The sequence below is a fragment of the Schistocerca americana genome, chromosome 8, assembly GCF_021461395.2.
Source record: "Schistocerca americana isolate TAMUIC-IGC-003095 chromosome 8, iqSchAmer2.1, whole genome shotgun sequence".
Classification (NCBI taxonomy): Eukaryota; Metazoa; Arthropoda; class Insecta; order Orthoptera; family Acrididae; genus Schistocerca; species Schistocerca americana.
Genome location: NC_060126.1, coordinates 279,460,194 through 279,532,282, shown reverse-complemented (window position 1 = coordinate 279,532,282; position 72,089 = coordinate 279,460,194). Strand labels below are relative to the sequence as shown.

The following is a 72,089-nucleotide window of genomic DNA, read 5'->3' as shown; positions in this document are numbered from 1 at the left end:
GAATAATAGGAAACAATGGAGCACGATGGGAGATGGTAGGCCGGCCGGTGTGACTGAGCGGTTCTAGGCGCTTAAGTTTGGAACCGCGTGACCGCTATGGCCGCAGGCTCGAATCCTGCCTCGGGCATGGATGTGTGTGATGTCCTTAGGTTAGTTAGGTTTAAGTAGTTCTAAGTTCTAGGGGACTAATGACCTCAGATGTTACGTCCCATAGTGCTCAGAGCCATTTGAACCATTTGAGATGGTAGACGGTTTAGCTTTTTGAGAAATTTTGCAAACAGACAAAACTCTTCTAATTCCCTTTTCCATGTTGTTAAAATAACAAGTCGTCCGGAGAATATGATAACATTTTCGTGTAGCAAAATGAGCTTAGCTGAAATCAGTATACCAGATAAGCTTCTTAACAAAAGGTTCAAATGGCTCTGAGCACTATGCGACTCGACAGCTATGGTCATCAGTCCCCTAGAACTTGGAACTACTTAAACCTAACTAACCTAAGGACATCACACAACACCCAATCATCGCTTCTTAACAAAATCGTCAGGAATACAAAGTACCCACAGCTTGTCATCAACCAAGCCAAGATTGAAGAGTATGTTATTTCTAACGAGATAATAGTGACGAATCTGCGTGTGTGTCTTTTCATGCCATTTACTTTTAATATCTTTCAAAATTGGGTCCTTGTTTTGCTTATGAGTAATGTCCTTTAAAGATGCAGTGACGAAGTTTCCAAAAGCTACTTATTGAATGTAAATAATACTGAAATTTTCTCTAGATTAGCTTCTGTGCTGTTTTTCTTCAAGCCAGCCGGTGCACGTGAAAGTGCGTCCGCAACAATGTTTTCCGTGCCAAGAATGTGGACTATTGTCAAACGGAATCCTTGTGAAACAATGCCCATCGTTTCAACCTGATATGATTTAGTTTTTAAGACATAAGAAATTGCAATGCTCGATTATCACTACAAAATTTTATATGTTTGCCACAAATAAAGAAATCAAATTTGTCGAAAGCCCAAACGATAGCCAAAGCTTCCAATTCAGTGACGGAATAGTTTTTCTCGGATTTTGTTAGCAGGATACTAACAAAAACGATGGTTTTCTGAACAGTAACGACATTTTCTAGAACTTTTTGAAAGAAATGGGCATCAAGACCAACCTTAGAAGATCCGTAGTAAGACAGAAATCATGTGCAGATCTGGGTAAGCTAAGACTGGGCGTTAATTAGCGCTTCTTTCAAAGAAAACAAATTCCAACTGTGCCTGTTCGTCCCAGTTGCAAATGGTGTTTTTGCCAGTGAGACAACAAAGTTTTGGAACTACTAGAATTTGCATATTTAGGAACCGACGGTAGAAATTCACGAGACCTAGAAAACGGCGGACTTGTCTTTTTGTGGATGGAACAGGAACAGCTCTGATCACTTCCAACTTTTCAGAATCCGGCTGAGTGCCCTCAGAAGAAATAATGTGACCCAAAAAACTTTGCCTTTGTTCCTACTTAATTCAGATTTTTCCAAGATAACTGTAATTCCAGATTCAGCAAAAATATATAACAAACTGTTTAACATACGATTATGTTGTTCTCAAGAGGCTTCTGCTATTAAAATAACGTCCACGTACGAGGTGACGTGTCGTTTTAAAATCTCAGGTGATATGGAATGTAGCCCACGAATGAATGCTGCCGAAGAAATTTTCAAACCAAAAGTTTCCGAAATTGACAACAAACGCCGAAACAAAGAAAATCCATATATTTTCTGTGTTCTGGATGAAGTTCAGTTTGATAAAAGCTGGATCTGAAATCAATACAACACAACACCTTTACGCCATTGAAATTTTGAAGAAATTCTTCCAACGTTTCCAGCCTGTCTGTTTCAGGAATGATTATGGTATTTATTTGGAATCTAAGACAAGCCTGATCGATCCGGTTTTCTTCTCAACAACATGTAATGGATTACCGCATTAGCTTACCGCTGGTTCAACAATGCCTTCGTCAAGCATAGATTCTAATTCCGTTCTAACACGGTCTCTATAACGTGTCGGAATTACGTATGGTCTGACGCAAAATTTTGTGTGTTTACGAACACGAAATGTGTGCTGAAATCCTTTAATTGTTCCTGTTTTGTGAGTGAAAACTGTGGAATGTGATTGTAAGATGTCAAGTAGGTCCTGCCTATCAGTGTCATTACAGTTCTCAATTGTTTCAATTTTTTCTGAATTAAAACGTTAGTGTTTAATAAGTCATCAATATCATATCTGTCAGTACTTGCAAAGTGATTATTAGTGTCAAATTCCGTCGAAAGTTCCAAACTGTTATCTGACAAAAGGTAAAGCTGATTGATGTTCTCGCCATGGTTTGAAAGCCAATCTTCAAATTTCAAAGCTATTTACTTACTTTCTTTCTCTAAACTCATTTCAGCGTCGTGAAAGATTAAAATTGCATTATACTCATTCAGAAAATTTAAACCTAATATAATCTCCGTCGATAACAATGAAACAATAAGAAAATTCATAATAAATTGTGGCTTTGACAAAAGAATACTAAGTTCGTATGTTTGTGCACATCTACACTTTTTCCAAAAATTGCACCTTGTAATTTAATCTTATGTGTGGGGCAATTGCTCGATTTGTTGCATTTACTGAAAGCTGTTTCACTAATTAACAAAACAGGACTGTCGGAGCCAAGTAATGCCGTAAATTTAATGTCATTTGTTGTGATGTGAATTACAGGATATGCAATATTATTCTGTTTTATGTCATGTCCCAGGAGAAAAAAGTCCCAAATGTCTCCCATTTTCACCTAACTGATGGCCATGGTAATTATGTCGTCAGCTTCATAGGTACGTTTCGTGGCTGTCTGCGATGTCAGTCATTGCCTATTATCTCCGTTGTCGCGCGTCGTTACTGGGATTTGGACGTCTAATTTCTACAATTTCAACTTGTCGAGAGGGCCGTGCCCTACTTGAATCACGCCAGTTACGATTAAATTCAGGTCTGTTGTCATGACTATAGCGCCTGTCGTCTTGTTGGTGATTTCTGTAATTTCTTTCTTGTCGATTAAGTGGTGGAGAATTTCTCCCAGAATCGTAATTACGAGGTTGACTGTTGCGCCTGAAATCATTTTGTCTCCCTTGCTAATAATTATTCTGGTTCCCATATTGTCTATTTCTACACTTGTTTCTGTCATAGTCATTACGACGGAAATGTGATCTTTCTCTGTAATTATTGTTATTCTGCCAATGGTTGTCTTACGGGTGGTATCTGTTGTGGTAACGATTTGCGTTATAACGGTAGCCTTATCGTGTACAGTTATTGTTTCTGTTTTCACGAAATTGTGATGGGTGTGACCTTTAATTGTTGTTTTTTCCTGTTTTCGCATCATGCGATTGTTCGTGTCGATTTCCAATACTTGCAGAACTCCTTGAAAAGCTTCGATATCATCTTTACACCATCTAGCCAAAATAACGTCTTAAGTGTTCAGAAAATTTAATCAAGCAAATGTGAATAAATTCCGAGGGGTGTATGGGTTTAACAAATAATGACTCTTGTGTGACATATATTCAAAATATTTTACAGGGCTGGAAAATTCAGCCTGTTCGAAATGTTTCATCATTGTAATATTGTGTTTTACTCGATCTTGGATAGCCTGAGACCGATATGCAGAAAGTAAGGCATGATAAAAATCTCCTTCGCTGTGACAGTCGCGAATAACTGATCGAATTTTTACAGCTAAATAGCCACACATAAATTCTAATCTATGCTCTAATGACCAGTTAGGAGGAAGAAATGAAAAAATTTATGAAGCTCAGCTTGTGGATGTATGTCATTATTAGACATTCTTGAATGTTTTAAATTTATGCATTGTGATGAAGGGCTTATAGTCAAAGTCATCGTATCATTGTTACGTCTCGTCTACGGTTCCATCTCAAGGCTCGGTGCACCCTGCCGACTACTTTCAAGATCTCGGAAATACCATGTATTATTACTGTGTGACTTTTCTGTATTCCTAAATCCCTCTTCCCGTATCCTCTTAAATATGTAATTCTTGTGTCACCTGTGCCAACTGATCTTGTACTTCCCGTATTTCTCTTTTGTGTTGTGTGTTAATTTGTTTCTGACTCCATTTAAATTTCCTAATTTCTTCGTACTCCTCTGTGTCAGTAAAGGCTACCTGTATTGTATCATTCTACGTTCGTAAATAAATTTGTTAACTAGCCGAAAGTTCGGCTACTTTTTCCGATCATGTGCTGATTTCCTCCGTGTGTTTTTCTGACCCAACTTTCAGAGTGTCTGTTTGTGTCATAACCATATCTACTGTGTCCTTTAAGTTTTCCTGATTTTTTATAAGTTGCGCGACCGTATCGATAGATGCAACAGATTCAATTTTAGACTGCAAAGTCTCGTAATTTTCGTGCATAATAGTCTGCAGTTCTTATATTGCTGCTTCATGGTTCTGTAATGTGTATTCATGCAACGAAAAAATAGGCTGAAAATGCTCTCAAATTTGTGTTTTTACGTCTTCAGAAATGTTCTGATATTTCGATTCGATTTCGTGTATCTCAGTGGTTAAATCTTCCTGTGTTTGTCAAGTGTTTGTTTAATTTCGTCAATTACGTGTAACTTTGAAGTTTTTGCTATGTTTGATTCTGATTTTGTTCCAGGCCGTCTAAGTTTTGAAGTCGTTGCTGTGTTTGTTTCTCTGTTTTATCAAATTTTGGAATTAATTGCAATAAGAGTTATTAGTGACTCAGACAAGTTCCTTTGTGATTTTCGTCAGTGCGTTTCCACCGGCAGTATTCGTATTTGGAAAAGCAGAGAGTGTATCTTGACTTAATTGAGAAAAGTGTATTGATACAAAACCTAAATCTATGGTATTTGCAAGATTTTGTTCTGTTATTTCGCATTCCTAAGGCGAACTGTTACCGACCGATCGATCGACAATAGTTCCCTGTTCACTTACTGTTTCAATTTCTACCCCATTATTTACTGTCTGTTCCATGTCACTACGCACTATTGCCAAATTATTGTCTTTAACATTTGTCAGTACGTTACAAGGTGGTGCTAACAAGCTATGTTCGTCACTGGCATTTCTCAATTTGCTTTGCAGTCTAGTGTTAGGCTTTTCACTCACCATGACTATCACACTATTTTGCACAATAATACACAAAAAACAATTTGAAAAACGAAAATAAGAAGAGGCACTAAAATAGCTCGGAAAATAATAAATCTATAATTAGTTGCAAAAGCTACTGCGAGATACTTAGTGCTAATCCACATACATACCAGAACTACTTTGCTCATGACAATACAGTACAACAATAAGAAACTACTACCACAAAGGTAATATCATGCATACAGTTACGCACTAGCAGTAAACAATAACTAATTTCTACCATGTGCTAACTATTCAAACTACTAGGAAATCAGAAGATTCCAGTGAAGTATCCTCGGCTAAGGGTCGACAAGTAAAACTACTTATTTTTATCGTTCAAACACTGACTTTCAGAATTTTCCCTGACAAAGACAACTCAAGCTTAACCTATTCATTTATTACCCACAATATACAAGCCCAATGCAATCTGACTGTTATACTGTGACAAAATGACTTCCAATAATTAACACAAATGAATGGTCCTGAATTACAAGAACTCCAAACACTAATAAAAATCCCAAAAATATGAAATTAAACAAATCCGAATCTACCTCTAGCTCTGTCAATTGCCTAAACTCAATTCAAACACGAACCTCCTTTTTTTATAAGTCACTTACCTCACATAAAATCTTCATACCACGAGCTACAGCAATTACAGCAAGCAGCGACTACAGCCAGCTAAATAAAAAGATTCTAACTACTATAGACTCTAATTAGTAGGAGGCATATGGTTATCAAAAGAAAGATTTTGTTGAAGAGAAAACAATGTATTTAGAAAATTTTACCTTATTCATATGACAGCCAGTTCCGAAAGTTATATAGTTGTCAATAATCCCACTGCCCAAACGTTACCAACAACCATCCTCATAAATTTCCTTTCGGTCTCGCTTAACAATGCATCTCCTACCAACACAGAGTCTCCAGTAAGAAAGAAAGGCATGTAAATACACTTCTCTATCCACTCGCTAACTGCCAGTCCGTCCAACCACAGACTCTCTTGCCAAGGGCGCAGAGTGCTGTCAGCGATATTAACACAGTCTACAGCGCTGCCAACATACAAACAGGCAACTTACACCTGTAAGAAGGCGGATATAATGAAACTTCATGCAAATTTGCATAAGCTGAACATTAACTAACGAGCTACGTAGATGTTATGTGTAAAAGTCTGTGAATAACGATAGTAGCATGAAATGTTAGTGAATGTGAACCCAAACCGTGAGATGCTATTTATGTGATTCGTGTGTTATAAGAAGCAGGAACGCTAGTGCAATACCCATTACAGACAATATTCAAATGTACACATGGCCATTCAAGGGGCCAATATTGCGTCCCCATACTTATTTGTCATGAAAATTTTTATATTTGTTGCGAATTAATGAACTGAGTGACTTTAAAAGAAACTAGCTGTAAAGTAATAACTGGTGAAAAAGAAAACCAAAGGACGTGTAATATGAGATGTTAAATCTACGACATGTTACTTTCGAGAAAATGAGTGACAACTGAGATTTGAGATAATGTACTACGAAACCGTATGTTTGTAGCTGTGACCCCTAATATTTAGTATAAACATATATAAGCGTCATTGTGATAAGTCTCTCTCCTTGATATTCTTTCTCTGGCGCTCTTTCTCTGACTCCATCGTCGTCATAAGATCGCTCTGAGCCTTCCAGGTCGATACAACTGTAGAATGTATTAACAGTGAAACAGATGTTTGCTTAAAATGTTATGTAATGCTTTCATTTCGTGGTTGTATAGCCTTGTGTCAAATAACGGACCTTTTACAGCAATTCTAACACGCTGGGTAGTCGAGACAACGTAGCATCGCAGGAGCTACAAGATTGGCGGCATTACGCTTAAAGTTTGAATTTTGATACTTTTCCTTACAGTAGAGCAACGGCTTGTGCAACTAGTGTAACATTTGTATTTCACAGGAGTCTGTGGACCTGGAGGAGATTTTATTTATATCAAAACAGGTATGTGTACAATAAATGAGTGATTTTTCAGCTGGCCTAGCTGCGCACCAACAAAGACATAATTTCAGATAACGTTATAAAGGAAAGTTGTGTGGGACTATGTACTGTTAAACCACTATCTACATCGACATCTACATGGTTAGTCTGCAATTTACACTTAAGTGTCTGGCAGAGGGTTCATCGAACCATTTTCATATTACATCTGTACCATTCCACTCTTGAATGGCGCGTGGAAAAAAGGAACACCTAAATCTTTCCGTGCGAGCTCTGATTTGTATTTTCTGATATTGAGAAATATCTACAATAATAGTCATTTACTGTGGCATAGTTGAATTTGTTGTGCGAAAACAGGTACTTTACGTAACGTAGTTACGGACGCTTATCGTCATGAGATAATTTTTTTCTTGGTCATTGTTTATAATAGCATTTACGTCACGCAATCGCAGTAATTAAGATGCAAGGCTCAATTCATTATTATTACATATCTGTAGCTAAGAACTGTACTGTAATTTTCGTGGTGAACAAAAGCGCTCTACTCAGAACCCCTGCAATGTTTTCTGAACAGTTTCCAAACAATACTTAGATTTATTCAAAGAAAACAATAAAAGCATTTAATTAGAAGAAACTAAAATAATTTTCAAACTCGAGACACCACAAGGATTGGCCTCACTTGTATAAAGGGAGAACATTAGTAAAAACCGACAAACTGCAGGGACGGATTCCTGACTGGAAATGAAGAAAAAAAAAGATCCTATGAATGTATGTCCGGAAACGGATCGTTGCCACCGTAGGCGTCATGTTAGGAGCAGAATGGTGCGGTATTCATATCGGAAACCAACCGGCGTGGTGCCACTGTGTAGACTTCCCTGGCTTATCAGCAGGTCAAATTCCTGTCGGGTTTTCAGCCGAATCAAACTGCCGTCTGCGCACAATATTGCCGCGGTCCACCTGACAGCTATCATCAGATGAGAAAAGTTAAGCCGCTCTCGCCAATAACTGATTCAAATCTCAACTTTTACAAGCAGCGAAAATACGAAACCGCATTCGATAAAGTAAAGCGCAAGCGCTGAATTGTTGCTGCTGCCCCCTGGTGACAGAAGATTTGCAGCACCTGCAGTGGTGAATACTGCCACCGCAGATTTTTCAAGTTGTAATAATCGCATAAGGCGATTCTTTTTCAACACAGCTGTCATTGACGGTACGAACAGTTTGGCCAAAGTATATTTCACCGCACTCACATGGTATTTTGTGAACGCCAGGCTTCGTGAAACCTAAATCATCCATAAGGGAGTCAAAAAGTGCTCTAGTCTTAGCTGGGGGACGGAATATACATCCGATTTCATGATTCTTCAAAACCCTGTCTATCTCTGCAGCCACGCTCCAAGCATATGGAGGAAAAACCACAAAACTAAAAGTGTCTTTAGCTGATTTAGTTAAAGGTCAAAACTCAAATTCACGTCGAATCAGTCTGTCTTTATACTCATTATAATTAAACACATCCTTAAGATGTTGCAGCTCTTGGTGTAAATTCTCAAAATCCGCGATAACCTATGCTCGTTTGACCAAGGTCCTTAGGACACCTCTATGTTGAAACCGTGCATGACAGCCGGTAGTATGTAACTATTATCAGTATGTGTCGGTTTCCTATAAACTCTGTGACCAAGAATTCCGTTATCCTTTTTAGAAACGAGTACATGCAAAAAGGGTAACTTGCCTCCTTTTCAGTCTCCATCGTGAATTTAATGTTAGGTTGAAGACAATTAAAATGGTACAATAACTGGCGCATAGAATCCATGTGGTCAAACTGGAAACATATCCAGAATTAGATTTTCACTGTGCACCGGAGTGTGCGCTGTTATGAAACTTCCGGGCAGATTAAAACTGTGTAATGGACCGAGACTCGAACTCTGACTTTCGCGGGCAGGTGCTCTACAATCTGAGCTACCCAAACACAACTCATAGCTTCAGTTCTGTCAGTACCTCGTCATCTTCCTTCCAAACTCCACAGAAGCTCTCCTGAGAGCCTTGCAGAACCAGTACTCCTGGAAGAAAGGATATTGCGGAGACATGGCTTTGCCACAGCCTGGGGGATGTTTCCGGAATGAGATTTTCACTCTTCAGCAGAGTGTGTGCTGATATGAAACTTTCTGAGAGGAAGTTTTTGTAAACATATTGTCAGCACACCTCAAAAACCAAGTAGGCTTGAAAAAGATGTTTTCAGGGCCATATCCTCAAAGCACCCCACAAAAATATTAGCGACTATGGGGGACAAAGGACCCCCCAAAACCACACCGTCAATCTGTTCAAAATATTTGCCACTGGTTATAAAATATGTGGATGTCAAAACATGACGGTAGAGCTCCGTCCTTTTCATATCAAGTTTTTCATTACTTAAAATAAATTACATTTCAATAGGGACCCTAGTAAAAAGATAAACTACATCGAAACTGGAAAGTAAATGGGGTAAATCAGAGGGACCTAGACAAAGTAACTTTAAATGCTGAATAATACCCATGGAATTTGAAGTATGCCTTTTTCTGCTGATAAAACTAATAATTTCGGGTACTCTCTAATAGACCAAATAGCTGCCCGTTCAGCCGAGCAAATGCTACTCTGTGGTGGGTGACCCCGATGCAAAAGGTCAGAAACATCCTGTCTGATCTCTTCCGACCTTTCTTCCGGAAGACGTGGCACTCCTTACTCAACGAAAGAAATGAATTCCACGGCGGAAACAATTCGAGAGCGTGGGGCAAAATTTAAACCTTTTTCCGATACCGAAACCGTGACTTCATCCACATTCTTGACTTGCCAGATTTGTCACAGTCCGTCGACAAGTATCATTTCCCGATATCTGCGACAAAGACGTTGAAATTTACAGAACTGCCTACTAATAGCAATCCTATTCACGTAATCTGTATTGTACGGATGACAGTTTGATCCGGCTGAAGACCCGACAAGAATGCGAAACCGAGATGGTGTTTGTGTACGGCCAAACAGATGGAATCGGTCGAGAGGTAGCACGGCTACACCAAAATATGTCCCCTCCCAGACACCAACCACAACACTCAGACCCTTATTGGACGTTTTTGAGATAATGGGTCCTTTCAGACAGACGAACGTGCAAAGAGGCGGCGGACTGTGCATATACCAGATTTGGAAGGCCCGGTTCTACAGGATGTTGAGACGAACCCTAGTACAAGCTTCCGGCAAATGGCCTGCCAAATTACGATTACGTGTGTCCAACAAGACAACCGCTGATATCCCTATCACCTATATCCCATGTGGATCCTACACGACAACCGCTGATATCCCTATCACCTACAATCCCATGTACATCCTACATGACAACCGCTACTATCCTTATCACCTACAATCCCCTGGAGGCCATTGTGAACGTGTGTTGTGCGATGAAACTCTGTATTGTGGTCTGGGACGGCTTCACTTTTGAAGAGGACCTCATTGCCTGAGGTCATCGTCGTGGTGCGCCGTTCCATTTAGGTTATACGGACTGCCGAAGGTCCATAAAGATGGGATCCCGTTACGGGCGATTGTTAGTAATTTGGTTGCGCCGACTTATGATTTGGAAAATTACAGGGTGTATCAAAAAGAATCATCCCATAAGTGTTATGTTATTTGAGATACGTATGTGCGGGTCAGTAATAACTGTTCAGCGTGACTTTCGTACTAGGTATGGTGTGGGTCCTCCTATAGCACAGAGCATTTGATAATGGCATGAACAATTCCGAGAAACAGGTTGTTTGTTTAAAGGCAAATTGCCGGGCCGTCCTCGAGTACTGACACAGACGTCGAACACAAACACCATAGTTTCACAAGGAGTCCGCAGAAATCCGTTTCTCGTGCTGCTCGACAGCTCAACATGGCCCCAATGTCCGTCAGGCATGTGCTCCGTCGACGTCTACATATGCAACCATACACAATTCAGCTACTGCAAGCTCTTCATGAACGACGTCCGGAGTCCTGTAATGTCGTTCTTGGCAAGATGGAGGATGACAGCTTTCTTCCACGCTTAGTATTTAGTCACGAGGCAACATTTCATTTAAATGGAAAAGTGAACCGTCATAATGTGAGAATATGAGGTAAAAGATCAACCACATGAAGTTGGAAACATTGTAAGGACCACACTGGTATGCGAGAATTTTTAAATCAAAGGATTACTGAACGATGGATCGGTCGCACTGGACCAAATGATTCAGCCTTACATTACTGGCCTCCAAGGTCATCGGACCTGATTGTATGTGATTATTTCTTGTGGGAGTTTGTAAAAGAATCTGTTTATGTGCCTCCATTACCAGCAACAATGAGTGAACTGAGAAATCGTGTAACAGGAGCTGTGGAAGCTGTAACTCAAGACACGCTCGCTGCAGTCTGGGAACAATTTGAATACCGCATTGACATATGCCTTGCATCTCAATGGAGGCATACTGAACACCTGTGAAAAGGTGTGAAAAGAAACTTGTTGAGTTTCTCGGTCATCAAAATACAAATTTCATTTTGTATATTTGTTAGTTTCAGAAATATAGACGAGCCAAATCGGATGATTCGTTTTGATACAGCGTCTGGCCTCCGATCTCATGTGGAGTCGTAGCACGCACATCGTGCAAGTCTGGACACTTACTCATAGGACCCTTCTGCATTCACTTTCAGTTAGGAAAGCGACCTTTGGCGTGATCTAAGATTCAGGACCAGTAATGATAGTGCGACAGAATATGAATACGACTAAGATGCAAAATACCTGCGCGAGAGATAAATACTCTGTGGAATTTAAGCATCTCCGTACGAACTCGATTAAAAAAACATACAGACCGTATTAAGCTATGGCAATGAGATAATGATTCCATGTTGGACATTGGAAGAGAGATGTTCTATTTAGAATTGAGAGGAGATTTTTGGAAGCCGCCAGTAAGGCAGTAATCTACGTTTTATGGTATTGAAGAAAATAAATATTTATGAAAGCACAAAAGGAGTATCAGGTGTGTTGAATTCACGGCCCTTAATCATTTCAAAAGAAATATTCAGTGATTATAAAGACGAAAGTCGTACGGAAGTGTTGTGTGGTTTGATGGTGCGAACCTGCAGTTTTACGCGGTTTTGGGATTCGTCGAGAATATTTCTCCGAAAACCTAAATAATTTAATGAAATAAAGTTGGACGCTACATTCTATACACAGGACACAGCATAGCACTTGGCTATACCGATCGATTTCCGTAGAACGATAAACTATCTTTAACGATTTCAGGTGGAGAAGTTCCAGCAAGGAGACTCAAAAAGATCTGCTGCTGCGAAACGCATATGATGAACCATAAACTATCTTTAGCGGTTTCAGGTGGAGAAGTTCCAGCAAAGAGACTCAAAAAGTTTTGCTGCTGCGAAACGCATATGGTATTACCGTATTCTTTAACTTACGTAGAAAAGTAAGCAATATAGACTTCATAACTACCTCAAACATAATTAAAAGGACTCAAATAAAAAGAGCAAACAGTAATAAGGTATCGCTAAACCAAACCATAAATAAAACTCAATTAATAACAATACGCAATCACAGTAATGAACCGCTCATTAAATAACAGAGAAAATAAAAATAAGAACTTTGAAACCTCTAGTTTGTCATTTTTATTAATGTTCACCCTGTATTTTAGTGATATTTAAATTGAAAACTTACTTTATTGCTGAATTTATGATGTGATTATCGTTTTACTCTAACCTCTTAACAAAAAAATGGTTCAAATGGCTCTGAGCACTATGGGACTTAACATCTATGGTCATCAGTCCCCTAGAACTTAGAACTACTTAAACCTAACTAACCTAAGGACACCACACACATCCATGCCCGAGGCAGGATTCGAACCTGCGACCGTAACAGTCGCGCAGTTCCGGACTGAGCGCCTAGAACCGCGAGACCACCGCGGCCGGCCTAACCTCTTAACACTTTTAAGAACAAATTGCCATTCTTGTGGTCATGATTATGATTTTTTTATGAAACTTAATGAAGTAATGCCTATTTTGTTACTTTTTGTACTTTCATTCAAAATACTTTTATTTAAAACTGTGATGAGGAACTCAATATTTACAGTTTTATAGCTCATTGTTGAGCTATTACCTTCCCTTAAGGTTTAATTTTGTGTAACGTAAGGCATATGGGCTCAACATTGGAGGTAACCTTAAATCATCACCATAACTTTTTTACTTATTAGGTAATCTTAATTTCTGTTGGATGTTTTCAAATCAATTTTTAACATCGTCTGCCTGCTCCCTGCAAAGCACATTTTCAATCTGCTACCCTAAGGACAGGTTGATGTATGTTGTCTGTTAAACAGCCACTTTTAATTTCTTAATACTTTTCTTTCAATAACACGAAAACTTGGCTTCACTGATATTTCACAAATATGAGTTTCTGTTGTCAGTATCGATATCAACAGTGCAGATCTTCAAGTGTCTCTCTGATAAGTGTGCTGGAAGCTGTCGGTCAGGATTTTGCAGGCGGTTGGCTGATCAGTGAGCAGAAAAGCGTTCGCAGACGTACTTGCAGTCCAATACAGCCAAATCGTTTTGAAATCTAAGAGTAAACATTCCAAAGAACTGAATTATCGTTACATTTTTTTTAATTGAAGTTGTAGGGTGGAGTCTTCCCGTAACGACGTTGACGGTGATTGTATAAAGTGTATTTGTTCATGTTACATGTCCTAAATTACGCAGAGTGTTAGCTCGATGTGGCTAGATTTATCTGCCAGTTTATACACTGTGATATACTCCGAACTGCAACATCATTCAACAGACTTTAAGTAGAATTAGGCTACTACCTCTTATTCTCTTTTCATATTTGAGTATTGCAATTACATTAAAGGGCATCAGTCCCCATTGCACAGTGACCCCATTGCACAGTGATAGACCATAAGCTGTCCTCTATTACACTTTGGTAGTTTAGATATCAGCTTAAAAGCGTTTTTCACGTTCACTGACTTTCTGTTATTGATGCTGTGCCTGCTATTTATTAAATTGCGCGACTTGGGTTAGCTGCTTATTTAGCTTGGTTTTCATTGTCGTAGTCGGATAGCGATCGGCAATTGATTTTTGGGGTCATGAATTTGTTTGTATCAAAGCATAATTTGACCATAGTTTCACCATTTCAGTTCTTCACGGTTTTGCTTACACTAGCACTTCAAGTGACCGCCTTGGTAGCTTACATACATTTAGTCAGTTCTGATTCTACAATAAATACATTTTGGTTCAGACAATTGTCATAGATATTATGATATAAATAATACACAAAGTTTTCGCTTCACACAGATTAGTTATTATACACATTAAAAAACAGACAATATTTTGAATCTCAGACAGAGACTGTTTGCCGCGCGGGATTAGCCAAGCGGTCTGAGCCTCTGCAGTCATGGACTGTGCGGCTGGTCCCGGAGGATTTTCGAGTCCTCCCTCTGGCGTGGGTGTTTGTGTTTGTCCTTAGGATAATTTAGGTTAAGTAGTGTGTAAGCTTAGGGACTGATGACCTTAGCAGTTAAGTCCCATATGATTTCACACACATTTGAACATTTGGAACAGAAACTGCTTATTATGTTCATAATTGGGGTGAGATACACTTGCTGATAAGAGCAAACATTTCTAGTATTTGGTTTGTTACAGTAAACCGGTTATTTTACGGTACTGAGTGGACTGCTGTTTTGAGATTAAGTCCAAGATTATCTGTGTGGTGCAATACTTGGTTACAGTGGAAACGAGGGTACCGTAACGGAAGCATAAACGGTTTTAGAACCTAAATGACAAATTAGGTTCGCTTTGTACAACCGCCGTATAGCTGTACTAAAACCAAATAGGACAACTGACATGGGAAATAAAAGCATTGTGTCATTAAGACGAATTCGACTGCCGGTGGTGGATCTTACACGTGAGAGCTTAATTGCTCACGAAGAATTCCTATTACGTGTTCTTTGCTTCGCAAGTACTGCAAAATATTGCGGAATCTTCTTACTGACGATTCACATCCCTTTGTATTTGAGAATAAAGATATTCCTCTTTGTACGAATAATATTTTCCCCTTCGACATCACCTATACGAGAGTTACTCAGTTCCCGGACACACAGTTCAGGCGTTAATAACAACTTTAACACGTGGAAGAATGATCGAAATATTATGACGAAGAACACGGATTTTGTGCGAATGTCGCTAAGAGGACCAATAAATGGGAAGGATAATACGAAGAAATGTTTTCTGTGGTTGCATTTTGTCTTCACATGACTGAAGTCCTTGATAGGTCTTTGTGTTGATTATTGTTCCTGCTTGTATCGAGAACATCTGAAATAAGTTTGCAGGTAAACGCGTCTACCCAGCGCTGAACAGACCTAGACGTGACAACACTCATCGACTTTTCGAACAGGAACAGGTGTGTTTCAGCAGGTGCTCCAATTCCAGATGACTCGATGTGCAGGAAGAGCAGCTACCCAGAGACCAGACGTCTAGGTCGCCGTTGGGTATAGCTCTCACGAACCGCTTGTCCTATAGCCGTACTCATCCGCGACGTAGGACACGGTGTGCCGTTCTCCAGTACCGTCCGTGTACGTGTAATAGCCTTGCTTCACGAACACTGGTGCACCTCCACCTGCAGGGACCCTATAAAAGCCCTCCTCGTGATGCCCGGGCATGCTGAAACAAAACGGAAACGTCGATTAGTGTGGCAGGCTAACAGCGCGTAGTTCACAGTTCTATGTTTGACATCTAAAGGCAAGGTGTGGAAACACCATGTATCCAGAGAAGCGACGAAAGTCATCGGATAGCCATATGCACACATAGAGATGGCGGTAATATGGCGTACACAAGGTATAAAATGGCAGAGCATTGGCGAAGCTGTCTTTTGTACTCAAGTGATTCACGTGAAAAGGTTTCCGACGTGATTATGGCCGCAAGACGGGAGTTAGTTCACTCTGGATTGGTAGCTGGACCTAGACACTAGGGACAGTCCATTTGGGAAATACCAACTTTCAGGCATTACCTCTCCTCACGGACATCGCAGCCGCCGGTGGGCTTCACATAATGGCCGAAAGCAGCAGCGTTTGTGTGGAGTACTCAGTGCTAACAGACAACGCTGCGTGAAAAGACCGCGTAAATCAGTGAGGAACGTGCGACGAACGTATCCGTTAGCACAGTGTAGCGAAATTTGGCGTTGATGCGCTATGGCAACAGACGACCGACGCATGTGTCTTTGCTTACAGCATATCGCCTGCAGCGCCTCTCCTAGGCTCGTGACCATATCCTTTGCACCTTAGAGGACTGGCAAGCCGTAGCGTAGTCAAATAAACAGTTTTTTATGTTGCTGAGCAACAGCTATACTGTACCTTTTTTTTAAGGAACACACTTCCATTTGACTGTTTTATTGTTTGTTTGTTTAAACACATTCCATGAGTCGGCTTTTCATGCCATTTTCACGTATTTTATTTTATGCCTCCAATATATGTTAAAGACATAAAACGAAATAGTGGAAAATCGCATAAGAGGCCGAAACCTGGGTTGTACTTAAATAAACAATAAAACAGTCAAATAGCGGTGTGTTCCATTAACAAATATTAGTCAAATGAGTCCCGGTTTCAGTTGTTAAGAGCTGATGGTAGGGTTCGTGTGTGACGCAGATCCCGCCAAGCCCAAAGGTTCCCAAGTTGTCAACAAGGTACTCTGCATGCTGGTAGTGATACATAATAGTACGGGCTGTGTTTAGATGGAATGGACTGGCTCATCTGGTCCAACTGAACCGATCGTTGACCAGAAATGGTTATATATATATATATATATATATATATATATATATATATATATACAAATGAAGATAGTAATTGTTCCCGAAAGAAGAGATACCAATTATGACTGTGTAGCTTCTCTAGAATAAATGATAATTAATTGAAACCCTCATCTGCCGACTGGTGTTGTTGATGTACCTCGATGGGGATAGCTGAAAATATGTACCCCGACCGGGACTCGAACCTGGGGTCCCCTGCTGACACGGCAGACACTCTATCCATCTGAGCCACCGAGGACACAGATGAATAGCGCGACCTCAGGGATTTATCCTTTGCACGCCTTCCATGACACCCTCATTTCCAACTGCCCACAATCTACATATGTAATGTTCCTAATAGATATTTGCCCATCCACTCATTAGTCGCGCCAACTAAGGTGACGATTCCCGTAAAAGTTCGGCCAACCTGTGCGCATTCGCACAGACGAAGGTCAATGGCCGAGTAGCCTTTAACTATGTGTATATGAAGATAGTAACTGTTCCCGAAAGAACAGACACCAATGATGACCGTGCAGGTTCTCTAGAATAAATGATCATTAATTGAAGCCCTCAGCTGCCGACTGGTGTTGTTGATGTACCTCGATGGTGACAACTGAAAATGTATGGTTATGTTCGACTTTCTGGAGACCATTTGTAGCCATTCATGGACTTCATGTTCCCAAACAACGATGACATTTTTATAGATGGCAATACACCGTATCACCGAGCCACAATTGTTCGCGATTGGTTTGAACAACATTCTGGACAATTCAAGCGAATGACGTGGCCACCCAGATAGCTCGACATGAATCCCGTCGAATACTTATGGCACATAATCGAGAGGTCAGTACGTGCGCAAAATCCTGCACTGGCAACACTTTCGCAGTTATGAACTGCGATACAGGCAGCATGGCTCAATATTCCTGCAGAGGAGTTCAACCGATCAGTTGAGTCCATGCCGCGTCGAGTTGCTGCACTACGCCTGGAGGAAGGTAGCTGACGACTTTTGTGCTTCAGTGTATATCTTCTTTGCAGTCTGCAGGACAAATTCAATGGATGTTATTTCCTCATGGGTGAGTTCCTATGGGACCACTTATGGGAGAATCCTCTGTTCTACTTAATCTAACTGAAACTAACTTACGCTAAGGACAACACACACACCCATGCCCGAGGGAGGACTCGAACCTAGGACGCGGGGAGTCACGCGAATCGTGGCAAGGCCCCCAAGACAGCGCGGCTACCCTGCGCGGCTCCTCATGTCGGCCTGTAACCGTGTCCCTAGTTCTAGTCAGTGCTTTCCGACCTCCTCAGTTTTTGTCTTACGCGTTTATTTAATTTTCAGCACATTTCAAAAGCTTCGACTCTCATCCGGTTTTCTACAGTCCGCAATTAACTTCATACTGGGAAGGTTTGAGGAGCGTAAACATAATTTACAACATACTTGCAAGTTATTAAAATTACGGTGGTAGAAAGAATGTGTGCGGCGTCTGAAGTAGGAACAAAGTATAGCATAATTCCTTTTCGTAGAGCAGAGGGGTCATTCTGACCGGTTTTTTCGTCAGATGCTTATAGTACACACTGCTGTGGAATCATGTGACCAACTGTCATCCGTAGAGACACGTCTGTCTCATCGCCGTGTTTGTCCTCCTTGATGCTACGTCACGTAATCAGCAGCTTTGTAGTTAAAGAAATTACAGAAACATGCAAATATTCTGTTTGGGCAACCAGAAGCAGATACGGTCGATCTGTAAAGGAAGCGTTGGGCCTCCTGCCTCGTTACCTTGACCGAAGAAAGCATAAAAGTCAGGTTTCTTTCTGTCTATGTTGTGGGAATACTGGTGTGCCTTGGCCAACATAAATTGGTTCCACATGTTTCTGCAGTTAACAACCATTAGTGTCCCAAACTACTGAAACCATTACGTGGTTCAACATCTTCAGTTTTCTGCTGCGTGTGTAGTCTCCACTTTTGGTACTTCCTCCATTAGACTGTTGTATGCATATCCATTAAGCAGATCGTCCAGGATCTGAATCGCATTCCGTCCGTGTCATTTCTTCCACAGAACACGTGCTTCCTAAACGGTTTCTAAGACTCTGTCATCCTTTTCCTCCTCTCCAGTTTGTTTTCCTATGTTCTATGGCATCCACTTAATTTATTCTCTCATAAGCCTCACCACCATTTCGTTTTTCACTCTCTATCAATTTTATTTTCTCCGTTCTCCGCCATATCCAAATCTGAGTTTCAATCCACTGCCTGCCCTCCTTCACTATCGTCCATGCCTAGGAGAAAGTTAGTAGGATATTCCTGACAAACCATATTATTAACCTTTCCTTTAACTCTAGACTCATAGGGTTACAGAAAATCGTCCTCTTAATAGATAAAGGCAGTTTTGCCATAGCTATTTTCGATTTAATGCTTGTTCTGTCTCTTCGTTTACTTTCTGCTGTACTTCCTACATAATTAAAATCTTGTACATATTTCAGTTTGTCCCCTGTCATGTTTATACCCTTTCTTCTCTTCCAGCTGTATTTGCTTTCGTTTCCTTTACATTATTTCCATTCTACGATCTTCTCCGGAAACATTGATTTCTTCTACCCTTTCTTGGAGCAATTTTCTATCCCTGGCTACAGTAACCGTATTACAGGCAAATTTCAAACCCTAAATTCTTCAGCCGCCGTTTTAGTCCCCTGTTCCTTAATAAACAACGCTCAGTCGTATCTTCTACATACATGTGAATCGAGTAGGCTTTAGAAAATATAGTCATATATTTCCTCTTAATTCTGTCCTACTGATGCTCTTACCCTTCATTTTAACTGTGGGCTGTAGGATCAGGTTGAAGGAATGCATAAAGCCGTATGAGTTTCGAAACATCTTATTTTTCCTTCAGTACAGTTACAAGCTTTTCCCAGTTCACGTCGTCAAAAACATTATCTAGATCTAGTGTGTAGCCTCTTTCCCTTCACTGAAACATCTCTCCTATAATGATTTCTTATTTCATCCCCTATGCCTGAATCACCACTGAATCCTAATCGACATTCAGTCAGATATTCCTAAATTTTTCATTCGTCTTCCAGAATACGGAAACTTTGAAACGAGAACAGCTCAGACAGCACGTAGCATGACTTCAGACGGAATGACAACGTGTTTCAGCCAACGGTTGAGTGACACAAGGGCATAAAATGAGACGGACAATATTCTGAAAGTGTTGTAACCTTGTAAATGTTCCATGAAACGCAAGAGGTTGAATTAAACAATTAAGTACGCCATTCGACTTCCGCTTCCACACTCCCCTCTTACTATGTGACAAATGGACTGAGAATACTCGTTAATGTTGGATACAATGACGCCATATAATGAAGAGGAAAAGACATTTTATTTGATCTTTATTTCAGTGTTAATTCAGGAGATGCTACGAAGGTGGAGTCTATTTCAGTTATACGTCATTCACGGCTGTCAACATTTTTGCGCGAATGGTTCTACCGCAGAACCAGCCTCTTTATTCCGCTCTAATGATGGGTGAAGATTAGGTTGGACTGTGGCAGTTGCAGATCAGAAAATCCGCAGAACGTTGTTCCCCATACGACGCCGCATGAACACTAGAATATCGTGATTGCGCAGGTATGTTCCGTTTTCTAACTGATGTTACAGTGACGGCAGTATGTTTCCGAGCGCAAAGTGGCACTGACAATTTGTTCGCGATTATCTGGGTTCATTATCATATACAGAAAATTGATTGAGAGCCCCGGCCGCTGTGACCGGGCGGTTCTAGGCGCTTCAGTCCCGAACCCCGCGACTGTTACTGTCGGAGGTTCGAATCCTGCCTCGGGCATGGATGTGTATGATGTCCTTAGCTTAGTCAGGTTTAAGTAGTTCTAAGTTCTAGGGGACTGATGACCTCAGATGTTAAGTCCCATAGTGCTCAGACCCATTTGAACCATTTTTGATTGAGAGAGAGGAAAAACGAAATTATTTAAGAGCAGCAGAAATGAGATTAGTGGCTTAAGTACTATGTTGGCTGCCTCGGAACAGATGAAGAAACTCTGCTATCGAGGAAATAAAATAATGCATGAATTATAAAACAAGGAGGACTGACAAAACAGACTAGAATAAGCTAGGAATAAATTCATTGCGAGGTCATATTTGCTAAGAATGAGATTTTCATTGTGCAGCGGAGTGTGCGCTGATATGAAACTTCCTGGCAGATTAAGACAGTGTGCCGGACAGAGACTCGAACTCAGGACTTCGAGTCTCGGGAGTTCGAGTCTCGGGAGTTCGCGTCTCGGTCCGGCACACAGTTTTAATCTGCCAGGAAGTTTCATATTTGGTAATATCAAATTTGTTGTTGCTGTGGTCTTCAGTCCTGAGACTGGTTTGATGCAGCTCTCCATGCTACCCTATCCTGTGCAAGTTTCTTCATCTCCTAGTACCTACTGCAACCTACATCCTTCTGAATCTGCTTAGTGTATTTATCTCCTGGTCTCCCTCTACGATTTTTACCCTCCACGCTGCCCTCCAATGCTAAATTTGTGATCCCTTGATGCCTCAGAACATGTCGTACCAACCGGTCCCTTCTTCTTGTCAAGTTGTGCCACAAACTCCTCTTCTCCCAATTCTATTCAATACCACCTCATTACTTATGTGATCTACCCATCTAATATTTAGCATTCTTCTGTAGCACCACATTTCGAAAGCTTCTATTCTCTTCCTGTCCAAACTATTTATCGTCCATGTTTCACTTCCATACATGGCTACACTCCATACGAATTCTTTCAGAATCGACTTCCTGACACTTAAATCAATACTCGAAGTTAACAAATTTCTCTTCTTCAGAAACGCTTTCCTTCCCATTGCCAGTCTGCATTTTATATCTTCTCTACTTCGACCATCATCAGTTATTTTGCTCCCCAAATAGCAAAATTCCTTTACTACTTTAAGGGTACTCATTTCCTAATGTGATTCCCTCAGCATCACCCGACTTAATTCGACTACATTCCATTATCCTCGTTTTGCTTTTCTTGATGTTCATCTTATATCCTCCTTTCAAGACTCTGCCCATTCTGTTCAACTGCTCTTCCAAGTCCTTTGCTGTCACTGACAGAATTATCGGCGAACCTCAAAGTTTTTATTTCTTCTCCATGGATTTTAATACCTTCTTCGAATTTTTCTTTTGTTTCCTTTACTGCTTGCTCAATATACAGATTGAATAACATTGGGGAGAGGCTACAACCCTGTCTCACTCCCTTCCCAACCACTGCTTCCCTTTCATGTCACTCGACTCTTATAACTGCCATCTGGTTTCTGTACAAACTGTAAATAGCCTTTCGCTCCCTGTATTTTACACCTGCCACCTTTAGAATTTGAAAGCGAGTATTCCAGTCAACATTGTCAAAAGCTTTCTCTAAGTCTACAAATGCTAGAAACGTAGGTTTGCCTTTCCTTAATCTTTCTTCTAAGATAAGTCGTAAGGTCAGTATTTCCTCACGTGTTCCAATATTTCTACGGAATCCAAAATTAGACCTTAGTTTCAGGCGGAATTTTCTGAGAACTTGCCCTAGGAGCACGGAAATGCACGTGAGATTCGTGGATTGTGGAAAATGCGAAAAATGGAGAACGGAAGAGTCTCAAATGTGATTTTAGAATGTAGAACCATAACAAAGCGGAAAAGATAAATGTGTCAAGAGGTTCTGCTCAGAAATGTGAATGAAGATTTGGAGACCAATCACTAGAAATAGGCTGACGGCCCGGCGATAAGGCACTAGGATATTGCCTACACAGTACTAAGTAATTGTAGGGGATGACGGGGCTTGGTGCACATGAAATAAAGATCTGTGGACGTTGGGAGTAACTGCTATTCTGAGATGAAGTAATTGCCACAGAATAGGAAATAGTGGACGCATAATACCAGTCGGAAGACCGATGACAAAGAAAAGGAATTTTTATCTTTCGGCGGTATGATATCGTTTAAAACTACATGGAGTATGTTCTTATCAATGCCTTAGTTTCTACGTGAAACATGCAGGGCCCTCAACAGCTGGCGAAATTTCGTTTATTTGAACATCGTTAATTAGAAACGATCAAGTGCAATGCACACGAGTGCATCTACAGACATTCGAGTCCCTTGAAACATATTTCACAATCGTACACTCAGTTTCAGAATTGGTACTGAGCGCCAGGTGCACCGAGTGACGTAAAGTGTAGTGAAACAGGCGTTACTTAATTTTAACTGTCCTTCACTAACCTTTAAAGCTCGCGGGTGAAAGGATGCCGTTCACGCCCTTAACTTGTCCCTCTGTACCTGCAGTTATTTTTCTTTTATTGTCTGTTGGTTCAAAGCTTTCTTTTACCAGAAATTTAATTAGTTACGCCGTTCACAGTTTCCAACAGGCATATCTCAGCAGCTGCACGCGTAGAAAACTAATCATGCCAAGTGCAGGACGTTATATGTCTTTCCCAAGTTATACTGCTATTCAAGTATTAACGATTTTTACGCAGAAGTGTCGCAGCTGACCTGGAACGACCTAGAATATTACTTCGCACCAGCCTTACGTTTCTCAATTACCTAAGCTTAGCTACAACGAAATGGTCGTTTGTCGTCCTGGCTATATCCATAACTGACTGCGGTCTGTGATACTGTGCCGAGCGTTCAGAACCAGAAATAATTTTCCAGCTCCCGATTTGCAGGGACATGATCAGCGAAGCAACTTAATAATCTCGATTTCACCCTCTGCTTTTAGTTTGTGTTCTGTGCCTTCTGGGTATTTAAAAAAACACTGAATATCTTGCACGTTGTGGACAGTTGTTGCCAATATCGTTGCTAAATTGTCTTTCACTCATCTACAGCCAAATGCTAACACATCCGTGACGCAGGATCCCCTTATGGAACCTAATTAAATTGAAAGTAATTCCATTACTTACGTTTCTTCAAGCGCCCCTACAACGAAATCTTCGACCATTCGCAATTTGGCTTAGAAAATTATTTCCGCGTCCTACATTTATTGATCCGTTACAGAAATTGAGATAAAGAATGATCAACAGAATCTTTCTTCATGCAAGCTCATAGTCTTTGCTTGTTTTGACGGAAATATGTTTAATAACAGTTGTAATAGTTGTGGCAATGGTCAGTGGAGATTTATTTATCTCTTCTCTAGATAGAGATAGAGAAAATAAACTGACGGGAAGTGTTTCAGCATAAACGCCTTGACAGAAAGCTAGGGAAATCATATTCTATATTGATAATCCACAGAAGTGCTAGAAATTCCCATGTGCAGCAACAATTATAACGCTGACGGAGGTAATAATCTGAATGATGTCTAGACACCAGCATTTTAGACGTAGCGCTTTCAAAGAAGTAAGAAATACTACCAAAATTTGTAACTCATGGAGTGAACTGATGGTGGGGTTGGGGGATCTGTCTAAGTTCTCCTTCCGGCACTCATTCGCAGCCTGTTGGAGGAGAGGGGGAGGGACATAATACAGTGATACCGATTTCCTGCATTTGTCCATGTGGATCCTATCCTCCCACTGACGTCACTACCAACAGATGTTATAATTCCAAGCAATGTCACCCAATCAACCTCAAACTTGAACGCCACTACAAAGGAAGCAGACTTCGCTCCCAGCAAACTGACATCTCCTGAGGAAGTGCATGGTGTTAATCTTCGAAAGCTTGAGTTTTAAGCTCGATCTGGCGCTATCTGAATACAGAGATAATCTTATACACATCATGTATATAACTCTAGCCAAAGCAGTTATGGAATAATGGAAATCACAAGTATTGAGCAGTCACCATATGAAACTCTTCCTTCTGGCAACCCAAGAGGAGTGAATTATATAATGAACCCACAAACTGCGTTCTAGTTCCGCATCTGCTGTAAAATATTGCAGAAGAAATGAAATTTTGTGCTCTACCGGGACTCAAACCAAAATTTACTACTTTCCCTATCCGAGCACTTTTCCAGAAGCGGCTCAGATCTACATTTGTCCTGGTGTCTACTCTCCCGTTTTCCCCTACTTTTTTGCTGTGATTCCCACACAAAGTGAGACACTCTTTGCTCTGGTCATTGCCTTGAAGTTGCATGAAATACTGTCATGCAGTGTCTGAGACAACTGCCACATTCAATTTAGAAAGAACTCGCAAATTGCGATTATGGTTCCACATCGCCGCGCGGGATTAGCCGAGCGGTCTGGGGCGCTGCAGTCATGGACTGTGCGGCTGGTCCCGGCGAAGGTTCGAGTCCTCCCTCGGGCATGGGTGTGTGTGTTTATCCTTAGGATAATTTAGGTTAAGTAGTGTGTAAGCTTAGGGACTGATGACCTTAGGAGTTAAGTCCCATAAGATTTCACACACATTTGAACATTTTTGGTTCCACATCAGTTGTTGAATATTTCAGAACAAATGAAATGTTATAATGGATCTAGAGCCGAACCGAGATTTCTCACCTGTTTTAAGCAGTCATCTCATCCACTTTGGTTCTCCGAGTACGCTTCCAGGAGCGGCCCAAATGTCCATTTGTGCTGTTGTCTACTCTCACTTGTGCTCGTACTGTTTTACCGTGACTCCCGCACAGAGTGGGTCAGCGGCAAGCGGAAAATCAGTTATTGAGTCCCGATCCAGCACAAACTTTAATTTTTTCTGAAATATTCTACAGCTGATGCACAGCCGTAATCGCGATTCAGTCTAAACTCAATGCGGCTGTTGGTCGTCAACGCACTGTCTTAGACACTGCACTGTAGAAATGAAGTACATATCGTTCTCTCAGTCACTTTTCTCTGGAACTGAAACAATCAGATTTAACCTCCAAATATGGGGATTCACAGTCGTGGTTACCAACTGCGATCAGCGAAGAAGTCCAAACAGTAGACCTATTTGTTCTTCAGCCGGCTATGTTTAGCATTCTGCACCGAGGAAGATCTGAAGCATTTCCAAATGCTTTTAAGGTTGTTTGATTTTGCTCATCCATGACATTATCTTCCATACACTTATATCCAGACATGTGTGGTTGAAGATACTGGTTTTATGTATTGCGTATTTGGTTTCTTGTTTCTTTATATTGTGATTCTGCCACCAACATACAATCACAGGAACCGACAGTTCTCGACATATAAACCTATCTAAGCCGTGTAATGATGGTGTGTGGAGAAACTAGATATGGCAGCTGCACTGACTTGATAACTGTTGACAGTACGTTGCAAGAATGGTAAATTCTGTTCAAAGCTCCGCGGGGTAGCCGCGCGGTCTCAGGCGCCTTGCCAAGATTCGCGCGGTCCCCCGTCAGGGACTCGAGTCCTCCCTCAGGCATGTGTGTGTGTGTGTTGTCCTTAGCCTAAGTTAGTTTAAGTTAGATTAAGTAGTGTGTAAGGCCAGGGACGATGACCTCAGCAGTTTGGGCCCATAGGAACTCACCCCCCACAGAGAATGTCTGGGATACGATGAGAAGATGAATACTTTCACACCTGTCTTCAGGCAGCAATCTTCGTGGACTAACTCAGTATGTGTTTAAGGCGTGGATAGAACTTCCTCAAGATTTCATTAGGAGGCTATATGCTTCCATTCACAATGGTTCAAATGGCTCTGAGCACTATGGGACTTAACTACTGACGTCATCAGTCCCCTAGAACTTAGAACTGCTTAAACCTAACTAACATAAGGACATCACACACATCCATGCCCGAGGCAGGATTCGAACTTGCGACCGTAGCGGTCGCGCAGTTCCACACGGTAGCGCCTAGAACCGCTCGGTCACCCTCATATTGAAGATGATGATGAACATCAGTACAAATGGAATGGAAGTTTAATCATTTAATACCCGTTGTGTGATAAATATCTCTACAAAATGTGATAAATGTCGCACTAGGGTTTTTTGATGTAGCCTTGTCTGTAGCTGAATGCGATGAGTTATCTGTTCTCAGTCATGGGTTGTTAGAATCTGACGAAATTTTCAAAAACAAACGACACGATAAGCTCCAACATTATTTATTATTTTACTGAGACGCTTACACCAACACTTTTTTTTATCCCCAAGAAATACAGTTAATCTGACGACGTAATATCTATGTGTAAACAGCTAGCTTGGAATACTACAACAGTATTTTACTGCAAAGTGACACGTCTCCTACCTGCATAACGTTTTTCACTAAAATGTTGCGTGTAAGCGAATTTGTTAAGTCCTTTTAGAATCACCGTGTATTAGCGTAATCAATAATATATGGAGTAATCAATAATACAGTACAAGAATAAGCTCAATTTTTTCCCAGAAACTCCCCGACAAAATGGAAGGGGTGAGCCATGCGGAAAACCTTCAGTTTGGACTTGAAGGTTATTACTAAGATTTCTGTTTAATTGTTGTAGTAGCTTAGTGAAAATTGATGCAGCAAAATACTGCATACCTTTCTGCACAACAGCCTAGGAGGCGAGACCCAAACACAGGTTCGATTTCTGCCTAGTATTATAAATGACTGAAGCTGATAATTCGTGGGAATAAGCTCATACTGTTAACAACAAACAACATCAAAGGAAATAAGGATTAAGATGCCAAAGTTAGAATTTCCAGACTCCTGAGCAGGGGTAGAGGAGATCTTCGCTTACAGTACATATTGTTCGAAATACCCATTTCTGAGCCAAAATCTACCTTCGTGAAAGGGAAGAACTACCCCAGGACACAGTGCCGTATGACACAAACGAATAGAAACAAGAAAGTTAGACTAACTGTTGTGTTGAGCTTTCATTTATTGCTGGTCCTCTTTAATGGTGAATATAGTAGCATTCAGTTTTTGAACAATATCCTGAACATGGGCTTCCATGACGGCCTATTGTTTAATCGAACACCTAGTAATATTAACTGTTTAGCTTCACTAAACAAATGCCCATTGTGTGTAATCGAAACGTCAGTTTCAGTTGACTATATGTTAGCAACTGGAAAAACTCGGTCCTGCTGTGATTTAGCACAAATTTATTTTTTACGAGCTATACACTTATACCTCGATCTGCACTATTTGCTACATTCCTTATTTTGGCACTCGGCACCCTTCTCTATCAAGCTAGTGCCATCACCTAACAGAAATGTTTTCCAATCATCCGTCATGGTAAAATACAATTTAGTACCTTCTGTAGCTTCTGTTTAAAGATTATATCAGCGCGGTGATTAAAAATTTATTTTCCCAGTTGATGTAGGAATTAAAAAAATTTAATTACAGTGCAGTTGTCTGACTACCGGTACACTTTCAGCGGTTGGTTCAGTGTCTGCCGAAAGCGTTAAAAATATAAATTACTTTCTCCCGCAATAATAAACAACTTCTGTTTCTAAAAGTTGCCTTCGACACTTTCTTTCAAAATATAGTTCTGATATTGATGCACTTCGTCTGTGTATTACTTAGAGTGTTCTGATACATGCACAGATTTTCTGTATCCATGAAACGACGGCAGCTTCTCCAATCGTTAGACTATGTATTGAGTTCAAGGATTACACGCTACGTAAAGAAAGGTTACAGTACGTTGCCAAGAAAGAAATGGATTGAATACCGCTAACTACTTAAACGCATCTCGCACCTGCTCCATTACAGCACTGACGCAAAGCGATGTTTCACTTGCATCTACTAGACACATAAGGGCTGGAGGATAGCCTAGGAATAAAAGCGAGCTTGATCAGAAGGCAGCAGAGGTCTGTATGCCAAGGTCATTTTAAGAGTTGAGTATCAGCACAAACGGACTACGAAAGAACAAGACTCCTCTGTCGTTTCGGCATGTTCGCTTTCTTCTTTCTTCTTTGCCCCCTTCTTGATTACTATTTTCCTTTTGTGTGGCGTTTGCGCCATTTTATTCCATGGCTCACTAAGTGAACCTCCATTTCTCAGGTTCTTGTGATATTTTGGCCAGAATGTACAATGCCTGACAACTGGTAAGGAACAGAGACTTTTCTGGACGGGAATAATCACAGGAAATGATGGACGAGGCGAAACACAGCATATAAGCCATAAAGATGGAGTGGTACATTTACAATGAAAAATGGTACAGACTTCACCACAGGAGGAAGCAGGATAACAGACATAAATAACGTTCATGTATGACAAGGTCAGACTCCCAACATGAAAGTCGACACCAGTGAGGAAGAGGCACTCCAAAGTCTCTAATGCACATTTTGCACGTGATATTCATGTTAACGACCAAACTGATGAGCACTGCTTGTCGGACATTGTCCCACTTCTCTCTCAAAGTGGTTCTCATTTCTTGCACGGTTTAGGCAGAGGGTGTTCGCTGAGAAACATGTCTGCCAACAGCACCTCAGGCATGCTCTATAGCTATTCCAAAAGATCAGTATCTTCACTTTCCAGTGTGTCCGATACCTCAACGATCATGTCCATAAACAGAAATTCGGGACCTATCGCACCATTAACAGACGAGCGAGATCCAGAATAATCTGCAGTACCTAGTGGTATTCGGTCATTGTGCGTAAGGCCTGCCCACACCATAACATCTAGGTCACGCGATTATGTTCATGAACGTTCTGTGGTGCGTAACATGTTCCCCCCTTTCTCCACAGTAACTGGTGGTCAAAATCACTTGCCACAGTGAAGCGGAATTCGTCGGAGAACATCACTCTGGACCACTGCTGGTGACCAATTAGTATGGTCCCTAGACCAACGAACTGTTTCTCGACAGTGGCATGGTTAAAGTTGGATGTGTTAAATAGGCTTCCGCCGGCCGGGGTGGCCGAGCGGTTCTAGGCGCTACCGTGTGGAACCGCGCGACCGCTACGGTCGCAAGTTCGAATCCTGCCTCGGGCATGGATGTGTGTGATGTCCTTATGTTAGTTAGGTTTAAGTAGTTCTAAGTTCTAGGGGACTGATGACCTCAGTAGTTAAGTCCCATAGTGCTCAGAGCCATTTGAACCATTTTTTAAATAGGCTTCCGGTAATTTCGAAGAATGATTACCTATCGAAGTCGCTGGGTACAAACGATACATATTGAACATGCGATCGGAAATCGATCATGCGACCCCGGTGGCGGGCCTTGTAATCAATTATTTGTGATCGCCATTTTTATCTGTTTTCCGTCGTTCCCTTACTTGCTCTAAATTGCATACCTCCGTGAATTATTTGTGAGTTGCTAGGGAAACCGAGACGATTTATGTCGTTAGTGAATGGGATATCTGGTGCTCTTGACGTTTCTTCTGCGAATTCTCTGACGTGGAAGAATCTAATTCCATGTTTATGCAGCGTAGAAAATTGTTCACCTTTTTGTACCAAATATGGAGTACTACCGGACGAGGAAAGAAGGAACTGTGTAGACTGTGGTGGTGCGAAGTGTGTAAAACTTCGTAAGAACAGTTTCGATGCTGAATACCGTTACAATTTCATTGCGGACAGTGCGAAAAACGAACGAGTATCAGAAAGAATACATGGTTCGACTCTTCCAAATTATCCATCCGGACCACCGTAATGGAGTTTCAGATGACGACAACACCAACGACGAGTAAGGTAAGTCGTCTCCTTTGCAATTACAAATATTTTTGTAACGCTCTTCTTTTGTCGTTGCTGTAGTGACCAACGTAAACATACTCATAACGCCCGCCAGAATCACATTTTCGATTTACGATCGCACGTTCGATATGTACCGTTTGGACCCAGTGACTTCGATAGGCAATCATTCTTGGAAATTACCAGGCTTCCGACCATACAAACCAGCCCGATTTAATCGCAGCAAAGTGGTTCTCATACATAGCAGCTGCGAAGTGTGCAGTGATCTGCCTAGGAGTGAGAAGCCCGCTCCTTTCCGCCACTATGGCTACGTATCGATCCTCTTGCGCTGTGGTGGGCTGTCTATGACCACCGGCATGCTTTCGATAGCATTTCCACCTTCAGCGACTTTTTTGAACCACGAGATTCTCCTTTTGCACGCACCCATTGCTGTCGGCAAAGTGGTGGCACTTGACCGCCTTTGAGCCGTCCAACTGCTTGTCCGTGATAGTAAACATTCAAATGATTTCTTGAAAACCTATTGCCGTACCACACGGAAGGTCGAACTAATCGGTTCCATATCCACTTTCGTTAAACCCCCTACTGCATGAACTGTCGAATGCATACAGAGCGATTGAGCACAGGCACCGCTGCAGTTAACGTGCCCTGCCCTCTATATTCCCTGTTACTATCATTGTTCGGGTGTTACGTAGCAACTGTCGGCTGTCCGGGTTTAGTGAAGCAGGGGATACAACCCGTCGACTTTGACCAATGACGTCATACATTATTCATACATAACAATTTCTTCACTTTCGGCCATAGATGATAAAACAGTTCTGTGTTCCGGATAAGCGCTATCATTGTACATTAGGATAATTGAATGTGATTATAAAAGAGATCGCTACGTATTACTCGAAATATTCTTCGTGTGCATTTATTTAAATAATTGGTTGTTTGCAATTCATTCCGTAATTAATTTCATTCTTACTGATATTGAGCTAATTTGGAATATTAGTTTTTTTTTTATTTTAGGACAATTTTTAGTATCTCATTTTCGTTTGTAGGTATTGATTTATCTGTTCCGATGAACATAGATGATATGAGAGAGGCTACGAGCGTAGACATGTTGGCCACGATTTGTTTCTTACAAATGTGTAGTCTCGTTGCCGAGTATGTTCGATGTCGTGAGTGCGGCGAACATATGCGCCTCACAAGTTTATCTCGTCGCCGTACTCATGACTTATTCGTATGGCGCTACAGGAAAGACCGGTTGTGGCGGTCCATTAGACGAGGGACGTAGTTAGAAAAATCTAAGCTCGCCTTGAGAGACATTATGAAAATCACGTACTGATGGTGTCTGAGATATCCTGTGTGGCTGTGTGTCCATGAATGTCGTATGAGTAAGCGTACAGTTGTGGATTGGTACTCTTTTTGCAGGGAATACGCGAAATATAGGGGACCGTTGGGGGGGGGGGGGGGGTGTCGTGTGTTATGGTCCGAAATGACGAGTCGCATTTTTGCAAAAGGAAGTACAACAGCGGGGAAACCTCTGGTGGGATTATGGGTTTGGGGGCCTGTAGTTTCAGGTCAAGAATGTGACGATGTTGTGTTTAAAGTAGTACCCAATCGAAGGAAGGAAGTTTTGGTCAGCTTAAATTAAGATCATTTTGCAGAGGGTTCCACCGTGATTACAGATGGTTTTTCTTCGTATAGCGATATAGGGGAAAGGGGTTATCAGAATCTCGTAGTCAATTACAGTATTGAGTTCAGATCATTATCCACAGGGGCTTGCACAAATAGCACAGAGGGTTTTTAGTCAGCGTCAGATCACTTGTAGGGAAGGGAAACGCCGGATTTTCACACTTGAGAGTCGCTTAGACGAATATTCACGGAGGTGCAGTATTCATCAAACATATTACCCGTTTAAATGTTTCATTAAACGTGACGGGCAAATGTACGGTCCGAAATATGTTAGCTAATTTCACAAAAAGGTGGGAATTTAAGGAGATGGGACCTGGATAAACTGAAAGAACCAGAGGTCGTACAGATTTTCAGGGAGAGCATAAGGGAACAACTGACAAGAATGGGGGGGAAGAAACACAATAGAAGAAGAATGGGTAGCTTTGAGGGATGAAGTAGTGAAGGCAGCAGAGGATCAAGTAGGTTGAGAGACGAGGGCTAGTAGAAATCCATGGGTAACAGAAGAAATATTGAATTTAATTGATAAAAGGAGAAAATATAAAATTGCAGTAAATGAAGGAGGCAAAAAGGAATAAAAACGTCTCAAGAATGAGATCGACAGGAAGTGCAAAATGGCTAAGCAGGCATGGCTAGAGGACAAATTTAAGGATGTAGAGGATTATCTCACTAGGGGTAAGACAGATACTGCCTACAGGAAAATTAAAGAGACCTTTGGAGAAAAGAGAAACACTTGTATGAATATCAAGAGCTCAGATGGAAACCCAGTTCTAAGCAAAGAAGGGAAAGCAGGAATGTGGAAGGAGTATATAGAGAGTCTATACAAGGGCGATGTACTTGAGGGAAATGTTATAGAAATGGAAGAGGATGCAGATGAAGATGAAATGGGAGATATGATACTGCGTGAAGAGTTTGACAGAGCACTGAAAGACCTAAGTCGAAACAAGGCCCCGGGAGTAGACAACATTCTATTAGAACTACTGACAGCCTTGGGAGAGCCAATCCTGACAAAACTCCACCATCTGGTGAGCAAGATGTATGAGACAGGCGAAATACCCTCAGACTTCAAGAAGAATATAATAATTCCAATCCCAAAGAAAGCAGGCGTTGACATATGTGAAAATTACCGAACTCTCATTTTAATAAGTCACGGCTGCAAAATACTAACCCGAATTCTTTACAGACAAATGGAAAATCTGGTAGAAGCCGACCTCGGGGTAGATCAGTTTGGATTCCGTAGAAATATGGTAACGCGTGAGGCAATACTGACTCTGCGACTTATTTTAGAAGCTAGATTAAGAAAAGGCAAACCTACGTTTCTAGCATTTGTAGACTTAGAGAAAGCTTTTGGTAATGTTGACTGGAATACTCTCTTTCAAATTCTGAAGGTGGCAGGGGTAAAATACAGGGAGCGAAAGGCTACTTACAATTTGTACAGAAACCAGATGGCAGTTATAAGGGTCGAGGGACATGAAAGGGAAGCAGTGGTTGGGAAGGGAGTGAGACAGGGTTGTAGCCATTCCCCGTTGTTGTCCAATCTGTATATTGAGCAAGCAGTAAAGGAAACAAAAGAAAAATTCGGAATAGATATTAAAATCCATGGAGAAGAAATAAAAACTTTAAGGTTCGCCGATGAATTGTAATTCTGTCAGAGACAGCAAAGGACTTGGTAGAGCAGTTGAAAGGAATGGACAGTGTCTTGAAAGGAGGATATAAGATGGCCATCAACAAAAGCAAAACGAGGATAATGGAATGTAGTCGAATTAAATCAGATGATACTGAGAGAATTAGATTAGGAAATGAGACACATAAAGTAGTAGAGGAGTTTTACTATTTGGGGAGCATAATAACTGATGATGGTCGAAGTAGAGAGGATATAAAATGTAGACTGGCAATGGAAAGGAAAGCGTTTCTGAGGAAGAGAAATTTGTTAACATCAAGTATAGATTTAAGTGTCAGGAAATCGTTTCTGAAAGTATTTGTACGGAGTGTGGCCATATATGGAAGTGAAACATGGACGATAATTAGTTTGGACAAGAAGAGAATAGAAGCTTTCGAAATGTGGTGCTGCAGAAGAACGCTGAAGATTAGATGGGTAGTTCACATAACTAATCAGGAGGTACTGAAGATAATTGGGGAGAAGAGGAGTTTGTGGCACAACTCGACTAGAAGAAGGGTTCGGTTTATTAGGACATGTTCTGTGGCATCAAGGGATCAGCAATTTAGTATTGGAGGGCAGCGTGGAGGGTAAAAATCGTAGAGGGAGACCAAGAGATGAATACACTAAGCAGATTCAGAAGGATGTAGGTTGCAGTACGTACTGGGAGATGAAGAAGCTTGCACAGGACTGAGTGGCATGGAGAGCTGCATCAAACCAGTCTCAGGACTGAACACCACAACAACAACAAATTCACATTAGGATGGGAAGGGGGTGGGGGTGAATGTGTGTGTATGCGTGTGTGCGTGCGTGTGTGTGTGTGTGTGTGTGTGTGTGTGTGTGTGTGTGTGTGTGTGTGTGTGAGTGTGAGTTTTTTCGTAATTTTTTGCTTGTTGTGTATGTGGATATGTGATTTTTGTTGACGTCTTTCTAGGCGAGCCGAGCTTCGGTTTTTTTAAGTTGTTCCCGCGTGGTAAGTTTAGTGTTCCATTTTTATTTTCTTTTACTGCATTTGACTATTTTGACGTACTTCATTTTTGTACTACGTCATTTCGTATGTTTTCGTGTACTCCAGTACGTAATAGAAATTTCGCAGCTGTCGTTATTCTTTCGTTTCCGAATCTGTACTAACAATATTAAAGGCGAAACGCCCGATACAACTAAAATTTGTATACCGTCCTTCAGTTGACCTTTACACTGACACTACCTATTCGAAAAGAACGACATATGTAACATTGATGAGGTTTACCTATATATGTCAACTGGAAGAGCAGGATACAAATGTTGTGTATAGCCATACAGGCCCACTAAAAATGGGATACTATTGTCACTGCTGTAATCAAAACTATAACTTTCAGTCGGTACTATTAGCATCAAAGGCGAACAGATACTGTACCCCATAGCGAATCACGGGATACAGATTGTGCATGTGTCGTCTTATTGCCTCTTCGTGTAGTTCAACTGAGGTACAGGTTGCAAAAGTAACGTATGTCCATTTCCACGTTTTCGTTAGGAGTGTACATATATATAGGTCAGCGGAGGTATGGGGTACAAATATAATGTACGTAGCTCCTTCTTCTGCCATCGGTAATACTACTATCTGCGTAAGAACAGACTATTAGTGGTAGCAGAGGCGAAAGAAACAACACATGTAAAATTTGTATCCCGTGCTTCAGTTGACCTATATAGTTCAGCAGAGCAACAGGATATTAATGCTAACGGAAACGAAGAAATCGACGTACGCTAAACTTGTATCCCGTACTGCAGTTAACAATACAGTTCGAATGAGGTTCGAGATACGACCCATATATATGTGACGTGAGGTACGTATTATATGCGACAAATATTTCTATCCATTTTTCCCCTTTCATTTTCCACAGAAATAATACGATACAAGCACGCGATATCCTTAACGTGAAAATAATACTTGATATATGTTAAATGTATTTTTCGTCTGTCGTATTCTTTTGTTTCTGAACAATCTTGTCAGCTCTTTCATCTATAGAGTAAATATCTCTGTAGTGAGCATTGCGTTCTGCGCATGTTGTCAACATTAAACCAGGATTGTCACGTGTTTTCGGGACTTCGCTGTGCGTGTGTGCTTTCCTCAGAGTTGAAGTTTATAATATCAAGAGTTTTTGTTGTGTTTTCACCTTTTGTTGATAGCGTAATAGCGATGGAGAATTACTGTTGTTGCTACGGATGCAAAGAAAAATATGTGAAAGGAGGGATAGTAACTTTTCATGGGTACTATGTTTAAAAATTTCGAGACGCATTATAATTAAGGCTTTTTTCTGTAGACCTATTGTTCTATGATTTTATGACTATACAATAAATATTACGGCTCGTACAAAAGCTTACAAACAATCGCTTCCTCTCGTAAATTTGTTAGTGGAACAGGAAAGGGAATTGTTAGTTGTTTCAGCAAATACTATCCTCCATGCATTTATCAGTGACTTGTCGATTATGTGTATAGATTTGAAAGACAGATAAATTCAATAAAGGCGGAGTCTCTAATTGTCTTTGTATAATATGTGTGTCCAAACCTTTTTGTTTACTATAAGGTTACAGTGGGAGACCATGTTAAGTGTGTCTAGGACATGGAGAATGATTGTGTGTGATTTATATTTTAGTTTCCCGAAGGATGAACAACGAGTAAAGATGTGGCTCCAGAAAATGAAAAGTAATTTTGTGCCCACAAAATATTCCAAAGTATGTTCAAAACGCTTTGAAGAGGAATGTATAGAAAGAGAAAAATCTGGACGTGTGTGGCTGAAGGTAGATGCTATACCAACTATTTTCAGTTTTCCACAGCACCTACTACCAATTTCTGCATTCAGCTTAAATACATTTTCTGCACAAATCAAATAAAAAACACAATAGTGTAGCTAATCAAAGAACACATTCATCTTCTTTGGTGTATTTTGCCTTCAATTTATTTTCTTCACCATTTGATTAAGAAGAGTGAAATATTAGTAAACGTGTCCCCAAACGCTTTCATTTGTGTCACTTTCCGCTTCCCTTAATGGTGCCTTGACTGTTACATGACCAACTGTATTTGCTTTACAGTACATTTATTCTCCGATCGCCTTTTCCCCCCTTCTTACTCAGTCTACTATTTATTTAATAAACTGGGAGCAAGTACGTAAAATGCTTTAAATAAACACTTCAAAGTGTCACCAGTAAGAAAAATTGTGCTTTAGGTCGCAAAAACTAGAAAATAAATACGCAGAAACAGCAGAAAAAAAGGACGCATTAGCAGGAACATAATCGCTAATGTGAGGCAAATTCGGTGTTTTTTGGAGACTTGCAAAAGTACTAGCGTACTGTCAAGTCGTTTTGCAAGACTATCACTGCAAAAATGTACGTCAGGCTCTGTAATACTATAAAGTGCCGTATCATACCGAAAACTACCAAAAATCGAGTGCATCTGAACTGTGACACCTATCGCAAAGTAGCAGAATGCAATAACACTAGCCAGCCGGTGTGGCCGTGCGGTTCTAGGCGCTTCAGTCTGGAATCGCGTGACCGCTACGGTCTCAGGTTCGAATCCTGCCTCGGGCATGGATGTGTGTGATGTCCTTAGGTTAGTTAGGTTTAAGTAGTTCTAAGTTCTAGGGGACTGATGACCACAGATGTTAAGTCCCATAGTGCTCAGAGCCGTTTGAACCATTTGCAGTAACACTTGCCCTTAAAAGTTACGTAGCTGGTTTATTCCCGGTATCAAATGGATAGTGTTAAAATGTCTGCGCAACATATATAAATAATCCACGACACGTACGAAAAAAATCCGTCTGTGCTAGGGATGCATTGACATTCGAAATATACAGGACGCGTCCCGAGAACACGTGACCAGGCCGGCAATGTATGTTGACAACACAAAATCTGTTCTGCGCATGTGAATGCTCACTCGAGAGATATTTACTCTATGCTTTCATCTGCGTAATAAATGCTCTCTTGCCAATTCTGACGTCATTGGTGAAATCCGACGGGTTGTATCCCCTGCTTCACTAGACCCGGCTGTTCTATAGCAATTGCCAGTTGTTCCAATTGTTCCTTAGCAAGTATCAGTTGTCCCTTAGCAACTGTCAAACAGTGTATTATGTAAATGTGAAAGTGAAACGGATACTGACTCTCACTTCCGCAGGCAACACAGCGCTACTAACCAGGTGTAAGGAAGACTACAAGATACGCTGAAAGGAATGAACATTTCGCTTAGAACAGGACATGGTTCAAGTGTAAACAAACCGAAGTGAACGTGATGAAGAGTAGTAGATGGAAAATAACGAGTTGCTTAACATCAAGAATGGGAACGGCACGGTAGCGGGCGAAGTGCAAGAATTCTGCTATCGATGAAGTAGAATTACACAATATGGCCGAAGCGAGGAATATGCTGGCGCGTGGGAATCAAGCTTTTTTTCAGCAAAACTCTACACTATCAACTATTGAATGGAAATGAAGAAAGACTTCCTAAAAATGTACGTATTGTGTGAAAATATGGAGAAGAAGAAAATCGAAGCATTCGGACTGCTATGAAGTCGAAGTTAAACGTTAATTTGAATGTAGAGACACAGTATAAAATTAAGTGGAACTACACTGAATAGGTGTGGAGACCGATCTGTGGAAGATGCTTACTGGAAGGAGGGTGGGTTCTCTTTATTTAGGTTTATTTACCAGGTTCCGTGGGACCATGAAAGTCAGCGGTACTTATTCATGGAGTGGGTCAGTATATAGTTGGGAAGACAGGGACAATTTGGCGCGGCGGGTAAAATGGCGCACATCAGTATGTGTTTAAATGTTTTATTATTCCAGTCTCTGATCACAAATGAGTTGTCAATAATCACTATGTGGACGATGTGGCCTATTCTACACCATATTTTAAATCTATGTGACGATGCTATGCTGATTACATTTATATGTCTTGACGATGACATTATGGCCGTATCATTTTAGGACACGGTGTAAAAAAGATCTGAAGATGGTCATTACAGACTGAAACCGGTCATCGTCTGAAGAATTCATTTGTGATCAGAGACTGGAACAATAAAACATTTTACAGTATTGGATCACTGTTTGTACACGCGATTATGTCGCAGTTGGTGAAAATATGTGTTTAACTGTGAGAGCTTATGTAGCTCTTCTGTGCTGTCATCTGATGCTCAGTTGTACAAATAACCATGCATGGGCTTCAGCCATAACTTGCTAATGCTCGGCACAAGAAGTAAGAGTGTGCTTTTATTTCTTCTAATATCTGATCTCCAGTTTCTATCAGATAAGCCATTTTATTGCTATACTAAAATACAAGTTTTTGTTCTTATGTGTATCTCTGGACATTAACACTCACGATTATATAAGCATCATTTCTCTTAAGCAAGCCACGAGTGTGGAACTATAGTTTGCCGTGCTCGTTGGGGTAATTTGACGCACAAATGCCCAGTGCGTCATTTTATCCCATTTCATTTTCTGACCAATGACAGTAGGCAGCTAAATCGCATATTTAATGAAATCAAAATAACATAGTGCATCAGTTTTATAAGAATGGGTTCATCTGTTCAAATGCCGAGGACATACACCCTTTAAACAGAGAGAGCGTCTTGGATGGCGGATGAATTAAGAAATGCCGTCAGTGCTGTTCGTAATGGGACTTCTAACAGGCAGAGCGCCATCCATCATAACACACCAGCAACCTGTGCGTAGTCTGTTGTCAATTCGTCTAAAATGGCGAGAAATGGTACTGTTGTATTTCTTGTGCTTTTTCGCGGCTTTCCTAATGCAGTGGGTGGAACGCTCCTGAATTATAACTGTGGCTCCTCTCTGAAGAAGCATTAATTGTTTTACGCATTTGCAAGAGACAAATTACTGAATAGGCTTATACTCAAGTATCCTTCTTTATTTTTGTCTCCAGATTTAAGAAAACTATTATCATTGTTTTGTATCTATTCCATAGTTAATTAAACTGATATTTTCCATTGTAAACTGTGCTGTTAAGTATTAGGTTTAATAATCATGATATTGAATACGCGCATTTTTTACTAAAAGATGTATAGAATTAAATACCTTATACCATTCCTTCTGCCAATTTACCCCACATAGTGTGTCATTTTACCCAGCACTTAGAGTAAAATGACACAGCCCAATGATGTCATAATTATCAGTTTTTTTTCTAAAGTGTGTAGCTGTATGGTGTTAAGTTATCTTACAATAAACACATGCTGCTAATTCTAGACGAAAATTTGAGCCTCTAGGTATTACACTATGAAGGTTATAGTCAAATTGCCTTAGATGCGCCAGATTCCCCCACTTTCTCCTTTATAGCTTACTGATTAGAAAATTTCGAAACAAAAGAAACTAAAGAACCAATAAGAGACGAAAAAAGTTGTGAGAAGTATACGCATAAATGACACATTACAGAGGAAAGGAATGAATTACTGCTGGAACTCCTGTATCTTATAGATTATGTGTGGCGCAAGGAAACATGGGGTGAAGTAGTGTTTTCCAGAACATGAGCCATTAGTGTGTCTGTACCTAAACGAATAATAGCTACAGTATTAACATGTTGTCTAAGTCCATTGTCATTCCTCTTGTATTTGAACCTGTCCACCCGTAGCGCCAAGTATGGAAATACTGTATTACATACGCTAACGCTTTATATTTTCTCTACATATAACGCCGAGCACTTCAGGTGTTGAGAACAGGAGAGAATGATAAATCACCTAGACCAGGCAATATCAATCTGGAGTGTCTGAAATATGGTGGTGACAAAATTGTGAAACTGATAACACAGCTCTTCAACAAAATGATACATGAAGATTCAGTACCCAACGATATGAAGCTGGGTAACATTAATACCATATTTAAGAACAGGATTTCAAAATTTCTTGAAACTATCGAGGAATTTGTGTTACAAACACATCAATGAGAATTTTTGCGAAAGTAATCAAAAACAAACCGGAAAAAAGTTTAGAACCCAAGAAGAACAATGTGGTTTTACGGCTAGGAGATCATGTGTACACCATAATTTCACATTACAACAGATTTTGGAGAAACATAGGGGAAAACCAAAAGTATAGTATTAATTTTCGTAGCTCTAGAAAAAGCGTATGATACTGTTCCGAGAAAATTACTTTGGAGAGCACTACATATGAGAAGCATAAACCCCCCCTTGATTAAAATAATACAACAGATGTATAAAGATAACAGATGCCAAGTGAAAGTTGGTAATAAACTTTCACAGAAATTTAGAACAAGCAAGGCCTTTTACAGGGCTGTCCCATGTCACCATCATTATTTAAAAGCTATGTAGATATTAGCCTTAGAATATGGTCTCGTAACTGTAATAGTATGGGATTAGAAATAAGAGATGGAGTTTACCTACATCATTTATTGTTTGCTGATGATCAAGTAGTCATAGCACAAGATGGGGAGGATGCTAACTATATGTTCAATCAATTAGCAGTAGCATACAAAACTTGGGGTTTGAAGATCAATAACCAAAAAACAAAATACTTGACTAATGATTCATATGAGCTATACATTGAAGGAAAGAATATCAAAAAGATAAACACTTTCTGTTATTTGGGATCCGTTTTAGAAATCGAGGGAAAAGGAGAGTCAGAAACCAATAAAAGAGTTAGTAGCGGACGGAAGGTCATTGGAATGCTTAACTCAGTCTTATGAACTAAAAAATTAATATACAACTCTATATTAGAGAGTGTGGTTCTGTATGGAACGGAGACCTGGACAATTAACCTGAAGCACGTTAAAAATTACAAGCTCTAGAGATGGACTTCTGGAAGAGATCGGCAAGACTCTCCAGGAAAGAGAAGATTAGGAACACCGAAATAATAAGGAGAATGGAAATAAAAGAAAGAATATATGCCGTATAAATAGGAAGAAATTACAGTGGTACAGGCATGTGCGACGAATGGACGAAGCCAGAATACCAAAATTGATACTGGAGTGGGAGCCGGAGGGGAGAAGAAGAAGAGGCCGACCTATGACCACCTGGCTCCAAAATGTACAGCACACAATGAGGAGAATGGGCGCAGAGGAAGAAGACACACAAGATCGAAACACCTGGAGGAATATTTTGAAAATATAGTTTAAGAGCGTTTATTCTTTGTATAGTAATTTACGAGTAAATTATTAGGTTGGAGATAAGCCTCTGTAATGAGGGAAAGCTCAACATAATAAATAAATAATATAACCCCGAGTGAACAGAACAACTTATTGATAGTTCTATAGCTTGTTTACCTCCAGAATATTGACTCAAGCGGATTATTAAATACCTTGTTTTCAGGCTTTCACAGTACGAACATAGCAAAGCCATCATCCAGAGTGTTGCCCCTGGAAGGACTGGAGAGGCTGCTGCCTCTCTTTAGGGACTACAGACGTACAAATAGTTTGAATTCCTAGGTAACGTCCTCTCCTTTTAATATGGTTTATCAGATTACTGTGACATTGTGTCATGACTACTGTGAGATCTACCTCTGGTAAAACAGTTTGGCTCTAGTAAAAAAAGCGCATTAGTAGTTCTTTCTAAGCAAATATAACGAAGTAATAACATACACTCAGGCTCATAAATTAAGGATAATACTGATACATAGTGAAACAACGCTCTGGTCGGCGGTCTGAGGGTTTAAATCACCTCGGGGTATGACCATGCGATGCATTTGACCTGCGGTCATCGCATGGTGGCGCTGGCAGCTATCCACATACGCAGAGGTGTGTTGGTGCATGTCAGAGTACGGTGCAGCGAGAAAGTGTGCAGACGTTTTCAGACCTGCTAATGGTGAGTGTGTTTTGAAAATGGCTCAATGAACACATATTTATGACGTTATGAGGGGTAGAATATTCGGGCTTCTGAAGGCCGGTCAAACACAGCAGGTCGTAACACGGGCCTTCCGTGTGCCACAAAGTGTGATCTCACGATTATGGCAACGATTCCAGCAGACGGGAAACTTGTCCAGGCGCTACAGTACTGGACGTCCACATTGTACAACACCACAAGAAGACCGATATCTCACCATCAGTGCTCGCAGACGGCCACGGAGTACTGCAGGTAGAATTGCTCGGGACCTTACCGCAGCCACTGGAACAGTTGTCTCCAGACACACAGTCTACAGACGACTGAACATACATGGTTTATTCACCCGGAGACCTGCAAGGTACATTCCACTGACCCCTGGTAAAGGAGAGCCCGTAAAGCTAGGTGTCAACAACACAGTACATGGTCATTGGAGCAGTGGTCCCAGGTTATGTTCACGGACGCGTCCAGGTATAGTGTGAACAGTGATTCTCGCCGGGTTTTCATCTGGCGTGAACCAGGAACCAGATACCAGTCCCTTAATGTTCTTGAAAGGGACCTGTATGGAGGTTGTGGTTTGATGGTGTAGGGTGGGATTATGATTGGTGCATGTACACCCATGCGTGTCTTTGACAGAGGAACTGTAACAGTTCAGATGTATCGGGACATCATTTTGCACCAGTATGTCCACCTTTTCAGGGGTGCAGTGGGTCCCACCTTCGTCCTGATGGATGATAACGCACGGCCCCACCGAGCTGCCACCATGGAGGAGTACCCCTTGAAACAGAAGATATCAGGCGAATGGAGAGGCCTCCCTGTTCTCCAGACCTAAACCCCATCGAGCACGTCTGGGATGCTCTCGGTCGACGTATCGCTGCACGTCTTCAAACACCTACGACACTTCAGGATCTCCGACTGTCACTGGTGCAAGAATAGGAGGCTATACCCCAGATGTTGCTCGACCACCTGATCCAGAGTATGCCAACCCGTTGTGCGGTCTGTGTACTTGTGCATGGTGATCATGTCCCATATTGATGTTGGCGTACATGCGCAGTAAACAGTGATGTTTTGCAGCACATGTGTTTCGGGACGGTTTTCGCAACTTATCACCAATACCGTGGACTTACAAATCTGTGCTGTGTGTGTTCCCTATGTGCCTACGCTATTAGCGCCAGTTGGGTGTAGTGCCACATTGTGTGGCACCACATTCTGCAATTATCCTTAATTTATGACCATGAGTGTAGATTATAAGAACAAGAAAACAAAGCACCAAGGCGAATACTCACTCCAAGACGTAACTGCCGTCAGGTTTATAGTGAGTGCCCTGCAGCTGCTGCAGTGCAGGTTTGTCACCAGACGAGACGGTGTTGTCGGAAGACTGCATCGGATCAGCTGGCTGTTGACCAGGAGACCAGTAACTGTACGGCGGGGACCCAGTGGCCTGTGCTTGTAAAGTAGGAGACTCGGTGGTGGTGGTGGTGGCAGCTGGGCCATTTCCCCAGCTGTTGTACCACGCGTAAGGTCGCTTTGTGGTTCCCCAGTAGTCATACCACGGACTACGAGTGGTTGTCGGAAGTTCCGTTGGGGGCTGCGAGGTCGCTGTTGCAGTTGTGGTACCAAGCCAGTTGTGGTACCAGTCGTACTGCGACTGACTGCTCTGAGGACGACTGGTTGTCGACCAGTAATCGTACCACGGACGCTGTGTCGTTGTGGGTAACTTCCAGCTGTCGAACCAGTTGTTTTGGGATTGTGTACTTGGTGGACGAGACGTCGTTGACCAGTAGTCGTTCCATGGTCGCTGTGTAGTAGGTGGCTCTGTACTCTTTGATGTGGTCTGTGTTGGCCAGCCGTAATACCAGTTGTACTGTGATTGTCCATTTGTCGGTGGTTTGCTCGTAGTGGTAGATGGTGCCGACCAGTAGTCGTACCATGGCCGCTGTGTAGTTGGTGGCTCAGTAGTACTAGACTTGGTTGTGGTGGGCCAGCCAGAGTACCAGTTGTATTGGGACTGTATTGGGTTCGTCGGCGGCGGCTTGCTCGTTGTAGTCGTTGGCCAGCCGTAGTACCAATTATATTGTGACTGTGGCTCACTCGTCTTTGGTGTTGTCGTCGTCGTCCTTTTCTTTGACCAGTAGTCGTACCAACTGTCATAAGGTGACTTTGTCGTTGTACTGGAGCTACTATACCAGTAATTGTACCAGTTATCATACGGTGACTTGGTAGTTGTTGTGGCGTTACCATACCAATTAGCGTACCAGTCTTCGTAGGGTGACTTGGTTGTTGTTGTTGTGTTACCATACCAATTATCATACCAGTTTTCATATGGTGACTTGGTTGTTGTTGTTGTTGTTGTACTACCATACCAGTTATCATACCAGTTTTCGTACGGTGACTTAGTAGTTGTTGTGACGTTACCGTACCAATTATCGTTCCAGTTTTCGTAAGGTGATTTAGTACTCGTTGTGGCGTTACCGTACCAATAATCGTACCAAATTTCGTACGGTGACTTTGTGGGCGTTGAACTTGTTGGTGTTGTATACCAGTAACGCGGGTCTTGTGTCGTTGTAGACCAATAACTGTAAGGCGACTGAGTCGTAGTCGTGGCTGTCTGCCAATAATCGTAAGGACTAGCTGTAGTCGTACTTGTTGTCTCCCAGAAATTTTGTAGGTTCTGGTTTGTATTCCAGTAGTCATAAGGAGACGGTGTTGTGGATGTGGTTGTACCCCAGTAATTGAGAGGATTTTGAGTTGTGTCTTTATTTGTATACCAATAGTTGTAAGGAGGACGTATTGCAGTTGTGCTTGTATCCCAGTAATTATAAGGACGCTGAGTAGTAGCTTCATTCGTATTCCAGTAATTTTGAGGAGATTGTGTTGTAGTAGTGCTGGGGTTCCAGTAGTTATAGGGATACTGGGTCGTATTCATATTTTGGTACCAGTAATTGTAGGGCGACTGAGTAGTTGTAGTGGTTGGATACCAGTAGTTATATGGGGATTGAGTGGTGTCCCAGTAGTTGGTTGGAGGCTGAGAAGTAGCTGCACTTGATGCTGCGCAACCTTGAGGAGACTGCGTCGTCGTGGTGTGCCAACCGCTCGCCAAGCTTCCACCGACTGATTCTACACCGTCTAGTTCCTCGTTCGTAAATTCTGGAGGAGGTGGAGGAGGCAGCCCATCCGGGGACGGATGATCGCCAACTACGTCACTCACTCCCTGTAAAATTTGGCCAACAGTAATAAAAATCCATTATAAATGCTTAGAGTAATAGGTAACTTCATCGTAGAGAGAACACTCTGTTCCGAACACATTTCAGTCAACTCTGCCACAAATTATTTGTGATGAAACGTTTGCTCTGCAGCTGAAGTCGCATTACGTGCAGTTAATATAAGGGGCAATCAAGCAGTTTCCTTTTGAGAGCATTGCTGCAGCGGATATGCAACGTGCACTGAAGCGCCAAAGGAAGTGGTATAGGCATGCGTATTAAAATACAGAGGTATGTAAAACGAAAGAATGCAGCCCTGTGGTCGGCCACGTCTGTATAAGACAGCAAGTGCTGTTGTTAGATCCTTTACTGCTGCTACAATGGCAGGTTATGAAGATTTAAGTGAGTTTGAAGGTGGTGCACGAGCTATGGGACACAATACCTACGAGGTAGTGATGAAGTCTGGATTTTCCCGTGCGATCATTTCGCGAATTTACCGTGAATATCAGAAATCCAGTAAAACATCAAATCTCTGACATCGCTGCGGCTGGAAAACGATCCTGTAAGAACGGCGTCAACGACGACTGAAGAGAATCGTTCAACGTGACAGAAGTGCAACCCTTCCTCAAATTCCTGCAGATTTCAATGCTGGACCATCAACAAGTGTCAGCATACGAATCATTCAACGAAATATCATCGAAATGGGCTTTCGGTGCCGAAGGCCCACTCGTGTACCCTTGATGACTGCACGACACAAAGCTTTACGCCTCGCCAGGGCCCGTCAACACCGACGCTGGACTGTTGATGACTGGGAACATGTTGCCTGGTCGAACGAGTCTCGTTTCAGATTGCATCGAGGGGATGGACGTGTACGGATATGGAGACAACCTTATGAACCCATGCGCCATGTATGTCAGCAGGGGACTCTTCAAGCTGGTGGTGGATCTCTAGTGGCATGGGACGTGTGCAGCTGGAGTGATATGTGACCTCTGATACGTCTAGATATGACTCTGACAGGTGACACGTACGTAAGCATCCTGTCTGGTCGTCTGCATCCACTTATGTCCATTTTGCATTCCAACGGACTTGGGCAATTCCAGCACGACAATGCGACAACCAACACGTTCACAATTTCTACAAAAATGTGTGTGAAATCTTATGGGACTTAACCGCTAAGTTCATCATTCCCTAAGCTTACACACTACTTAACCTAAATTATCCTAAGGACAAACACACACACCCATGCTCAAGGGAGGACTCGAACCTCCGCCGGGACCAGCCGCACAGTACAATTTCTACAGAATGGCACCATAAACACTCTTCTGAGTTACGTGAACGTTATAGAGCCTATCTGGGATGCCTTGCAACATGCTGTTCAGAAGAGATCTCCACCCCCTCGTACTCTTACGGATTTATCGACGGTCCTGTAGAATTCGTGGTGTCAAGTCCTTCCAGAACTACTTCAGACATTAGTCGACTCCATGCCGCGTCGTGTTGTGGCACTTTTGCGTGCTTGAGCAGGGCTTTACACGATACTAGGCAAACAGTTTGGCTCTTCAGTGAAGCAAGGAATTTATAGGCATGGGATACGTGTGGCATCCGTGTCTTTCCGACGCGTGTACAGTAAATGTGGCGTTATTATCAAGTGCGTCCAAATAGCACCAACGTGCTGTTATTCTTTCCTTGGCCGCTGGAGAATGAAAATTGTGGACGGGGTAGCATGTCTGTCGAAAACCACAGCTGTGGAATGGTGCGTAGTGGTCGCGATTGGATACAAGACGTCAGTCGATCTGGGATGCAAGCCTCATCTTAAGTAGGAGACACTCGAGCATTCCCCCTCTAGTCCTGTTCTCTCCCCATGCTATTATCAGGCACTCACTCCCTTAAAGCCGCCTTGAAGTGATATCAGTTACTGTAGGACGATGTGTTGTGACAGGTAGTTACGGAATTCTTCAGGAATCAGGTTCCTGTGCTTTACCCAACGGTTATCTTCGACCTGTTGCGTCGGTGGGATGATAACTTCAATGCGCACGGCGATTCTGCCTGATCGGCAATCCGATTCAGGATTGTACGGCCATCGCACGGAAGCTTTTTGATCGCTTCCTTATAGGATTTTGAACTATAGTAGGGATTTAACGAGTAAAGTAAGATGTCTGAAAATCCCAGAATACATGTATGCGCTCTCGTACTCTACAGAGAATAACGGGTATACACAACATGTACAGGAACTAAGACATATCACTAGGAATGAAAAACTACAAGAAATTTTCTAGGAATGAGGACTGTAAAAGGCAAGGAATGTTAGTTGGGAGCTCTAACCAATTACCCGTGGTCTAACAACACCGACTCAAATGAAGGCCTCGGCGCTTGTTGGTGACGTCACGCCAGCTAGGCAAGGCGAACGCCAGGTCTGTTGCAGGTAGAAACACCTGGGCGCGCTTATCACTATAAATCTCTTGTTTTTGGACAAACTGTTTGGTATTGTTTTGGATTCTGCAGTTTTATCTAGATGAAAGATTTTCTTACTATCGTAAAGCTACAAATGAAGATCATAGTTCTGTATTACTGAATCCTGTCGAGACAAACGTAGATCAATATGAGGAGATGCTTTGCCCCATTGCAAGCTTCGGAATTTTTACATTCAAGAAACTATATTTACTTGATCCATTTTGCTATTGAAACTTACCCCAACCCCCTTACAATGAACTCGTTTTTTTATTTATTTTCGTTTGACATCGTCACTGGAAATGTGAACTAATTTACATGTCTAAATGTCCAACTGTTGCCAGTCATTAGATTACAGTCGTTTTCAACGAAAGGAATTCTAAACAGGAAACAAAATAGCTTCATAGATCGAAAATACTGCTGAACTTAAACTTTTTTAAATATGCACATTATAAAAGATAAATATTCCTCTCTTGCAACTGAAATGAGAAACTATAAGATAAAAAAATTTGATTTGATAAAACAACTATCTCTCTTTTGCCTCTTCTTCTGTCACCCACCCCCTCCCCAACGTGTACAATCGCAAGGTATGTCATTAACATTCAGTGCTCCTCTCCTCATAGTCAACCAAGATACCTAAAGAAGAGCACCAATATGCTCACAGTTTCTTGCAAAAGCAACCCAGTACAAACGTAACTTCCTCAGATTTTCAAATAAGGTAAAGAAGTACGAATTCTGTTGCAGCTGGACCATGAAGTTGTTTTTGTATGTCAATCCTTGAAACAGGTGGAAATTTAAGTTCAGGGGTACGCTATTTGTTAAGAAGTGGAAAGAATTGCAAAATTAATTGATTTCAGAAATCTCTCAGAACAATGTGTGTTCGTCAACTACCCCCAATAGTTTCACAGTTTCCTGTGTCAGAGAGGGAGACACCACCATCATTACGAGTATGCCTGCAAGAGACCTGGCGTTCGCCGTGCCTAACTGAAGTGACGTCACGAACAAGCGCCGAGGCCTTGGTTTGAGTCGGTTTTGGGTCTGATCGTGGTGGTTTTGGCTAGTAACCGAAAAGTCCTGATCATGTGTTCGGTCCCAGTTACTGCTTAAATATGAAACGAAAATCATCAGCAATGGTGGCCGATGTCTTCCGACATAGAAAGTACCCTCATTCTTTCAACAGCCTTGTCAGAGAGAGTGGAGAAGCGGACCGAAGTTCGGGGCAACATCTTGCTCTTGGGATGGGAAACTTCCCCTAAAAGGTGGGATACCACTGCACTAATAATACATAAAGCGTATCCACAGGAGATGTGACCTGCAGTTAAAAAAGTGTCATGATGATCCCGCTACTGACTAAAGTTCCGCATCAGTGCTCCTTTCGCACCTCCAGGTGGAGACAGCCAAGGCGTAGGCAAACAGACTGAATAACCAACGAAATAGTCGCATTCTACAAGTCAGAGCATGGAACGTCAGAAATTTGAACGTAGCAAGGGAGCTAGAAAATCATAGACACAAAATGCAAATCCTCAATCAGTGAAGTGAAATGGAATGAAGATATGGCTTACTGGACAGATGAATATCTGACAGGTGTAATATTTACAGCAGCAGAAAATTGTGTTAAAAGAGCAAGTTCCGTTATCAACGAGAAGATAGCGCAGGGAGTAAATACTGGGACTAGTTCAGTGATAGGGCTGTTCTCATCAGAATCATAGCAAAGCAAAAGCAATGTCAACAACAATAGTTCACGTACACATGCTGACATCACAAACAGGAGAGTATGTGTATGAGGACACTGAATGGCTAATACAGTACGCTGAGGTAGATGATAATCTAATAATCATGGAGGATCGGAATGTGGAAGTAGGGGAAGAAATAGAATGGAGAGTTACGGATTGACGTGGGCTCGGTAGTAGGAATGGAGGAAACGAAGACTAACTGAAGACATTCATTGTAAACCATTGTAGGGGACAAGCTGGTTGTTTTGAGAAATTTCACAGTAATGTTTCAATTAAAATCTTGAAAGTAAGATATTTCAAGTGCATTCCTCTGTGGTGGTTTTATTCAGTTAACCCATTGTTTTCAAATATTTATCGAGAAACGAATTGTTTTTAAAATTATAAATTCTATCCAAAATTTTATTCTTAAGAATATATGAGTGGGTACTTAACGTTGTTTAGTGACAGACTGAGTCCATTTCACATGAGTTACCACTGACTTACCACTGTTTACTTGCTCCTAGTAACCACGTTTTTGTCACCTAATCCACTGTTTACTTACGCACATACTGACGCAGTTGCCATTAACGAAAATCTGAAATTATAGAGCTGACATTTCTCGCTTTATCGCGGACTATCAATTGAAATGAATAAAGCACATCACGCACCATGTTTTACCACGTGTATCTCTGTTCTCATTGACTGTCTCTTGCCATTATTTACAGCCAAGGTTTTCAATTATTTTTTGCAACAAAGTTTATCTGGTAATAACGAATACATTGTTCAGAAACCACAAGGAGAGATGTTATTTTAGTAAAATGCCCAGTGACACTGGAATATTCCAGCGGTATTACATGATAGTCAGAAAGAGATTTCGAAATCAAATTTTGGCTTTAAGGCATACTCAGGAACCGATACAGCCTCGGATCACAATTAACGGTAGACTTTCGTTGAAACTGAAACGTGCACATTAGGAAAGTTCCATGAAATATCCACTAAATCAAATGACTTTAGGTGCCCAGCAGCGATTACTTCACGTAATTTGACCATCGCATGGCATTCTAGCCGGATTACTTTGTAGGATTGTGCGCTCCACCTGCGGTATTTACTCATTACAAAGACGCGGAACAGCATTTTAGGGGTTGGTCATACGAACATGTAACTCTCGCCCAGCAGGTTCCATTTGCTCTCTGAGACTATTTCCTGTTCCCGCCACAGGTCTTGAAGGAGCGCCGCCTCCGGAAGGACGTATACTTACTGCACTGCTTTGTCCTGTAGACAAACGCTCGCCCTAGGATGTTCTTAATGATGGTTCTTTACGGGACTTCGTAGGTTCTTTACGCTTTTCTGTCGCTTACTAAATTAGTGAGTCTTGTTATTTGTGGAAGGAATCTGCAACCTATTCTATCTTTTGTTCTCCGTATATAAAACAAGTTTTTTCAAAGTTGTTTCTAAGACTTGCCTTCGTTTGACCGTACTAATCTTGAAAGCGAATTTCCCTTCTTATTCTAACGTGAGAAATTTACTCACGTTCAACAACATTCACGTGATACGTGGTCTCTCTTGAGTCTGGTAACTTGTTCCCATGCCCCCCTTCCCCATTCCTTTCCCCCGCCTGCCTTTACCCGCCCCACCTCCCACACTCAAAGATCGTGATTCGTCTTTTAGTAATTACTTGTGTTAAAATTCTCTCCGGCTTCTTACAGTGTCAAATCGTTTAAAATCCAAAAGCTTTCGACTGCATGCTCCTCTGCTATTTTCAAGTGTCAGTCCCTACTTGGCAATGGCCCGGGGGTGCTCCGTAGAGAGCTCGTGGATTCTAAGCTGCTAGACACGGCTAGAGGCTCGAATGGTATTACTCAATATGTATTCACACGAAACAATGGATTCGTATGTTGTGTATTTGTGTACTTACAGCAAAAATCTTGAAGTATTTTTGTAGCCCTTGTCCCTTTCATTTTCAACTTCCCATCCACGTGCTTAACTACAGATTTTGGACAAAAAAAAAGAAATGCATGCTTCGACATAAATGCAGATGCTATCCAGCCTGCAGGTTACGTTCTAGTATTCGTCCACACACGGCACCAGTGTAATGTCCTCAGTACGTGTCAGCCGCGATCAGAACAGTGTTGTGTGTAGTCGTGAGTGCATTATGTTGGAGGTAACTGAGTTCGATCGAGGACAAATTGTTGATGCTCATATGGTGTGTGCTCCTGGCAGCATAAGTGTTGGGAATTTCCAGAGGCACTGCATCAAAAATTTATACGGCGTAAAGAGAAAACCGAAAAACATCGTCTGAGTCAGAACGCTGGTAAACTGAGAGATGACTGATCGTGATGGACGATCATTGAAGAGGATTATGATGAAAAATAAGGCAGCGATAGCCCCTCCAAAACAACACGAATCGAGCTCCATCAGCAGGCAACTGCTCATCCTGCTCATCAATGGTGGGATTGGAAAAAGGTCACTTTATGGCATGAGTCTTGTGTCACACTGTTTCCATCTGGCCGAGATCACGCCCAATGAGAGAAACGTGGGGGGGAGGGGGGTTAAAAAAATGGTTCAAATGGCTCTGAGCGCAATGGGACTTAACATCTATGGTCATCAGTCCCCTAGAACTTAGAACTACTTAAACCTAACTAACCTAAGTACAGAACACAACACCCAGTCTTCCCGAGGCAGAGAAAATCCCTGACCCCGCAGGGAATCGAACCCGGGAACCCGGGCGTGGGAAGCGAGAACGCTACCGCACGACCACGAGCTGTGGACGGAGGGGGGGTTAGCAATGATCTGGGCAGCGTTACCATGGACCCTCTGGTTACTCTGCAGGATCGCGTTACTGCCAAGGATTGTGTTACCATTTTGGCTCAAGAGGTCCATCCAATGGTACAATATTATTTTCCCCAAAGGTGGTGCTATGTTCCAAGAAGATAGGGCACCTTTTCACACAGGTCACATCGTCAAGGACTGGTTTTGTGAGCATTCCCTGCAATTCCCTGCTGATGGAGTCCATTCGTCTTGTTTTGTTGTTGATATCGTCATCTTATTTTTCGTCATAATCCTCTTCACTGTCCGTCCATCATGATCATTCATCATTCAGTTTCATCAGTGTTTGCGACTTAGCGGATTGATGTTTTTCCACTTTGTCTATAAGTCGTATACAGTATATCTTCGATACAGTGCGTCCTGAAACACCACTTAGGCTACCCTGATTGAGGGAGCACCCAACATACGAGTACCAACAATTTTGCCACCACATTAGGCCCTCACGACTACACACAGCACTGTTCTGATCACGTCTGACACGTACTGAAGACATCACACAGGTGCCATTCGTGATCCAACACAAAAGCGCAACCTGCATTCTTGGCTAGCATTTGCATATCCCATCTCACGTAAATGGAAAGTTGCAAATGGTAGGGACAAGAACTACAAAAAAACTTCAAGATTATTTTTATAAGTACACAACATATTTGAGGCGATATATACTCCTAATTATCACTCGGGCTTCCAGCTGCGTCTAGCAGTTTAAAGTACGCGAGCTTTCGACCGAATACCCTAGAGTATTGTCAAATGGTGACTGACACTTGAAACTAGCCGAGGAGTATTGAGTCGAAAGCAATTGAATTTTAAAAAAAGACGTGACGCTGCAGTAAGCTCTAGAGAATTTTAACACAAGTAATTACTAAAACCAGAAGCAGTAGCTTTTATGCGTAGGGGTGGGGGGTGAGGGGTGGAGGGGAAGAATGGTAACAAATTACTAAACTGGGATCAGTGTAAGACGGTTTCTTGTTACGGAAGATTGAAGTATACAAAATGCCTTGCCAATGTGCTATGCCTTAATATGTCAGACCACACGCGCTGTGAAAGAACTTTGCATTCAACATCAACGCTGCACTCGACCCTTGCAACCAATCAAGTCCGCTATTGCCGAAAGTCAGTCCCAAAACGTGCAGAAATCTGAAAAGAAATGATCATTGGAGGGACTGACTCAGCATATAGAAGAGTCAAAGCAACCTTCAGTTACATTAAAGGCAAGGGTGGTAACATAGTAAGTGCAAAGGGATAGGTGGAAAGAGTACGTTGAAGGCCTGTATGAGGGGGTCGAGTTGTCTGACGACCTGATAGAAGAAGAAACTGGAGTCAATGTGGAGGATATAGGGAGTAAGAATTTAAAAGGGCTCTGGAAGACTTGAGATAAAATAAGGCAGAAGGCATGTATAATATGCCTTCGCAATTTCTAAAAACACTGGGTGAAGTGGCAACAAAACTATATTCAAGTAGGTAGATTTGTAGATTTGGAGGGAGAGGACCAAACAGCGAGGTCATCGGTCCCATCGGATTAGGCAAGAATGGGGAAGAAAATCGGTCATGCTCTTTTAAAGGAACCATCCCGGCGTTTGCCTGAGGCGATTTAGGGAAATCACTCAATACCTAAATCAGGATGGTCAGACGCGGGTTTGAACTGTCGTCCTCCCGAATTCGTTCAAGTAGGTGTGTAGTATGAATAAGACTGGTGACATAGAAAAATATCATCTAGACAATTTCCAAGAAATCAAGGGCGAATATGTGCCAGAACTATCGCACAAGCAAGTAACAGCTAATGTATCAATGTTGCTGTAAAGAAATATACAGGAAAATTGAAAAGAATCTTGAGGATCTCTTAGATGAAGATCAGCTTCACTTTGGGAAAGGAATAGGCACCAGAGATGTAGCTCTCGTTTGATAATGGAAGCAAGACTGAAGAAAAATCACGTTACGCTCATAGATTTCATTGACGTGGAAAATTGGACAAGATGTTAGAAATTCTGAGGCAAACACGCGTAAGGTAAAGGCAAAGACGGTTAGGATAGGGCGCGTAAAACAAGGGACAATTACACTGAATGACCAAGAACATAGTGCTCGGATTAAAAATGTGTAAGACACGGATGCAGCCTTTCGCGCCTACTCTTTAATCTATACATCGACGAAGCAATTACAGAAATAAGAGAAATGTTCAGAGCTGGGATTAAAATTCACTGTGAAAGGATATCAATGATAGGATTCGCTGATGACGTTTCTATACTGTGTGGAAGTGAAGGAGAATTACAGGATCTTCTAACACCAAAAATGCAGATAATATACCTTCTGCACCAGACAAAATTTTTCGCCGTTTCATATCCATTGATAATTTGTACTGTACTGCTAATTCTGAATCTCAAAGCTTTATTACAGAAACTATATTTAATACGTAATGAGTGTAATAGTGTATTTATTTCTGACAGTATAAAATTGATTGTAATTATAACGCTAATATTGTAAATTGGTGGGTAATAGCGAAGGGAAATTTATTTCAATGCATCGCCATTAACGACGAAATGGCAGTAGCTGTGCCGTTGTTTATCTTTGTGTATGGAGAGTCTCCGTCGCGCTGCGACCAGAGAGGAGGCAGAGCAACTTGAGTAATGAAAGACTGCGGAACTGTTTGTTGGGCGCTCCCGCAGACGCTATGTGCAGTTATGCTCGCGCCAGTGTAGGCGCACCTCATTTGTTAATCCCTGAGTATTGAGAGCAGGGTAGGCGTGGACAGGCAGAGGAAGCTGCAGTTCTAATTATTGCCTGTCCCATAATTGTCCGTGGCTCTGGAAACGACTCAGGGTTATCAACCAGCAGCAACAGTAGCGACAGCGGCAGCTGAGCATTGTTGTCGGCTACATTCTCTGTCGTCTGCTGAACTACAACATCGTTAGAGTGTTAAGTAACAAAATATGAGCAAACTTGTAGAAGCATTACCCACTGGCATTTCTTTCACAAAGTATGACTAACTAAAATACCGGCCGCTGTGGGCGAGCGGTTGTAGGCTCTTCAGTCTGGAACCGCGCTGCTGCTATGGTCGCAGGTTCGAATCCTGCCTCGGGCGTTGATGTGTGTGCTGTCCTTATGTTAGTTAGGTTTAAGTAGTTCTAAGTCTAGGGGACTGATGACCTCAGATGTTAAGTCCCATACTGCTTAGATCCATTTGAACCATTTGAACTAACTTGAATAATAACCTGCAATAGCTAAAACTTGTAGAGCACCTGTTTTGTCATTGTCCTCAGATAGCATTACCAAACAGAGTCCCTTTTCTTTCCACACTATCATCGAGTGTCGTAAAAATGTGAAACATGATTACTATTTGCTGGCAGTTTTGTTTGTTTGCTAATGACCAGATTCAGTCTAAATTTTCTGTCTTAGTAACTGTTCATTCTTGTGTTCCATAACAGAGGCTTAAATAATTTTCAGTTCTGAGTATTTACTTTATTCACTGAAAGTAACGTAAAATGACGCTGGCATAACTAATAACTAAAGATACAGCACAAATGAAGAGTGCGCTTTTCCATTTATCCTCTAATTAGCTTAGCGAGTAACTTCTTCTGGCTTGGTGTGTATTTTATTGTTGTTATATTAAAAGTAAATTCAGTTTCTAATTTGCTTGAAATAAATTCAATCTTTCAACAATCAAAAGCAAATTACTTGCCTTTTTCTAAATTTTTCGTTACGTTACACCGAGGTTATTGAAAGTCATTTTTTCACATAACAAAGTTTTATTTACAGCCAGCCATTAGTTTAACCAATAACTTCATTTAACTTCACTTTTAAAATTTAGTATTTCAGAAAAAGTGACTGCAAACTAAGTGCTTTCTGATTCGTTTATTTTCTCCCAAAGTCTTGTGGAAAAGCGTAATAACCTTCTGATCCCGCGCCAGTGATTATTTACTTAAATTTCTTTGCCATTACCTTTCTTAAAGTAAACTCCGTCTCAATAGCCCTTGGAAGGCCCAAGAGTACTGACCGACCGCCATGTCATCCTCAGCTACAGCTGTCACTGGATGCGGATATGGAGGGATATATGGTCAGCACCTCACTCTCCCAGCCGTATGTCAGTTTACAAGACCGCAGCAGCTACTTCTCAATCAAGTAGCTCCTCAGTTTGCCTCGCCGCAGCTAAGTCCACCCCGCTTGCTAACAGCGTTCGGCAGACCGTATGGTCACCCATCCAAGTGCCCAGCCCGACAGCGCTTAACTTCGCTGATCTGTCGGGAACTGGTGTTACCACTGCGGCAAGTCCGTTGGCCATTATCTTTCTTAATATTCTGGAGATTCATTGCCCTAGTGGGCTGGCGACCGTTTAATTATCCCCTTTCTAGCTAATCAGTAATTTTTTGTATTATCAGTAATTGTAGTAGAAAATATTACGTGGTACACCCCTTCCCCCCCGCCCCTCCCCTTGTGTGGTTCACTAGCGAAAATTATCATCAGTGTTTAGATTAGATTTATAATAGATTATTCCTTTAAAAGGGTCTGTTGTACACTTTCTGTCAACTAACTGGCGTCATTTTCCTTCGGTAACGACAGCCTTGTTCACTGTAAAATTTCACCAGGCATACGCCGTCACGGTTACTTATATCGTAGTCCAGTAGGACGATTAGGAAGGCGGAGGATACAGGCTGTCGAATGGAATGGTCTGATGAGTACAGAATATGAATAGACACTAAAGCGAAAAGATTCGAAAGTACTGAGAAACAAGATAAATGAGAGTAGCGATAAACTTATCATCCTAATTAGTAGGTGAAGATAAGGAATTCTGCTGCCTTGGAAGCAAAATCACCAACGACGGATGAAGCAAGGAGGACATAAAAAGTATACCAGAACAGGCAAAATGGTCATTCATTGCCAAAAGAAGTCTACTGCATCAAACTTAGGCTTTAATTCGAGGAAGAAGTTGCTGAGAATGTACAGTGGGAAAAGCTAAACAGGAGAGAATCGAAGCGCATAAGATGTGATGCTACAGAGGAATGCTGAAAATTAGGTGGACTGGTAAGTAATGAGGAGCTCTTCACATAATCGGTGAAGAAAGAAGCATACAGAAAACGCCCGCAAGAAAGAGGGACAAGTTAATAATTGTGTTAAGACATCGGGAATGAACCTCTATGGCACTAGAGCGAACTGTAGAGGGCAAAAATTGTAGAGTATGTCAGAGATTGGAACACATCCAGTATATACTTGAGGACGTAGGTTGCAAGTGTTACGCTCGGATGAAGAGGCTGTCGCAGGTCAGGAACTCCTGGCGGGCAGTCACTAGATTGGTCGCCCCTCCCCTTTCCCTCCAGACACTGAAATTCATGACAAGAATAATATACTGAAGAATGGAAAAGAAAATGGAAGTGCTGTTGCATGATCAGATTTGCTTTCGGAGACGTAAAGGCACCAGAGAGGTCATACTGACGTTGTGCTTGATAATGGAACTAACACCTTAAAAAATCGAGACGTTCATAGAATTTATTGACCTATAAAAAGCATTCGAAGATGTAAACTGGTGCAAGACGTTCGAAATTCTGAGAAAATGGTATGCTGTAAGGAAAGACGCCTAATAAACACAATGTAGAACAATCAAGATTGAGTAAATTAGACTGGAAGATCAGGAACGAAGTGCTCGACTTGTAAAATGTGTGGAACAGAGATGAATTGTTTCGTCTCTACGTTTCAACGTGTTCATCGAAGAAGTAAAGACGGAATGAAACAAAGGTTCTAATTGGTTTAACATCTCGGCTCAAAGGCCATCAGTGATACTCGTAAGATTCGCTGATGGCATTGCTCTCCTCTGTGATTGTAAAGAAGTGTTCTTTCTCCACACCTGAGAGTACTTCTAGAAAACGTAATTCGGCCAAAAAGCGGAGTTATAATACAAATCCGGGTAGATTTTACTCAAAACCAGCTCTGTTTTCATCTTTAATGTTTTCCACTATTGGCCAAAAAACAGTTATAATACAAAATCCTTGCAGATTTTACCCAAAACCAGCTTTGTTTTCATCTTTAATGTTTTCCACTATTTGCCAAAACGTTTAAGATAAATGCGGGTGTTAGTTCCTTCGAAACGTACATGATCTACTCCTCCTTTTTCTCCACACACAAAGTATACTCTGCAAATTAAGACTCCGTCGTTAAAGAGATCTCAAACGCAAATTTTTCTTCCTTGTTTTTACCACCTACTGCGACGGTCGTGACTCAGGTCTATTGCTTGTGTATATTGCGGAACGTACCTTTCACCCTGCAGCGGAGAGTGCACACTGCTGTAAAACGTCTTCATTCTCTCCTCCACTTAAAATCAACTGAAGCGCAATAACGGGACTTCACTCTAACGACGGATAACTCCCATGCCGCAATGCCGCCTCCTCCGTACGTTACTGTTGGTGTTACAGACGATGGCGGGCAACGCTCATCAGGCTTTCATCGGACCCAAACCGTTCCATGGGACTGCCACGGGGTGTAGCGTAACTTATGACTTTCGTTTACAGTAATCTACTCTCCAGCGGCGAAGCTGTTTACACCACCTCTATAACTACAGAATCGTATGGCTGATGTGAGCTGCTCGATCGTTGCACCCCACCCTTTGTAACTCCCTACGCATAGCCATTGTGCTAGATGGGATGCTGGTAGGATTTTGGAACCTACAGGTGATTCATTTTGCTAACTTTAACGACCCTCCGGAATGCTCAATGATTCATATGAATCAGAGTATATGACGTCTCCTTGATCTTGGTATCTAAAACACAAAAGATTTTATCCACAACATTTAGGGTGTTAAAAAAGTAGTCAGATCACAGTTATTTCTCAACGTACAACGAGCCTCCAGGAAGTGAATACTCTCAGAAACCATTTATATTTTTACGTACTGATATCAATTTATGAATGTGCTGCCCCTTGAAGTAGATTAATCGTCAGTGTGATTCTATATTGCCTGCAGTATTTACATAATAGCAGTACATGAAGTTCCTTGCAGTTTCCATTGAAACGATAATAAGCACAAAAGACGTAGGACTATTATTGATGTTCTGCGACTCTTTTCAATTTTTTCACAAACTGCAAACTGCGTTTACTTTTTCAGTTTATTACGGAGAAAGTTTGAAACTGTGTTTAATTTATTTACATTCGCCATTTGCGTATTAATTTCTAACATTTTTTGCGTTGCTAAAGTGAACTTTCTGAAAGTAGTACAAGTTTATAAAAACTTGGCACACAAGGTACGAACATAATATTACTTACACAAGCGCAGTTTCTTTTTTACCCATTGAAATAAACTTCACTAGCAACGGATATTGTGAATGCAATAACAGAAAATACCACAGCGACTCTTGGGTAACTTGGATAACCTTCGTCTCTTTTAGTGTACGAATATTTTTAATATAAATTTTCTATTCAGAAATAGAAATGCTGTTTATATCCAGTGTTATTATTATTTATATTATTATTCTTTTACTTCCTGCTGCAATATGTATTTGCTACCACATGAATTAACTGACCGAAAACCTTGAAAGACGTGCACTTCATTTACCATTCAGTGCTCGTATTTCATATTTCTAATCCCAGCATTCTGAATTCGGTAAAATTGTAATTCAGGCAATATTAATAATTTCTATGGGTGGCCTGATTTATTTGACGATTTTTACAGTTTGTCTCACACTGATCTGTGAGAGGAGCTTGGCGCTAGAAATTTTCTTTATTTATGGGCGAGGGCAGCAGTCTTCCTAGCAGCCATGATGGCTTCCCGTTTCCCATCCCTTTTCCGATCGCCAGGGTAGCACGTGGTGTCGTTTTAACATTCAGTAGTGGCCAAAGTTTCTGCTGTTCTCAGTTCCACAACCTGCCTTACCAACCTTGTAACCGCTATTTCTGCTCGATTTTAACGTCGCGAGGTCGCCTCCCTGTGAAATTCCGGCCCTCTGACTGGCCAGTTCAGGTGCGCGCCCGATTTTCGCCAGTAGGCGCCAACCGCCTTCCGCTGGTGGATAGTGGACAAAGGGGCAGTAGTTCAGTTCTAGTGTGACCGTGCCGGAGACGGGAGGTGCTGCTTCCAGGAGATAAAGTTCGGTAAGCATGAGCGCCGACGTGCATTGTAGATTCGCGCCCTGCGGCCCAGAGGCAACGTTATAGGTCATTGTGAATAGTTTCGCGTCTTGCGGGTTTTATTCCTTTAGTACGGAAGGGTACCTAGCGATTCACGCACAGTAGCATCTTTTTTGGTCTTTGGCTGATTCATGGTGGTGGTCGTTGCATTCCTGCAACCCCTTCCTTTACTAAATGGGATTCTATTTGATAATACGGCGATCGTTACTAAAATTCCTTTTCTCCTGCTATAGTGGCTTGTTATGAACGTACGTTGGGGCAGGCTGCTGAACTCGAATCATTTTTCCCCCAACCCCCTTTTGGTTGTATTATTGTTCGATTCTCAACTGTTTAATAAATGAGTCTGTTAATCTTACATGCTCCCTTTCATTACATTAAATCACCCTTAGTGTCACAGAATAATGCAGAACTATAACGGTGGCTACAAGGTCGTGCAGGTCTCGCGCCATTAACGATAGGATAAAGATTCAATATCGCGCGCCTGGCACGACCATTGCACGCATGGCACCGATAACAGTAGTAATCATGTTCAATTATTCCCCATTGATAAACTGGGAAGTGTTCACGGCTCAGTGTGAGTACATGAGCACTAAATCCACTTGATGTGGTGGAAGTAGTGGCCTCTGTTTTACCTTGCTGGTTTAGACAATATATCAAAAATCACAGAGCCCCTACAGCAAGGGATAGTAACCTGTAAAATAAAAACGAGTCACCGCTTTTAACCTGTTGGTGAATAAATTATACTTTTGCAGTAACTGAAGACAGGTGTCTTTTTTTCTGATTCTTATGCATTTCGTGTGTCTGTAGTGTTATTTCTTGCTTTATGTACGTACATTTCGGCAATACCTCCGACCACTGAATATTCATGGTCACAGGACACCAAAATTAATGGAATAAATTGACATCTGCGCCTCCAGAATGCCCAGATCATTAAACAACGAGCACAGGATCAAATGGAAAGGGACTGCGAAGAAACTCGATCACTTTTCCAAGGGAACACCCCTGACTTGAATTTATTATAAAAATTATATAAAAGTCTATGAATGAATTTTCTGTAGAGTGTATGTGGCAAGTTAAAACCGTGTGTTGGACCGAAATTTCAACCTTGAGCTTCTGTCTTTTTGTCGGCAGTGTCGGACCTGATGTTCTAGTAATAACACGAGTGACAGGAACGTAAGAAAAAATGGTATCGAATACCCACCGAACCATCGAAACCGTTCAGTTCGCATTTAAACTAGCCTTCATCTCTCAATCAAGTTAAAATTCGCTAGGAACGACACCTGGTTCGGACGCCACGTTAAACTGCAACACCCCGTTCCCCGTTAGGCTTACGAATGTAGATTATGGATAGGCATGTCACCCAAGTGATGTCCGATTGAAAAACTGGTACTACGCCGTTGAGTCACACGAGATGGTAATTTTTTGCTCCATCCCAGCATGCATAGTACCGAGAGGAAGCATATGCAGGGTATGGTAGGGGAGAGGAGAAGCTCATGTTAAACTGGAAATTGAAGTCCGGAAAGCGTGCTTCGGATGGTGTAATTAGTCGCGCACTTTTCGCAAAGGAGAGGGATAAAGGCTTGAATACTGTCTGGAACTTTTCGCGTACACTGACAGAATATCCTGATCGGGAATAGGGACATGTTGATATGTCTGCAACCTACCGAGTTATGTAAGGCAGTGATTAGCATACTGGACTCGCATTCGGGAGGACAACGGTTCAGACCCGCGTCCGGCCATCTGATTTAAGTTTTCCATGATTTCCCTAAATCGCTTCAGGCAAATTCCGGGTTGGTTCCTTCGAAAGGGTACGTCTGACTTCCTTCCCCATCCTTCCCTAATCCGATGGGACCGATGACCTCGCTGTTTGATCGCTCCCCCAAATCAACCAAACAGCTTAAAGCAAATAGTCATAACTATAATCAGTTAACTTGTTACACCTTACCTCTGGAAGCGGGACAACCGGTATTGGCCGTGACACCCAGGATCGAATGGAGAACGTGTCGGAGGCGCCTGTTGACGTTTCCGAAGAAGTATTCCACACTGAGGTGTCTTTGTAGTGAGAGTCGACTGGGTAACTACTCGCCACACCAGGGGTTGCTGTCACAACATCAGGAGCCGGTAAGTTTAGTGACGTCAGTGTAGGTCCCAGCAACTCCTCTGACGTAGAGTTCAGTAGAGGGCTGTCTAGGGAACAACCTTGCAGTTGCTTAGTGGTGAGTACGTTCAGTAGCAATCCAGAAATAAGCAATTGCGTGATGGTAGACAACTGTTTTGTTATTCGAGAGAGCTCTGACTCTCTCAGGGCTGTAGCAGTTTCGTTCGTAGATGAGCGTTGCAACTCCGTGTCAGAAGGTCCGTCGGCTTGTTTCTTTGCGGCTTCTAACAAGAGGTGTGCCACCCTCAAAATAGGCAGCAAATTAGGTTCTGTCTTTGGAGTTACGGCGTTGACAGGAATGTTCTGCTCCTCTTTTAACTGATACTGCACATTCTTACCAGACATCGACGTCCCTGCTTGTTTTTCGATGGTTAATAGTTGTTTTATGACCGAACCTCTCGCGTCCCCTCTTTCAGGAAAATCAGATGATTCCCACGGATGCTTACTCGGCACTTGTGGACGTCCAGGTGGAGGGCGTGGGATAGATGTCTCCTGCCTCTCGTAATCAATCGTCATACCATCTGGACGTCTATGAGATGGCAGTGTTTTCTCTGGACCCCAGCCATATGGCTGTGAGGACTCGGTTGGGCTGCTGTTCTCTTCTCTTCGACCCCCTGGGTTAACAAATTCCGATAGAGGATACCACTCAGTTTCTCTGTCCGGAGGCCCACGCAGCTGTTTCACAGTGGTTTTTGGTATCATGTGGCTTGAAACACCAGTGTCAATGACGCTGCCGTGGCTCAATGTAGCACCTGCATTCGTCAAGACAGATGCAGACTCTGTGGTCCAATCTTTGCTTATCATTGGTTGTGCATTGTTAACTAAAGTCCATAGGCGTTTGCTGGGTAATCGTGAAAACCCCTGTTGAGGTCCCATGGAAGATGCTTCCTCACTGTCTCGACCAGTAGGAACTCCAAAGTTTGGCCAGCGATAAGACGGGAGTCTCTTCTCTGGACCCCAGTGATCTGTTTTGGAAGTATCTGCTCGACCATCATTAGCTTTCATTCGGTCCTTTGCACTGGCAGTTTTGGACGGAGGATACCGCAGAATTTCACTGTCAGGAGGCCCATGCTTCACGGTGGTTTCTGGTATTACGTGGTTTGAATCAGCACTGTTGGCAACATGTGGATGGCTAGACGTCTCTTCTGTAGTCACCAGTGTGGACGCAGGCGTTCCGGTGTCTGAAGAAGCCGTTTCCAGTTTATGTGGAACAACAACAGACTTCCATAGGCGTTTGCTGGGTAACCGTGAAAGTCCCTGCTGGTGTCCCATGGAAGATGCTTCCTGACTGTCATGACCAGTAGAAACTCCGAAGTCTGGCCAGCGATGTGAAGGGAGTCTCTTCTCTGGGCCCCAGTGATCTATTTTCGAGGTATCTGCTCGACCGTCATTAGTTCTCATTTGGTCCTCTGCACTGTCACTTTTGGACGGAGGATATAACTGAATTTTGCTGTCAGGAGGTCCATGTAACTGCTTTACCGTGGCCTTTGGTACTGCATGGTTTGAATCAGCAGCCTCTCCTGTAGCCAATGCCGACGCAGCCAGCTCGATGGCTGAAGCAACCGTCTCCAGTTCCTGTGGAACAGCAACTGACTTCCATGGGCGTGTGCTTGGTAACTGCGAAAGACCTAGTGGCGGTTCATTAGAAGAAGGTTCTTGATTGTTACGGCTATTAGTAATAACAGAAGGCCAGTTATGTGCAGGTATTTTTTCTGACCCCAAAACTTGTGATTCTTTCCACAATTTTACTGGAGTGACAGATGAGGTAGAAGACTCTGATTCATTGTCAGGAGGTCCATGCAACTGACGAATAGTGGCATTTGGTAAAATATTGCTTGACTCAGCAGTGCTGGTATAATCACGACGATTCGTCATAGATACCGACAGCTTGGCTTCGGATTCCCTTGTCTCCTGTGGCAATGGGTGAGACACGTTAGCTGCCTTCCACGATTGACTGCTTAGTGACGCTGACTGCCCCAAAGGCGGTACGATATCATAGGTCTCTTTACTGTCAATGCTAGAATCCGCCAACTGCCTTAAGGACACATTCTCTTCTGGGCGTGGAATGTGTGTTGTACTAACGGAATCATTAGACGCTCCTGACCGTTTACCGCTGCTAGATTTCTCTAAGTAAGGAGATCCTTGCTGCTGCTTCAGAGTAGACTGTGGTATCCCTTGGCTTGAGGTAAGAGTGCCATACGTTGTCGTGTGGTCCGACTTGCCATCTAAATTTATCGGCTCGACTGTTGGAAACTCTGTGGTCGAACCAGTCGTTTCCATTCGCTGGTAAAAATCATCTGCCGTCCAAAGATGCTTACTCGGCAATCGCGAAAGGCCCGATGGAGGCCCAATGGATGTTTTGTATTCAGCGCTGTCGCCAGCATCGATCCAGTCATGAGACGGTGGTGGTGTCACTTCTGAACCCCACGGCTCTGTAGTAGCTGGAGGCTTAGTTGGGCTGCTGCCACTTCGAGTCGTTTCTTCCAGGTTAACACGGTCAGTGGAGAAATATTGCTGTGTTTCACTATCAGGTGACCCACGTAATTGCTGCAAAGTGGCCTGCGGTAGCATGTGCTTTGAGTTTGCTTTGTCGTTATTATGAAGTACTGAATTATCTCTTGTGTTCGTTGCTATCGTGGTACTAGCCAAAAGTCTGCTTTTGTCTGAGGATAAAATTTTATTTTCTGATGTAAACTGTAAATGCATACCTAATAAAGGGCTCTGCTCAGTACTAACGTATGAGTCACTGCTTTGTGAACTATCACCGTTATATGACACCAGTTTCCGCTTTGAACTTTCAGAACGCTCGCCATCTGCTTCCAGCGAGCGTTGTGAAGTTTCTTCCTCAAACATGGTGGTGCTTTGTGCAGGGAGAGGTTGACCGGAAATTGCTTCAGTTTCACCGAATGCTGAAGTGACTGCATATGATGTCGGACCTTCAATTTGTGCTGTCTTTAAAGACGTAATGTCTCCTTGAAGACGGTCAGATTGAGGGAGTTCTCTTGCATGTGCAAGGAAAGATCCAGTGAGACGCTCTGACTCATGCGTTGTGACACTCGCAGAATAATGTGGCAATAGTGTCTTTGCTGTCACATCCCGCGTCTTATTTCGATCAGTTTCATTTTCTGTCATTATAGAGCTCCTAGCGTCTTTGCTTTGCGAATTCAAATTGCGGATTCTCACTGGACTGGCAGCTACCCATCGTCGTCTTCCGGAGCGTCTCAGTCTTCGTCCTTGGTACACGTTGCGTTGCTTTGCTGCGGTGACTTCTGCGGACATCGCGCTAGCAGACACACTACTGCGTTCACCAGGCCCCGAGAAGCCCGAAGGTTTGACTCCAGTGCCGCCAGCTGACCCATACCCGATGCTACTGTCGGCCGTGGTTTTCTCCAAGCAGCAAGCGCTAACGGGGCGAGGATATACACACAGCTCACTCACCTGTGGAAGAAACACTTCTCGTTATCTTCGGATATTACTTTCGAAAACTAGATAGAACTACCAATGCTGAAAAAAAATTGTTTTAAACAGTTATTAATTAAGTACACATTTATTTGGCATTTCAGGAGATGTCCCTGTACAATTAAAGCCTTATTGTAGAGTACAACCAACTACAATTACTTGCCGCAAATGGAAAATCTGATGAGATTTCCATAATGGTGACCTAAACTGAGACACATATGTAGTCCGTGATTCGAGGATATTTCTAAGGACCTCCTACATGTAAAATCACACAGTTCACTGTGCTAGATAGGTGAACACTGGCAACCCATTTCCATTTTTAGTACAATCTCCGAGTTCATTCTGTGTCAAGAGGGCAATTAATGACAAAGCACAAACCTAAATAAAAATAGAGTGTACCAGTTTCCCTCTGGAATTTTGGACAAAGTTATAGATAAAACGTTTTCCTTACAGTTACAAGAAACAGGTACTTCATATTCATCGCCAGTCGTGAAAGTTTGTCGCTTATACATCTCCGTTCACATTCTACACTCAACACCACACCAAGCCGTTTTCGTGAACTGGAGCAGGTTTCTCAGAGAACCACTGTTCTCAAAACTGCTGATTCAGATTGTTGTTTTTCATTATAGCCTGGTTGTATATTAGGTGTGCATGATGTCCATATTCAAGTATGACCAATGACGCCAGAATAAATATTCTGAAATAGAAATTAATATTAAATATTTTGCAAGAAACCACAGAAACGCTTCTCTTACACCACTGCACCATTCCTGATTTGCGGAAAAGCCCGAACTAATAAACGAGTAAGCTAACGTTAATTGTAAGAGCTGATATCAGTGCGGGTGTTTTATGCTCCTTCGCTGTGATGCCGCTGTTTGTGACTAGTAAACATTCATTCACTCACATTCACACAAATACTGCTACTACCACAGGCAGCCGGTGAACTCAGTGTGGTGAAGGTATGACAATCATCGTCATGAAGCAAAAAACATCCAAAAGAGCGCCCAAAACTATTACTTTTCAGAAAAATACATAGTAAGTGTAAAAATTTTCCCATCCCATCGAGGCAGGCTGTTACAGCTACCGGTTTAATAGTGTTTCATAACAAAAACAGTCTCGGTTGCGAAATTATTTAATCTCAATGACGCGTTTCGCCCTGATGATGCCCCAGTTGGGTGAAACGAGCCATTAACATTACATAATTTAGCAACCGAAACTGTTTTTGTTCTGAAACATTGTTAAGTGTCTTGATCTAAAGAAGAATTATTCTCGTTTAAATTGTTCAAGACTTCGTTAACAACTTGTATGCGTAATTGTCTATAAGTTGTTTCCATTATAAGTTGCTAAGAAATAACACGAAAATAGTGTGAAAGAAGTTTTACAGTAGCTCGATGAAAGATAGTCACACATTCAATTTTAACTGAAATGTACTTGCCTACTCTAAGATCAAATGCTGGAAGCCGTTAGAAGCACCGCAGTAAACGTTAGTGTTGAAATTTTCCAGACACTCCAAGATGATATATTCATATATCAGAACTAAAAATGACACAATAACTGGTGTTCACACGAACCAAAACAGAAAAAAGTAAAACGAGAGCCACATATTCCGTCCTCAAACGTTCCGTCACAAAGGGAAATCAAACAATGATGATTCCAAAATGAGATTTTCACTCTGCAGCTGAGTGTGCACTGATATGAAACTTCCTGGCAGATTAAAAACTGTGTGCCGGAACGAGACTCGAGCTCGGGACCTTTGCCTGTGAGGACGGGACGTGAGTCGTGCTTGGGTAGCTCAGTTGGTAGAGCACTTGCCCGCGAAAGGCAAAGGTCCCGAGTTCGAGTCTCGGTACGGCACACAGTTTTAATCTGCCAGGAAGTTTCATATCACCGCACACTCCGCTGCAGAGTGAAAATCTCATTCTGAAAACATCCCTCAGGCTGTGGCTAAACCATGTCTCGCAATATCCTTTCTTTCAGGAGTGCTAGTTCTGCAAATTTCGCAGGAGAGCTTCTGTAAAGTTTGGAAGGTAGGGGACGAGGTACTGGCAGAAGTAAAGCTGTGAGGAAGGACCGTGAGTCGTGCTTGGGTAGCTCAGTTGGTAGAGCACTTGCCAGCGAAAGGCAAAGATCCCGAGTTCGAGACTCATTTTAATCTGCCACGAATTTACAAGGAATGATAATGTCACTCAGGAGCTGTATCGCTGCTGAGCTACATAGTAACCCGTAGCGGGATTGAAAAGCAGCTCAAATAGCTTCAACTCAATGAAGCCCTCAGCACCTAATGGAGAAATTTAAACTAGCGTCACTCTTGACCACTATGCAAAGCAGATTCATTGAGCTAAAAAAGGATCCCTGTGACAGGACAGGAGCACGTACAAAAAGAAAGCGTCGTTTAGCATTCACACTCATTTGTACCAGAATCCGGGAAGTTCTAGCAATATAACCATCACCACAGAAATCAAAATGGGTCCGAAGAAAATATCGATCATCTGAAACACAACTCGCTGCCTTCATATGGGCTATCCTCAATACCATGGACAGAGGACCCGGGTAGATTCGATATTTCTAGCCGGCCGAAGTGGCCGTGCGGTTAAAGGCGCTGCAGTCTGGAACCGCAAGACCGCTACGGTCGCAGGTTCGAATCCTGCCTCGGGCATGGATGTTTGTGATGTCCTTAGGTTAGTTAGGTTTAACTAGTTCTAAGTTCTAGGGGACTAATGACCTCAGCAGTTGAGTCCCATAGTGCTCAGAGCCATTTGAACCATTTTTCGATATTTCTATGCGTTCGAAAAACCTTTGATACTGTTGCTAGTGATCGCTGGCTGTTTTTGTTGACATATACTGTTGACAAATGTCAATTAATCATTCTCCAAAGTAATGAATTGAGAGTCCCAATTACTTTGGTTTACTCTGATACAGTTATTCATAAAACAACTGCCAAACAATGCCAGTATTAATATAATAAGACGTTGGCACATCCGACAAGTGGAGGAAGAGATGTTAATAATCTAACAAGTGTATTAATTGCTTTCGTGAAGTGCACAACGATTATCATGGATTAACTGAAAGGCGAATAGTACTACACAAGAGAATATGTTACACCTGTGATCAGAGTTGAAAGCAGCCTTTTCACTGGATCAAAATTTAGGTCTTCAAATTGAACCTTGAAGAGATAGAGACGGTTAAGAAATGACTTTAATTTCCCTACGCATCGTCTCGCGGTTGCTGCTCGATGTCACCATAGTACTGCAGGTGGAGCTTGAAGTGGCTGCATAATCAGTCATTGGTAGCACGAGGAAGCCTCACCAGCTGCAAAGTGCAGATCAGCCCGAACTTTTTCTAAGTCCCCCGGTACATCGGCTCTGGCGGCGGCACGAAAGCAGCAGCCTTCGATGGAGTCTGACATGAAGATCGCTATGGAGTCCAAGATGAAGGAGAGAGTGAGTTCTAGGATGAAATTATTTATGGTCAAATGCCTTGTACAAAGAAATTTTGCATAAGTCCCTCGGTACATCGGCTCTGGCAACAGCACGAAAGCAGCAGCCTTCGATGGAGTCTGACATTAAGATCGCTATGGAGTCCAAGATGAAGGAGAGAGTGAGGTCTAGGATGAAATTATTTATGGTCAAATGCCTTGTACAAAGAAATTTTGCGTTGGTATGTTCCACGTATCTTACTCTGTTCACACTGGCTGAGTCCTCAGAGCGCCAAACGAAAAAACTGATCCTTAGATCACACTAGTTCCTTTCCCTAGACTTCTCAATTTGATTAACCAGTAATTTGCATTCTAACATTTTACACACTAAAAAGTCGTTTCATTCTCTCTCAATCTCTCCTTGTGACCAATGAGGTGGTCCCCATCAGCACAGCTGAGCTTCTCTGTCTCATCTCTAGTTTCTTTACACTGCTGGCCATTAAAGTTGCTACACCACGAAGATGACGTGCTACAGACGCAAAATTTAACCGACAGGAAGAAGATGCTCTGATATACAAATGATTAGCTTTTCAGAGCATTCACACAAGGTGGGCGCCAGTGGCGACACCTACAACGTGCTGGCATGAGGTAAGTTTTCAACGATTTCTCATACACAAAAAGCAGTTGACCGGCGTTACCTCAAGAATGGTTCAAATGGTTCTGAGCACTATGGGACTCAACTGCTGCGGTCATCAGTCCCCTAGAACTTAGAACTACATCTACATCTACATCTACATCTATACTCCGCGAGCCACCTTACGGTGTGTGGCGGAGGGTACTTATTGTACCACTATCTGATCCCCCCATCCCTGTTCCATTCACGAATTGTGCATGGGAAGAACGACTGCTTGTAAGTCTCCGTATTTGCTCTAATTTCTCGGATCTTTTCGTTGTGATCATTACGCGAGATATATGTGGGCGGTAGTAATATGTTGCCCATCTCTTCCCGGAATGTGCTCTCTCGTAATTTCGATAATAAACCTCTCCGTATTGCGTAACGCCTTTCTTGAAGTGTCCGCCACTGGAGCTTGTTCAGCATCTCCGTATCGCTCTCGCGCTGACTAAATGTCCCCATGACGAATCGCGCTGCTTTTCGCTGGATCATGTCTATCTCTTCTATTAATCCAACCTGGTAAGGGTCCCATACTGATGAGCAATACTCAAGAATCGGACGAACAAGCGTTTTGTAAGCTACTTCTTTCGTCGATGAGTCATATTTTCTTAGAATTCTTCCTATGAATCTCAACCTGGCGCCTGCTTTTCCCACTATTTGTTTTATGTGATCATTCCACTTCAGATCGCTCCGGATAGTAACTCCTAAGTATTTTACGGTCGTTACCGCTTCCAATGATTTACCACCTATGGCATAATCGTACTGGAATGGATTTCTGCCCCTATGTATGCGCATTATATTACATTTATCTACGTTTAGGGAAAGCTGCCAGCTGTCGCACCATGCATTAATCCTCTGCAGGTCCTCCTGGAGTACGTACGAGTCTTCTGATGTTGCTACTTTCTTGTAGACAACCGTGTCATCTGCAAATAGCCTCACGGAGCTACCGATGTTGTCAACTAAGTCATTTATGTATATTGTAAACAATAAAGGTCCTATCACGCTTCCCTGCGGTACTCCCGAAATTACCTCTACGTCTGCAGATTTTGAACCGTTATGAATGACATGTTGTGTTCTTTCTTCTAGGAAATCCTGAATCCAATCACAAACCGGGTCCGTTATTCCGTAAGCTCGTATTTTTTTCACTAAACGTAAGTGCGGAACCGTATCAAATGCCTTCCTGAAGTCCAGGAATACGGCATCAATCTGCTCGCCAGTGTCTACGGCACTGTGAATTTCTTGGGCAAATAGGGCGAGCTGAGTTTCACATGTTCTCTGTTTGCGGAATCCATGTTGGTTATGATGAAGGAGATTTGTATTATCTAAGAACGTCATAATACGAGAACACAAAACATGTTCCATTATTCTACAACAGATTGACGTAAGCGAAATAGGCCTATAATTATTCGCATCTGATTTATGACCCTTCTTGAAAATGGGAACGACCTGCGCTTTCTCCCAGTCGCTAGGTACTTTACGTTCTTCCAGCGATCTACGATAAATTGCTGATAGAAAGGGGGCAAGTTCTTTAGCATAATCACTGTAGAATCTTAAGGGTATCTCGTCTGGTCCGGATGCTTTTC

General features: G+C 42.0%; 1 protein-coding gene across 1 annotated transcript; it reads right to left on the bottom strand.

The window, feature by feature from the left end:
- Positions 1–15,624: 15,624 nt before the first annotated feature.
- On the bottom strand, positions 15,625–66,238 carry LOC124545766 (mucin-5AC-like). Its single transcript, XM_047124711.1, has 3 exons — positions 62,747–66,238; positions 43,808–45,732; positions 15,625–15,787 (listed from the first exon to the last, which is right to left on the bottom strand). The coding sequence occupies exons 1-3, from the start codon at positions 66,236–66,238 to the stop codon at positions 15,625–15,627; spliced, it is 5,580 nt and encodes a 1,859-aa protein (XP_046980667.1).
- Positions 66,239–72,089: the final 5,851 nt, after the last annotated feature.

Bases quoted from the DNA above. Each gene is read 5' to 3' on its own strand.
- LOC124545766 (XM_047124711.1), bottom strand. From the start codon at position 66,238: ATGTCCGCAGAAGTCACCGCAGCAAAGCAACGCAACGTGTACCAAGGA. The intron at 45,733-62,746 runs GTAAGGTGTAAC...CAAATTTTACAG, and splicing joins CGGTTGTCCCGCTTCCAGAG to GGAGTGAGTGACGTAGTTGG. The intron at 15,788-43,807 runs GTGAGTATTCGC...GTTTTGTTTCAG, and splicing joins GACGGCAGTTACGTCTTGGA to CATGCCCGGGCATCACGAGG.